This window comes from Lygodium microphyllum, chromosome 13 (genome assembly GCF_053477565.2).
Source record: "Lygodium microphyllum isolate KBCC chromosome 13, Lygodium_microphyllum_v1.1.10, whole genome shotgun sequence".
In the NCBI taxonomy this organism is placed as follows: Eukaryota; Viridiplantae; Streptophyta; class Polypodiopsida; order Schizaeales; family Lygodiaceae; genus Lygodium; species Lygodium microphyllum.
The window spans coordinates 59,439,283-59,511,371 of NC_141147.1; the positions used below are offsets into that span (position 1 = coordinate 59,439,283).

General features: G+C 39.4%; 1 pseudogene; it reads right to left on the reverse strand.

Moving 5' to 3' along the window:
- Positions 1–10,722: 10,722 nt before the first annotated feature.
- Positions 10,723–36,045, reverse strand: LOC148026674 (putative acyl-CoA dehydrogenase IBR3; annotated as a pseudogene).
- Positions 36,046–72,089: the final 36,044 nt, after the last annotated feature.

A 72,089-nucleotide genomic window follows, 5' to 3' on the forward strand; every position in this document is an offset into this window, starting at 1 on the left:
ATGAAGCCCGACTTGTAACCAAGTACTTGAGTGACTTTGGGGCAAGCAAAGGGTGAGGATATTGAAGACTTATGGGCTGTTATGGGCTGGAATAACCAGTCATAAACAGGGCAGCCCACTGTTATGGTCCATTTTTATGAGCAAAAATGGGATTTTTATGGTTGTAATGGAAGGAAATGACCTCTTTTCTTCAGGACATTGTTCATAAATTGTTAGAAGTGCTTCCTCTTGAGTTTATGCACTCATTTTGAACTTGATTATGGGCTGGAATTTTCTGTTTTAAAACAGGGCTGAAGCTAAAATTATATTTTTTTAATTCATTTCATGTATCTTTGGCCCAAATCTTGGATGTATTTGAATCTATCAACAATATACTTAAACCAAAGGATTCAAATCCATCTATGTACTTGAAATAAATGCCATTAGAGCTTGCATTTGACATTCATAAATGAATTGAGAATCTAAAAATATCCTTTATGAAATGTTGTATGTATCCAGAGGCATTTGATGTAATCAAGTTAGTCTTATTCCTTCTGTTCATATATGCTAAGTACATAGTGAAAAGGCTTGATCTCTTCCTTCGTACCTAAATCATTTCTAAATCTTGGATCTTATTAAACCCCAATCCATTTTCCCTTCCCGAATCTTGAATCCTAAACTCTTCCTCTGCACTAAAGCCTCGGTGATAGACCTTCAACTCTTAACGCGACGACAGTGGTGAACCCGACATGAAGGTCCGCTGTGAAAGAAGAAGTCCAATGGAAGAATCATCAAGTTCGGGAGGTGATGCTTTGCAACAGTTGGTTCGTCTAATGCAAGAGAGCCAATAACAACAATTGCAATTTCAGCAGCAGTTGCAATTGCAACAACAACGAAGACAAGAAGAAGAGCGGATTGATGCTGCTGCCATTAAGGCCTTAGAAGCAGTTGGGCATGAGCTCAAGCAATTTAATGGACAAAATGTGTCCTCTTTTATCCACCTCTACACTGACAAGATGGTCTTCTTTGGAGTTCCTCAACATGCCTGGAGTCGTTACTTTGCTCGTCTCGCTGTGCATGGTCTCCAGGACCGAATTCATGGTCTTTTCCAAAAAGATGCTAGATGGACTGTGTTCAAGAAGGCTCTTTGAGAAGAATTTTTCCTTGAAGACTCTGGCCTTATGACAAAGAAAGTCTTCACCGAATGGGTCGAAAGGCCCAATAAGGGTCTAACCGCTACTGCTCTTCATCGAGAATTTGAAAGCAAATTTGCCCAACTAGATCCTGATGACCAACAAGGTATGGAAAGTCAAAAGATTGAAATATTTTTAAAGGCAGTTGATTCTTTTCTTTAAGAGAAATTGACTAACCGACTTGAAATATTTTTAAAGGTTAGTCGATTGAAGACTGCTTGGAGTGATGTCACTGAAGCAGTTAATATGATTGCTCGAAGAGAGCGATTGCGCCTAAGATGGGGATCAACCCCTGCAACAACTGAATCTATGAAGGAGCCTGTTCCAGTTTCTCGACCTCCTGTCTCAATGGCCGAGCAATCAAGAAATTCTGTTGTTCCTTCTCCAAAGAAGGATGTCATGGACGAGCTAATTAAAAGCATGCGGGATCTCCATCTTAATTTAACAAAAATTAATTCTAAAGTAGAAAGGCTTGATGTAAAAGTAGAAGAAAGGGGTCGGTCAACTACCCAAAGGCCTACACGAGAAGGATTCAAAAGATGCTGCATTTGGTGTAATAGCCTTCAGCATGACAAGAGGGATTGCGGTGCATTCCGTGAAGCTAAAGCGCAAAAATTAGTCTTTTGTAAGGATGGTAAAATTCATGCAATCGAAATCGGGCTTCCTCTTGAGCCAAACTTCGGCAACGGTGGCATGAAGAAAAGATTGGAGGATTTGGCAACAAGAACGGCCTATGCAGGTGTTGACGCTGCAACTTATGGATTGCAAATTGAGCCAACTAATGAAATTGTTAAAGCATGTAAAACTAATGCAAAATCTAAAGTGTGGACGCAGGTCTTGGAATGCATGGAGCAAGGCAAGGCAACTAAGGATGATTTAACCACTTCCAGTCAATGTATTCGAGGGAGAACCGGATGGTCCAAGCCTGTGGATTCATTTTCAGCTTTTGCCCAGTTAGCTGAAATTAATAATCAAGAAGCCATGATAGAAGAAAAGAGAAGAAGAGATGAAGATGTTGCTGGTCCTTCTTCTTCAGGACCAGCTAAACATATAACAAGAAGTAAACCAGACCAATAGAAGGCTGCTGAAAATCTGCCACCACCAGAATTCGACATGGGAGATGCCCCTCAAGCAAAGAAGACAGAAGGAAAAAGAAAAAGCAAACATCCCAGTTACAAGTTGCAGTTTGACATAGAGACCGCAACGGATCTTAAACGGATCCTAGAAGAAAGGATTGTTGGAAGTAGAATTGAATTTACATTAGGTGAAATTCTCGGTATTGCAAAATGAGGATTTCATGATGTAATAATTGATGTAATTAAAAGAAAAAGACAATATGTTGGTGAGGAAACTGAAGAATCTGTACATGCCTTTTTGCAAGTACTTCATGTGTATTTGCAGGATGAAGAGAAGCTGAAAACTCAAGGGATTCGATTAGAGGCAATCAAAGAATTGATTGCAGCCATAGAAGCCAAAGATGAAGACATTTATGAAGCAGAAGCTGAAGAAGCCATAATGGTGGGAACTTCTCAATCTAAAGTACAGCCCATGTATAAGAAAGAGACTCTTCTTCACAATATGCAAGAAGAAAGTGAAACTCACTTTATTCCTAGTAGTCACTATTCCCGTACCCATTGGGTAAGGGCGACTACTGAAACTATTGTTAAAATTGGTGAGAAAGAAACTCCATGCATTGCCCTTATAGACCATGGTTCGGAAATTAATGTTATGTCAAGAAGTCTCTATGAGAATGGTGGATGGCCCATTGATGTGGTAATGTAAAAGATGAATTTCATTTCTTTGTTCAAGATTCCTGCAGTTATCCTATCATTCTTGGACAACCATTTATTTTCGAGTCTCGTTTAGAGACAAAGGCTCTTGATGATGGTTCATCATATGCTCGGATAAGAAGCAAGGATAATGATAAAGCTGTTCAATTCCTAACTGTCTGTGTTAATCACCATCGGAATAGGGATCGATTGAGAGATCATCCTGTTCCTCCTAATGCCCGAGAATTTAAGGGTTTTCAGGTAGCGCTGCTATAAGTGGAGGCTATGGCAGTGCATCATGTCGTAAAAAATTTCCTCCACATATGAAGGAGGCAAGGTCAAAAGCTGATTTGCAGGTTTTTTCAGCCAATGGTGTGGGCTGTTATAAACAGTTTTCAGCCATGAACAGGGCTGAAAGAAAGTATTTAAGCCATATGGAGCAAGAGCTGAAGCAAATTGATGTTTTACCTAAAGATGAAGAAATTTCAGGACTATTTTATGGGCTAAATTATAATGATACAATGGCTGAAATTTATACAGCCGTTCATGCAGAAAATCAAGCTAAAAATCAGTCCATACAAGTATGTACATTGGATATGTATGACATAATTCAAGAATTTGCAAATTATGAAGCTTTTGGACAACCAAACAAGGATGAAGCAAGAGTAGAAACAAAGTATAAAATAGTTGATAAGAAGGTCAAGCCGGTAGCTACTCCTCTACCACCTGAAAGCAAAGGACTGACAAAAAGGGTATCCAAACAACCAAGCCTTCGTGATCCTAAAGATATTAGTCACCAGTTTACAACAGAAAGTCTACAAAAGCTGAAAATTGGTGAAGACTCTTTCCTCTTGCTGACTGAAAAGCAAATCTTCATGCAAATGTTAAAGAACCATGGTAAAGCCTTTTCATTTCAGCCACATGAAATTGGCTGTGTGGATCCAAGCATTGTGGCACCAATGGTAATTTTTACGGTCCCACATGTGCCTTGGAATCTTAAACCAATTCCGGTTCCAAGGGCTCATTTGCCTAAGTTATTGGAACTTTTAAATGAAAAGACAAAAATGCGAATATTGGAGCCATCTTCAGCTCCATATTCCAACCGATGGTTTACCGTACCGAAGAAGAATGGATCTTTACGATTCATTCAAGATTTAGAACCCGTCAATAAAGTCACTATAAGAAATGTTGGTTCAGGACCAATTGTGGATGAGTTTGTTGAAGCTTTTGTAGGAAGGGCAATCTATTCCATGGGAGACTTATATTCAGGCTATGACCAATTTCAGCTTGCTTTGGAAAGCCGTGACATTACCACAATGAAGATGCCCCTTGGCCTAGTCTGCATGTGTACTCTACCTCAAGGGGCTACGAATTCAATAGCTCACATGATGAATGCTATGCATAAAGTATTGAGGGATTATATTCCTCAATTGACTCTTCCTTTTCTTGATGATGTTCCAATCAAAGGATGTGAAGTTCATGAGAAAAATGAAGAACTCAATGAACTTAGATGTCGAAAGTTTGTTTCTCATCATATTAATGATTGTGCTCAAATCTTGTCTAAATTAGAAGAAGTTCATCTTACTCTTTCAGGAGCTAAATCTGATTTTGGAGTCAAAGAAGTCCTTGTGGTCGGTCATATATGTGGTCCATATGGTCGAAAGCCTTCTCCATCCAAAATAAATGCTATCAGTAAAATGTAGGAAGAATGTACAAATGTTTCAAAAGTGAGAAGATTTCTTGGTGCATGTGTCTTCTACCTTATTTGGATACCACATTTTGCCCATATTGCTGAAAGTCTTTATCAGCTTCTGAGAAAGGGCCAAAGGTTTATATGGGAAAAAGAACACACTCAGGCTATTCGAAAACTCAAGAAAATGCTGACCACAGCCTCCACTTTAAAGAGGGCTAACTACTCTAATGGACAGCCCATTATACTCACAGTGGACACAAGTCCAATTGGAATAGGATGGGCAGTTGGTCAAGACGACCTTGAAGGCAACATATATGTAATCCACTTTGGAGCAAAGGTTCTTAATGAACGACAAAGAAGGTATGCTCAAATTAAAAGAGAGCTTTGGGGAGTAGTAACTGCATTAAAATGTGACAGGGAGTACTTCATGGGCGCACATGTTATAGTTGAGACAGATTGCCTTCCACTCTTGGGAATAATCGCCAACTGTTCCACTCCTGACATAGCCATGCTAAGATGGATAGTCTATATTAAATCCTTAAATCCTGAATTGAAACATATTGCAGGTAGAGATCATCCAGTTGCTGACATGCTTTCACATGCCAGATATATGGATGAAGAAGAAATGATGGATGAAGAAGAATCAGAGTTTATAAATGATGATGTTAATGCAGGTACAACAAAAAATACAGCAAGAACAGCAGGTTTAGCTGCTAAAACAAATGTTACAGTAGCAAGGAAGGATGAATCAACCAAAGAAGGACAATGGACAGCTAGTAAATAGCATATTCAATGTTTTGTTATGGTTTGTTCACACTTTAAAGAAGAATATTATGCAGATGATTGGCTAAAAACTGGCCAATTTTTAAGCACTATGGCAAAGAAGGAAGAATGGACTAATGAAGAGTTCAAGAGAATTAAGAGAAAAGCCTATGGTTTTTTTCTTAAAGATGGATACCTCTGGAGGCATGTGAAAAAGAAAGGAAGGGCGCCTGTTCGTGTCTTAGGAGATAAAAAGACACAAAGACAGGTCATGCAAGAATTCCATGAAAGCCTATTGGCTGGTCATAGAGGCATATGGGGCACTTTTGCCAAAATAAAAGAAAAATTTTGGTGGCAAAATATGTATAAATACATTGAGTATTTTGTTGAGTCTTGTCATGTTTGTCAAATGTATTCTATGGTAAAGCATAGAGATGGGCTTTAGCCTACCTATCCTTTATCCATTCACTATAGATGGGTTATTGATTTAGTAACCATGCCTACAGGAATTTGGAACATGAGATATCTAGTACTTGCTAGAGAAGATCTCACAAATCAAGTGGAAGGAAAGGCCTTGACAACAAAGTCCACTCATGCTGTTTGTAGATTTTTACTTGAAGAAGTATTTTGCAGGTATGGATGTGTTGCTAAAGTAACTGCTGATAGAGGGGAATTGGATGCCGATGAGGCTCGCCATTTCTTTGCTCAATTGGGAATTAAGCTATCTCTTACTTCAGCCTACAATCCTGAAGGCAATGGTAAGAGTGAAAGAGGCCATCAACCAGTTCTTAAAGCTTTAGCAAAATCATGCAAAGGAAGTTGAGGGAATGGCCTAAAATGCTACCATTCGCATTATGGGCTGATAGAACTACCCATAGTGCAGTGAGAGGATATATGCCAGCTGAACTTATGTATGGACAGCCACCTGTTATGCCTATTGAGGAATCCATTGTCACATGGAGTATCTTGCCTTGGGATGAAGGCATGAATAGAGAAGAATTGCTTTCTTTACGCATAAGGCAACTTGAAAGAAGGCCAGAAGATGTCAAAACAGCCATTGAAAGGCTAAAAACAGCAAGACTAAAGAATAAGAAGAGATTTGACAAGCATCATCGACTGGGTGAATGTCAAAGAGTTTACTGTTCATAATATAAATCATGGGATTCTTATGAACACAGAAGAGCTTCACTGGAAGTTAAATAAGAAATTTGCATACAAAATTTAGACATTGTTATCCAATAATCACCTTAGTTACACAAGTTCTTTTGTATTTAGCATATAATTTCCAGTTATACCATGTATACTTATGAAAAATAAGTCTATGGGAACCTACAACTTGGTCATTTGGAAGAAATTGACAGTCTAAGGATAAATCACATTAATCCAGGTACAAAAATTTGGTCAGAACCCAAGGAAGATGCCAAAAACTGCCAAAAGTCCACTAGGTCCACATGGGACCTGGAGTAACAAACTTAAGTGACCAGCAAGTGACCTAGGCTGGTCAAAAAGTGACTAGGGACTGAGCAGGGAGCAGCCTGCATTTTTCGGCGCAAAATGCGGGCTGCCTGAGGCAAACTAGAGAGAGCTGGAGCTATGGTGCATGAAATGGAGCATGCAAACTGAAGTTCAACAGGCCCAACTACTAAAGATGTAAACAATGTGAGAGCTCCACTTCTCTGCCTCTTTGGTCTGATGAAAATGCATGCTGAAACAGTCTATAAAAGAGGGAAATCTGAGAGAAGAGTATTCAGCCTGCTCTTATGCACGACTTCTCTCATTTTGTTTACCTTATTCTTGGTCCAATGAAGCCCAACTTGTACCCAAGTACTTGAGTGACTTTGGGGCAAGCAAAGGGTGAGGATATTGAAGACTTATGGGCTGTTATGGGCTGGAATAACCAGTCATAAACAGGGCAGCCCACTGTTATGGTCCATTTTTATGAGCAAAAATGGGATTTTTATGGTTGTAATGGAAGGAAATGACCTCTTTTCTTCAGGACATTGTTCATGAATTATTAGAAGTGCTTCCTCTTGAGTTTATGCACTCATTTTGAACTTGATTATGGGCTGGAATTTTCTGTTTTAAAACAGGGCTGAAGCTAAAATTATATTTTTTTAATTCATTTCATGTATCTTTGGCCCAAATCTTGGATGTATTTGAATCTATCAACAATATACTTGAACCAAAGGATTGAAATCCATCTATGTACTTGAAATAAATGCCATTAGAGCTTGCATTTGACATTCATAAATGAATTGAGAATCTGAAAATATCCTTTATGAAATGATGTATGTATCCAGAGGCATTTGATGTAATCAAATTAGTCTTATTCCTTCTATTCATATATGCTAAGTACATAGTGAAAAGGCTTGATCTCTTCCTCCGTACCTAAATCATTTCTAAATCCCGGATCTTATTAAACCCCAATCCATTTTCCCTTCCCGAATCTTGAATCCTAAACTCTTCCTCTGCACTAAAGCCCCGGTGGTAGACCTTCAACTCTTAACGCGACGACACCGTAGCTCCAATTGTGGAGGTTTTTGATTCAAATCGGAGGGGAAAAAGTCCTCTTCGAGGAGACTCATAGGGTTCACTCCGAGATTCAAAACAAAAATTTCTGCAATAGGATCTTCTTGATTGTCCTATAGGATTGTGACCAAAAATACTGCCTGGCTCTTATTGCAAAAGCCTTATATGGATGGAGCATCGTTAGAGAGGCCTAATCACACTAACATAAATAGCATCTTGAGAATTATCCTAAGCATCATTGTATACCCATATTATCTTCCATCAATGCATAAGTGAATTCACTGCCATACATCTCTTTTGACTATATGCACTTCAAGTGTTATATGTGGATGCCATTTAGCATTGAGGGGGTATCCAAGGGGAATCATTGCATCATAGAAAATGGAGATCATGGGGAAGTACCTGAACCTGCATACAAGTATCGGGCTCTAGATCACCAAGAGGTGGACAAAGTTCCCCACGGGCCAGGTTGTGCACCCCTTCAGGGTCTTAACTGGTAAGGGAGGGTCATCTCTCTTTTGTCTTTCTACATTGCTTGCCATCGGCCTTTTTTCTCAGTCAAAGTGTACATGGCAGACATTTTATTTAAGTAAACATCATGAGATGCATTGGAAAGGAGACAATGGGCCTTTTCATGAGATGCAAAGAATGGACAGGGGTTGGGGTAGGAGTAACCTTGGCAGTCTAGTGACTCATTGGCTGCTACTCACCTAATTTACAATGGATATTATTCACTTTGAGGCAGACAAAATGGGGGGTTAATGTCAGCCAATACAATGAATTTTGAGGGTTAGATATGCTACATGCATGTAGAGACAATTGAGCTACTGAGCCTACACAATCTTGAATCTCTCCAACAAGGGATTAAGCTTAGCAAAGTGGCTAAATTTGAGAGATTAAGATCAGATTGACATACCTCTTCAATTCTTGGGGAGACCGTTGAATCATAGCCATGATGCCCGTTTGCTCCATCAATCAAGTCCACTTGGTTCGGGCATTCCCATGGGAGAAGACTTCAGCATTGGAGTGCTCTTCATGATGATGATGGCTCCCGTGCTTGTTCCCGAGCTTGAGCTTCAAAGAGGGAAAGCTTCAAGTGAAGCTTTCATGGCTGCCCAGTACAAGGCTCCCATGCAAGTTGAGCTCCATGTCTTCAATCCAACTTGGGTAGGGAAGGAAAAAAGGGGTTGAGAGATCTCTTGATGATTGAGCTCTACAGGTTGTGGACTGGATCAAGAGCTTCGATTGAGTAGTAATGGGTGCCCACAGACAGTGTTCAACAGGAGATTCAATCAGGGTTTCAATGTCATAGGGGAAGGGGTCAAATATTATTGAAGAGGGTTCATCCCTTGCCCCAGGAGGCCAAGAGTACTAGGGGGAAGGCCAGGAGCAAGGCCAGGAGCAGGAGCAAGAGGCAGGAAGAAGCCAAGGGCAACATCGCAATTTGCGTCGCAAATTGCATGCTGCTGTTGCTTGCTGCCTTTAATAGGGATTCCTTTTGAGGTTGGGTGATGGTTTGGAGATGGTTGGAGAAATCGTGGAGGGTTTGTGTTGGTTGGTAGCCATGGTAGCTTGCAAAAAAGAGAGAGAAGGATGGCTGAGGCAAAAAGTAATTGGGATTTTTTCCCTCTTCCAACTCCTGGAACTCCAAATTTGACCTGGGACCCCTAAATTTTGCATGAAAAGAAGTGATGACCTGCTATTTTAACCATTTTACCTCCAGATATGTCTGAGTCTCTAGCTATAGCTCCTACTTGCTCTAAAAAGCTGAGGTTAACTACAGTCCTTCTTGCTGTACATGTACATGTAAGCTGAGTAACTAGGGTTTTTGGGATTTGAAAAGGAAGAAAGGGGAAAGAAGAAAAGGACCAAAGCCTGAAGCTATGATACTACTTGTAATGAATGAATCTGAGAGGAGAGAGAAGAAGAGCTGAAGAGAGAGAAAGAGAGCAAGAAGGGAAAAGAAAACTAGAAGAGGAGAGAGAAAGATAGAAAAGAGGAGAGAAGGAAGGAGGAAGCAATGGAAGTTGGAGATGAAGGTGAAGAGTAAGTTCGTGATAATAACTTGTTGCCCTAATGTAGGACTCTTACACCTTATATACCCCGGTTAGTGTGACTGGGTGTCTAACCCCTGGTGTATGTGTATCCTGCTTGTTACATAGGAAAAAAAGCCTATATATAAAAATATTATCTATTTAGGAAATTTTTCTTGACATAGGAAAAAAGCAAATCGTGTATGTATGACTTTTAGTCAGCATCTCCAAGTCCATCACTGCCATCACCCCTCTTATGAATAGGGGCATAATTAGGGCCCACCGGCTTTCCCTACTGGCAGCAATCTTTGCATTCTTCCTAAGTATGGCACCAGGTGATGGATATGGTCGTTGTTAAAACAAAGGTCCTATTGCTGTGGTATATGTCGCTCTAGGCTGCACACCTTTCAGACCGACACCCCAGCCTCCTTGAGGTGCATCAAAATAGGAACTAGGATCTATGGGGTCAAGCTCACGGTATCAGATGTGACTCGTCATCTCTGTTCCCTTCTCCCAACATTTGATCCTCTTCCCCTCAAGTTCCACCTGCGCGCCTGTAACAAGGAAAGTTATGGGAGCGGATTCTGCTGCCATGCCGTGTGTGAGAGTGCAAGATGACGATTAGAGAAAGCATAAAATGGCTACAGAATTCTGTGAGAAGCGTGATAAGACCTCCATCGCTGTGTGCTTTACTTCTGATTCCTTGGCTATCTCAATCTGATTCTTCTACCCAATTCTTTCTTCCCCCACAATAGCTCCTTTTTCTATTTTTCACGTTCCCTGCTTTTTATTTCCCCCTTCTCCTTAAGTAGCTCCTTCCACTTTTCAAGATCAATGCTGCTCCCCTTTTTCCCAGAAAAGCCGCCTTCTCCCTGATGCTTTCCTTCACAATCGTCTACAACACGACCAGAAAAGCGGCCCAGTAACTCCCTCCACAGTAAAGTCCCCTAGGTTTGCAATCCATGTCATCAGGAAGGTATCGATTGAAAGCATGATGCACCAATAACTTTGCTTGTTCAACATCCAAACGACACTCAGAAAGTAGGGTACTAAAGGAGCCGTGGCGAGCTAACGGTTTATTAAAAGCAACTCTTTCAAGAGCTCTCTTTCTCATCAACTCAATCCCACATTCAGCAACACCAACAAGTCACATCCAATGATGCAATCATCCTGGTTCAAGTCTTCCTTGAGCGATCTCAAACCCACAGCCTTCCCAATTTTCACTCCAGGAGTATTGATGTCATCATGGATTGTTGCTTGTGCAGAGAAGCCTTTGGATCAGTCTTACCCATCACAATAAGCACTTTACATCTTGGATCCATAGCACCATTTGTCCACCACTTATGACCATTTATAACATAATTATCTCCTTCCCTGGTAAGAGAACATGCAATATTTGTTGCATTTGATGATGCAACCTCTGTTTCAGTCATGGGAAACCTCGACCAAATAGTACCCTCCAGTAAAGGATTCAGCCAGGTGGTTTGCTGCTCTGGGCTTCCACACCTCAGTAAAACCTCCATATTGCCAGTATCAGGAGCATTACAGTTGAAAATTTGAGGCACAAATAAAGAGCTGCCCCATTATTTCACAAAGATGTATATACGCCAGATTACTGAAGCCAACTCCAAGTAGTCTGTCATTCTCTACATGAGAATAGACACTACCAGAAAATACTTTTGACGCTAGTGCTGCACTATCAATAGGAATCCATAAGTTCCATAAGCCTTCCCCCTTTGCCAAGTGTTGAAGTTTCTCTTCTAACGGATGCACTGTCCAGTGCATTTTTGACTAAGCATGAATAGTAAACAATGGTTCATTTGGATAAATATACTTATCCATGAACCTAAATAGCTTCCTCATTAATTCTTTCACCCTTTTAGAAGGAGCAAAGTCTCTCAAATCCCCTTGCCCTTCAACAACAAGATCAGCACGGTTGCAAGCAGATAGAAAAGATAGTAATGTAAAGTCAATTGGATGTACACCTGCCCTCTCCACTATACTGCCCACGCAGAACAAAAATGCAAACACAACGACTAAGTATGCACAAAGTAACAAATGTTACACACACAACTTTTTGGTGGATTCCACACCTTGGATGCGCAGTAGTACGACAGCGTGCTTTTTTTTTGTAACGGTTGGTTCATTTTTTTATAAATTAAAGTGCCTATGAAGCACACGTAGCACGTTGTCATGATGTTATGAGGACACAGTGTGAAAAAGTATAGAATGCATCGTCATCTGACTTCTTTATTAATCTAGAGAGTCAATGTGATCTGAGCCATTAGTACTAGTGTGAGTTGCATGGATTATTCAAAAATACTAGATTTTTTGGATAATTTTAGTCTATTTTTAATATTATTTATTGTAAAAATCCGAAAAAGTTAGAAAAAGCTTCTAGATTAGGATGGCATGCAAAAAGCTAGTTACTTTTTCAGCCAATTAGGAGATTTTTCATAAAAAGGACAGATTGACGAGATCGCGTGTCGGGATCGCTGTAAACAAGCTGAAAACTGCATATTGAACTGAAGGAAGAAGAAAGAGTGATCTCGGAGATCCGTGATCATGCGTCCTGGGGTTAAGCAAATTTGGGTTTCGGATAGCAGAGAAAGAGCTCATTTTTCTGATCCACGTTTTTGGTCTACGAAGGAGCTCTAGGAGAACTAATGCCTGGAAATTGCTTCTGAGTAGTGCGAAGATTCCAGGTTCTTTCAATACATATTGATTCAATTCATTGTGATTTGTTTTTGTTGTGTTTACCACTTGGGTATTCTCTATCTTCTCTTCCATCTCCTATCTCTACTTCCTTCTACTTCTGATCCCCGGTGGATTCAACCTTTCGACAAAAACCCCTCCGACAGCGTGCAAAGTGAACGGCGGGTTGATTTTAACGCAAGTGTACGTGAAAAAGTGGGTGAATAAAGTTCATTTTAACAATTAATTGTGGTTATTGGATGACCAAAATAAATAAAGCACAAAAAATAGATACTTGGTAGGGAGTAAAAAGGAAAAATGACAGGGAGTAATTGTGCATCGGAATGACAGGGAGTAAAAAGAAAAAATGCTAGGAGGAATGGGTAGGGTAGGGCTGGCACATCAGATCATTGTTCTGAAGCAATAAAGACGCGTTCACATGGAAAACGGTCCAATTTACGGAAATCGCTTTAAAAATTAATAACTCAAGAACCAGCTATCAGAACAAGGGTTGGTAAAAAGGAAAAATGGGCAGTTCAAAGGGACAAACAGGACTGTAAGGTTGGATGTGAGTCTCAATGAACGTAGGATGCGTTCACATGGAAAAATCGCAAAACAAAGGATAAAAGCAAACAGATAAGGAATAGCCCGGAGGACCAGGTGAAATAGAATGGAGGAATGGAAAAGGGATCCCATCACAGCATAAAAAAGGAATTTTCGCATTTGGAGATGGATAGATGCATTTTCATGATGATATGCAGAACAGATGTGTAGGGACGCATCCCCACACTTAAGACCTTACGAGGAAGGGTAAACCGAACAACAAGGACCTAGTTCCCTAGCCTTTCTGCTTGCACCTATGCCAGATGGGGTTGGATGCATTGACGCACCATCAATTGTGCACCCTGGCATACTCCCCCTACACCATTGCCTTATCGATTCTTAAACCGGGTGTGAGCTATGGGTTTCATCATTATTACCTCGAGTGATATTAGTAATGGAGCAAGTGACTGCTCTTTCATTCCATTTGAGTGATCATGAGTTGAGTGCAATATCCCTCGTCATCGACGAATTTCCTGCGATTCCTTCAACCAGCTACCTCCTTGGGTGTTGTCGCGGGTCCTTGCCACAAAGGACGTGTGCTGTGAAGACACCTGGGTACCTCCTGTAGTGGACAATGACACAAGACGCAACCTCGATAGTTAACATTACTCCTCGGCAATATGGGCCAAGTTTTTCTAACCCTACACCTTCTGTCTCTCGGCGACGGTCATGTTTTAAGTGTGGGGACATTCGTGGTGGGTCTAATGTGTGCCTACCCCTATCCCCAAATACAAACAGTGCCGCAGTGTAATGCACCTAATCCACTGTGGTCACCACAGACGACAGTGACTCAAATGATGGTTCAACCACAATAACAGTGGCCTTAAACAGTTCCTCCAATGGCAACTCAACAACAGTGGAACCCTACCAACTGGAATCAACAATCCCAAGTCTCAACCGGAGCTTTGAATTAGAACCAAAATAGAGAACCTTCTGGATCAACCCAACCAGTGTATGTACTAATTACAAAAGCTTCCCAAAACCCTACTACAAGTACTTCAGGAGGTGAAAATCTGAAGGACTACTTAACCAACTCAGTTGCAAGTATCAAGAAAGAGCTTATGGATGTAATTACAGAGCAGCTACGAATGCTCAAGGTGAATACCGCCAATATATCCACTCCTATGGGAGCTGGGAGAGATGTAATGCGCTCTAATACATGGTGTGGGAAGTGTCATCAAGCGAGATATTTAGCTACTAAATGTACCCGAAAACCAACCATTCTTGGAGCCTTCTGTTCCTATTGTTTGTGGAAGAACCATACATAGGATATTTGCTCTCTAAAAGAGATGCATGAACGAAGACAGAAGGATGAAAATGCAAGATTCAACTTGCTAGAATCCAAAATGACAACACAGGATATTGGACCAAAGCCTAGGGAGTTTGGTCCTAATTTCGGTCCAAGGAAGTTTCCCTCTCAAATTTACAGAGAATAACAATCTGGCGGTGGTCAGAGATCCGAGGTGGAATGTTACAGGTGTAGAGAAAAGGGTCATATCTCCCCAAATTGTCCAAACCCTAGACGATCTGTGGATTACAAGCCCTTATGCAACTGATGCAAAGGAGAAGGCCACACTGCAAAGGACTGTCCAAGTCCAGCCCCCTGTAAAGACCAAAGCCACTGATAGCCAACAGAAGGTACAAGAGCCAACAGAAGGTACAAGAGCCTACCTCCAATTTGGTAGAGTTAGAAGTTGCTGCTGTCACACTCACCAAGAAGAAGGAACCAGTTGTTCAGAACAAAAATAATTCTCCTGCCAAGACTGTGAAGTTCAACCTGTCAATAGAGGGACAAAGAATTATAGGACAAAACAATGTAGTACAAAGCACTACAATGCTACAGAGAGTCACAGAGACAGTCCCAGAGACAGGACCAGAGATCGAGGAGATAGGCGATACAAAAGTACTTTTAGAAACAAAGAAAGTGCTGATGCTACAATTACTAGAAGAAAAAGGAAAGATGAAAATGGATGTAGCCCCATTCCCCACCAGCAGGCTGGAAAAGCGTGTGGATCCTATCAAAGATTATGACTTGGTTAAAGACCTAAATACTTTTAAACCTAACTTAACATTCTAACAGTTGCTGATGTTGTCTCCCACAGCTGTCGAAAGAAATTCAAAAGCATCTTGACAAGAAGATGTGGACTAAGGATTGCTTCCCCAATAACAATAAAGTCCAATAGAGCCCCAGAGCTTGTAAAGGAAGTAGATGTGGCTCCTGGATCATATGGACGAATCAAAGTAGGTAAATTTTCGTAGATCATCACAGTATCTAGTGGCTTGGTATTCTCTCCTAAAAAAATGTTCTCTATAGCATCCCGATCTTCTTTGGTTGGTTGCAATCCAGTGACTCCAAACTCTCTTTCCTTCTTCGATGGAATAAGTCTTGTTTGTGCCTTGACCACATTGGCGTTTAACTCCATATCCATTTGTACTCTGGCTTCTTTGTTATAACTTGCAAATTTCAGCCCTTGTTGTAAATACCCTAGTTAACACAAATTCTGTTGTATATAAACAACACCCAACTCCTTTGATTGACAAAAATCAGCCATATCTTTTTCAGACTACAGTAAACATCCCAATAGTGAGCCTCACAACTTACTTCAGTTGTAAATCCTGTTTATTGCTCTAAATCGGTACTTTGTAAATCTTTTTACTGAAATATTTCAATAAAGAACATTGTTTGCTGAGAATTCTCAGTACCCAAATTTTCTTGTTGTATGAAATCAGCAAATTCGCAATTCATCGCTAGAGAATTGACCTGTAAGACATATGACAACTCTTGATTTTCTATTTTCAACAAGGCTAAAAGATTCTCCATAGTAAAGTTTGGGAATGAATGCTCATCATAAAGACCATCATTAATCTTTTCATCAAAATTTTTCTCCTCAATCTTCTTCAAGTCCGTAGTGGTCTCAATGTCGAAAAGCAACTTGAATCCAGGTTGCTTTTCTGGCTTCGAATCCTTTGTCTTCTAGGGTTTTTGATCTTCATGTACTTTAGGCTTCTGAACATCAGCCATACTCTGCACTGGTTCTCAAGAAGAAGGCTAAGAAATTGGATCACCCCTCCTAGTCACTCTCTTCAAACCTTCAGATTGATCATCATCTCTTCTCCGCTTCTCTCCACCAGTTCTAAAGAAGAAGGCTGAGAAATTGGATCACTCCTCCTAGTCACTCTCTTCAAATCTTCAAGTTGATCATAATCTCTTCTCCGCTTCTCCTCAATAAGTGCTTCGACTCCCTAAGATTTTGCCATCTTAGAAGAATTTGCAAGGGTAGATGAAGTTGGGGCTGAAACTGGAGCTGGTTGTTGCTCCCTTCTAGTCATTTTCTTTTGTAGGTCTTTTAAGTTCTTTAAAATCTCCTCCGTCATATCTTTGACAGTCGCTTTTGCAGATGGTCTGACAACTGTAGTAGGAATAGGCATAGCCATAGACACATGATGAGAAATAAGAGAAGTAGTGGATGGTGCAACAGGAGAAGACATCACTGATGGTCAATGCATTATGTTCTACAAGCGAGCCTTCCATCTCCGCCTCTTTGTAAGTGTAGAAACTGCATCAATAGCATCATGCCAATCCGCCTTCAATCCCATAGGCTGCGTACGGTCTTCAAGAAACTCTCCCAACTCATCCAGTAGTGCAAGATCAGCCCCCTAGAAGTTAATAGCTCTTTGCTCTAGTGCATCCAATTGGTTATATCACTCTTCAAACTCCCATAACAACTTGGAAGCAACAAGTCCTTTGTTGGACTGATAAACCCACTCTTTGAATGTCTTCCGTGTAGTAATACCATAATCCTCAAGAAAATATTCATCTTTGAGAGCTTTCTTGAAAACATTCCAATTAGAGACTTGCATAAAGAAATCTTTCACTCTAATCCACAAAGCAGGCATGACAAGTTGTAAGAAATAATTTCTCTAGTTGGTCGAAACTCTGAAGAGGCGCATCTGGCTTTTAGAGGCTTTAATGTAGACTGAAACATTATGGCCATCAAATGATGTGCACTCACTAACCACAACCTCGATCTCCATGGTTGCACGATGTTTATGCTCTTGTTCTTCTTGATGCAATAGTCGTTGTTGATCCAACTGTTGCTGATGTAATTGCTGCTGTTGCTACATAGATAACTGCATGTGCTGATTTTGCATCATAATGGTTGAAGAAAGAGTTTGTAATAAGGTCTTCATCTCATCAGTTGGAAAGGGAAGAAGTAGTCGATGAAGAGGATGGATTATTCAAAGAGTCTCCCATCTCGATGATCTAAAGCGATGCTTTCACGTGGGTTCACCAGATGTCACACGAAATTTGCGCGAGAGTTCGTGAAAGTCGCTCCTCGTAAGGACGCTTTGAGATGGAAGAATTCAATGAAATAAAACTTATCCATAAGAATTTTGAATGAGAAAACAAATTTCTAATTAAAAATATAGGCAAATTACAGGTTCGTAAGACTTTCGGATTAGATCAAAAGAGTTATGGGAAAGACAAGGATGAATTCTCAATCTGAGAGAGAACAGAATAAGGTGGGAAGTCAGATTTTATGGGAAAATTTTCAAGGAAGGCGAGGAGTATCAAGCTCGAACTCAAGCCACTCTCGTAGAATTTATGTTGAGAATTTTGAAAAGGACAAGGAGCTCATAGCTCAACTTGAAAGCCACTTCATGGAACTCGATGACGACCTTCAAACTAGGCAAGAAGCTTAAAGCTCAACTCAAACCAAATAGCTCGCGACGGAAACTTCAATATAGGCAAGGGGCTTAAAGCTCGACCTCAAGCCTTCTCTCCTGAATTCAATGGCAAACTTCAATGAAGGGAGGAGCTCAAGCTCATACTCAAACCACCCCCATGTAAGGTTTTCAAGGAGACGAGGAATACAAGCTTAACCTCAAGCCTTCATCTCTCTCCAATTTTACAGCAAAAACAATTAAAACATTTATAGCTCCTACATAAATGAGCAATGGTGCGACGGCTACAAAATCAGTATTTAGTATAAGGTAAAATAGGGATATGCAAGTAAGAACCAATCCCGACATAAAAGCAGAATGAATTACATTTTAATAATCCTTACCCTCATTGTCCTCCCTTTTATAGTTTTTCTCGAATCCCTCTCACGTGTGTTTTTTGCTATAAAACTAAGGTGTTTTGAGCCTTAGCTTTTCTCTTCCCACAAAAGAAGCATTAAAGCTTTTAGCTTTATTTCGTTTCGTAAAAGCTTAATCATGATGTCGTATAGATCAAAGAGCTCATACGGACTGCCAGAGAATTCCCAGGAAGTAGCGCGCAAGAGATGTCATGTCCCTGCCAATTAGAGGGAAGAACCAAGTACAGAGCCAATACTTCCACCCCACACACGGTTGTTTGTCACGATCAATTCCACTCCTTCACCAATGTTCCAGATGATCGCCATAATGCATTTAAATGCACTGATTCATTAACCTCCTTCTCTCTACAACCCATCCCTAGGGGCGTTTCATTCTCTGGGGGCCAATTTGAGGAACCTTCTCTGGTCCTATACAGGGAACTATGGAGCGAGATGTGAGTTTCATCTTGACAAAAGGAGGCGGCGAAGACACGAAACGTGCGACACCATTCAGTCTTAATCGGGTGCTCAGGTCTGTCGAGATGAAGAAGCAAATGAGCTGGCGATAAATCCAAGCGTAGCTATATCACGGTCTGCTTGCTATTGTTCTTGGAGAATCTTCACGAGATCTGATGGAGAATTTTAACAATCCTTCAGGACCGCTAGGATACCAGCAGGCGACTGTGAGCCTCCACATAGAAGTGGGAGTAGCAAATGTGGGCGTGAATCTGTGAGCCTCCACATAGAAGTTGGTGATTCTGAATGAATGCACAGCCTAATCAAAATAATGTTTCTGTTCAGATTTCCTTAGAGGCAAATCCTCTCTTAGAGCAGCCTCATCTATCTGAATAACATGAATTCCAGCAGCCTGTAGGTCCTCCATCATTGTTTTTTTTAAAGTACTTCTAACCGACTGATTACCCTGGGCTTCAGCAACTCGCGGACTGACTGCAAACTGCTCTGTTTATTGCGATAGTAAGCATCTAGCACAATGTTGTTCCAATCATACAGCTTCTTAGGCGTCGTGTGCACGAAATCAATGTCTTTTCCCTCCACTTCAACTCGAGGAGAAAAGGCATCTTTGACTTCCTTGGACAATCTACCTGCACAATCTCCTCATAAACTCTCCTATTCAGAACTTTGTCACATTGCTTATCCATTTTCAAAAGTTGTAAGCCGTCAAGGAAAAATAATAGAGCACAAATAGATTCTCCTAGAAGTGCTACACAATGACCACTTTCCCATTTTCTGTGCCATAGAAGATCGTCAGCATGGCATGTATATCTCCAACATCTTAGCACAAACACAAGAATCATGAAGAAGAAATCTTTGACTTTGCACACATTCAAGTCCCTCCTTTGGTGTGACTGGAGTGAAGAAATTTGTATGCGCCCTTGAAAAAATGGTTTGAACAAATAGGAAGTTGAATAAGAGTCTTTGAGATAAAGTTGCTAGAAAAGACATCTTTGTTTGAATTAGTTTCACAAATGCAACTGATGAAAGAGCTAGTCTTCCAAATGGAACGAAACTCCTAACAATTTCAATGTATTTGATAGCTCCCAATAGGACTATGGATGAGCTAGGATCTTTTGTTTGCAATGAAAAAGATGCTTTAGACAAGATTCTCACTATAGCCCCCACATGTAAGCTCATAGAAACAGGCCACAGGTGACTACATAGTCCTAAACAATCTTCTGAGTCGAACAAGAGCACCAATGGCCATGAACAAATCCCAATTGAAAATAGATTCCTAATGACGCTGACTAATGTGTTCCAAAAAAGTCAGCCTTTAGGTTTGTAGTAGTGGACGCATAGCGTCACAACAACGTAGGGTGATTCTTTTAGCAATGTGATTAGTTTATTAGAAATTCTCCCATCATGAGCTAAAATGACCCTATTAGCATCGCCATAAAATCCTCACTATTAGCATCACTATTTCCATTATTACTGGCAATGCTATATAGAAATACTAATAGGCACTAGAAGGAAATAAGAATATCACGTAATGGATAGTGTCCGTACCTTTCTCTTGGTATCATTGTATCCAATACTATATGGGTCAAAATGCGTGTTAGTATAAGTATTCTTGCCCATAGTGACATTGATACTCACGTGCATTCTAACACTCATTGTGATGTGCTTTGCAATACTCTTTGCAAAGTGCATTCTCATATTGTTTTTTGCAAAATGCAGACGCATTCAAGTTCTATTTATAAATATTCTTATTTCTGATTTTTTCCTAAATAGAACACAATCTTGGGAAAGGGACCCATTAGGGCAAGATTAGAACTTGGTGTGCTTAAATCATTCGATAGGGATGTGTCCATGAGGGCATGCAAAGCTTATGTGCAGGGATGCGTCCCCACACTTAAGACCTTAATAAATCAGATTGATGATGCAACAAGGTCCTAACATGAGATCATAACCCATACAACATGTACGTTCTCACACTTAAAACATGACAGACTCTTGCAATTTAAAGAGATAGGGTTAGAAAAGCTTGGCCCAATTTGCAAATGATTGAGAAAAATCGTCATTGTCACATGAAGGATTGTAGTCCTTGGCATGAGGTACTAGGGCTTACCACAACACACTCATTAGTATGGCAGGGACCACATAATAAGACCTAGGGAGGTAGCTTTGTTGATGAAGCATTGGTTAGGTTGTCGATTGCAAGGTGTACAATACTTAATCTTGATAGTTACTCATGTTGAAATGATAGATTAGTCGCTCACCCCATGGCTCATGTCACTCGAAAAATAATGATTGAAACCCATACCTCACATCCAATTTAGAAATTAATAAGAGGGATGGTTTAGAGGGAGCATGCCAATGTGTACAATTGATGGTGCATTGGCGCGTCCCAGCCCATTTGGCATAGGTATAAGAAGAAAGGCTTGGGAGCCTGATCAGGGAGTGGGCCAAAGAGAATGAGGTGTAGAGTGATGGTGGAGGAGACCTGCCCCGTGTGTGTATAGGGAAACGAGAATGTACCTATCTCCAAGTGTGGGAACGTCCCTCAATCCTCACCTCTTAGTTGATGAAAGGAAAATCAATCACACTAAGCCCCTCTCTATTTCATGCTCTATTGATGATAACATGAGGGCAACGAAGTTCCTCATATCCCATTAATTAAATCCTCACTACCACTTGTGTGAAGATTGTATGTCTTGTGCGCAATTGATGGTGCAACACTGCATACTGTTATGTGTCAATATACTCCATAAAAAATAAATCAACAAAATTCCAAAAACTCTTAAACATTATAAATCATTACTCCATCCCTCCATAAAGAAGAAAAACAAAGTAAAATAGAAGGTCAATAGACTCAAATAGGCACAATCAGGCACTAACAGGACATCAATAGAACATGTCAAAACATCACATCTCCCCTATAAAACATCATGAGCTTTCAAAACATAATCAACCTAATCCAAAACACTTCGAAAGCCACTAAACATCATTTAAAATACATTAAAAATCAACCATTCAGTCCTAAAAAACAACAAAAATCAACCAAAAATCAAGTCATTTCAACCCTCAATAGCTATGGATATCCTCTTGCTTGTTCACAACCCACAGGCTTACGGATATGCATATGTGTGGCTTATTCATGTGTGGAGTTTATGTATATGCTTATGTGGTACATAACAGATGGTATTATATACATATTGGTGAAACCCTAGTTTAGTGGTACAAAAATTTTACAATTTTGGTAGTTTAGTGTAACATGCCCACCTATCGACTATCCAAGCATGTTTTTAGCGGTCCATTGAGAGACAAATCTAAACCATGCCACTTGGCACTCCCATGGAATGTTACAGGGTTTCTCGCCTAGGTTTTCTCAAGTCCGCCTTGCAACGAAACGTTTGCGGCTGAACCCACTAGGATCGACCTAAAATTTGGACTCCTAGTGGTCAAGGCCTCCTAACAGCATTCTAGCGTCGGGTTCTAGACACCCTACTTTGCATAGAGATACCCAAGCCGAAGCAGATCTATGTCGCACTTAGTTCAAAGAGAATGGAAAATGAGAGGGATGCGCAGCTCAACCTCTCTATCAATAGGGCATGGTCCCATTCTGATCCCCTAAAATGGCATGAATTGGGATTCTAACCTAACAACTACTGAGGATCGGTCATCGGTAAAACCTTGTGAGAAGCCTCCCAATTTATCTAGGGCCACCCTACTGTAGGACAGACCCATCGAGGGTTCCACTCACCGGCTTCCCTTCATAGGCATTCTTTAGTTATTTAATAAGGTCCTATCACATTTATGTGTAACATTTTCAACCAGCTTCCTTAATTAGGCCTTTTAACTAACATTGTTCATTTGCATAACTTATAGCACTGACGACATGAAAACAGAGCAAGGAGTTCTTTTGCCAAACAAGTTCCTTAACTTATCTTCTAGTTAATATTTATCTCTTGCCCATACAGGAGAAACTATATATCCATTTTTCCCTGCATAAGTAATTAGTCCAAATCACATGGCACCACAAATTCCATCCTTTATCTAGAATAGGATCTTCCAAAGCCACATATGTTGGCGCCAGGAACGTCCTTAACTCCGCGTTCCGGACTTGGCAAGGGGTGTTTAGAGCTCCATCTGACCCACAAGCTGCCTAGGAGTGAAATGCCATTTCTGTGGTTGGCCTTTTCACCACTCGACCTTCGGCCCATGAATTGAGCAGTGCTCTCTTTGGGTTAATCCATGGTGGTGCGATCTAGGAGATGATCTACTCATGCAAAGAACCTTTCCTTAATCAAATCATTTGGGAATCAATCACATTCAAGGCAGTCATCCCTAATATCTTTCTTTAGAAAACATTCCTTTATTCGCATGGCAACTTGTCATCACAAACCCTTGCCATACATTTACCATCAATCACAAGCACTTGGAATAATCATCCAAACCACAATGCAACAAACAGTTGAATGTAAAAGCATTTTAAGGCATTGTTCGATCAACCAAAAAAACCAATTGTATTCCTCCCAACTATTTCAAGAGTAGACGTGATAACATTTCCATCCACATGCTCGATCTTCCCCTTGGGATCAAAGAGCGATACTATGCATAATTTTAACTTGGCTTTATCTTTCTTTCCCCAAGGCAAAGAATGCGAGACTAATTTGTAATGATGCGAGACTATATCCCAATGTAAAATAATCCCTGAATTATTGTGCAAGTCATAATCAGTTCATGGTTTGGTAGCACAAGGTAAACTCTTTAAGTGTTATTTAATGCAAAACCTTTATAGGATGGATGTAAGACTTTTTAGTGCAAAACCATTTGATGTACCATTGACATATGTTTCATGTACTCTTTCCCATGCATGTACCATCGAAGCATATAACCCTCAAGGTAACCTTACATGCTTTTCATGCACGTATGACTTTGTTGGGTAGCACCAGGATGCACTAATTGTATTTGGGTTCAAGGATTTTTGCAAACCTCAATGCCATATTCATAAATCTATGGAAGGTCATCTATGGTTGCGGAAAGAATTATCCTATGATCCCCTATGAGTTCATTAACTATCAATTCAAGTTACTTTGTTAAAATGAACTCACACGCATGCCAAAGAGATATAACCTATGTCTCGATGAATAACATAGATAGCAATCAGTACCTGGGTATTGGTAGATGAATTATCCATACCCAATGTTGTATTTGTATTATCGATAATGCCCTGATCGGTGACTTCTTTGTTGGACGTGGGATTGCCATTGGTGTGTGTCACCCTTCATTTTGGGGCCATACTTTTGGCTTATGAGTCTCTCTCTCTCTCTCTCTCTCTCATTAGAGAGATGGCATGCCAAGGTGACTCTCTTTTATTGCAATAGGAGGGGAGATAAACTCGTGGAGATCGCTACAACAAAAAGGCCTCATCGATGCACATTTAGACGCGATTTTTGAATACAGAGAAAAACTTACGGGCGCGTCTATCCACCCATCTATTTGCACGTCTATCATTCTGCATTTATAATCGCATGTATCAACGAATTTACACGCATAAATAGACGCGTAATAGATGCACATATACACGTGCATATAGACACGCTAGTAGACGCGCTTTTACAAGCACTGATAGATGCGAACGGAAAACAAAAAATGTCATTTTAAAAAAAGATATTTAATTTATTTTTTTAATTTGAATTATGAAGTGCGTGCATAAGCGCGTGTAGTCTGCATTATAGACGCGCGAATAAACGTGAATTACCTGCAATTTAGACGTGCTGATAGACGCGCAAAACAAAACTGGAAAAAAAAAACCAGAACCACATGCTCTCTGGTTTCTTTTTCCCCCTCCCATATATCAGATTGTGTATTTGGGAAAAAGACAGTGTATCTTACGGGCACGAGAATTGAAAGTAAAACTCCATGTATTCATTATATATCAAAGCATTTACAAGGGAAGTTTTGAGTGCTTGCAACCTAAAGCGTAGCCGCAAGCAGTAGGCTCAAAGAGATATCATACATATACAAGAAAAGAAGGCCTCATGAGGAGGTATGGTGCTCCTCTACGAATCTGAAGAGGAAACATCCTCGCTAGTACCACCATGGCTACTAGCGTCGCTATCCCCCTCCTCGCTATGCTCCACATCCGGGTTCGCCTACACACACAACAGATCACGGTTTCTTACATAGACAAGGTGGAGAAAAAGTTATAATTAGTTATACTTTTAATAGGAAAATAAGAAAAACATACCTCCTCTGGCTTGTCGAATCCTCATGGCCCGGTTGTATTGGTCCTCAGTGATGAGACCCTCCTCATAAAAGTGGTGCGCAGATCGGTCGCAGATAGCTCACGTAGTGAATCCCTGAAGGTCCCCAAGAACAATGAACTCTACCTTTTTGCACAAAAAACAATGTAAAAGCATGCACGACAAGAGGCAAGAGACAAATTGGGTTCAATCTCCCCCATGCCTTGTGTGAGCGCTTCACAAAGCATGTATTTAATGTATATTTCCAATCTTCATGCTCAATAATAGCCCAATTACAAAAATATGACAAGCTTTTAGCTTTTGAGTTTGCTTTCTACAAAAATAGGAAAATAAAGCTAATGGACGGTGCCCATAGAGTCTGGCACGCCCAATCTCAATGTCCAAATAGAAATAACATATCCGTGCCCATAGGCGCATACAAAATAATAATAAATAATCGATGTCTCAATAGACATAACAAAATATAGGCGTGGCGCCTATCAAAATATAGTCCAAAGGTCGAATACTCGCTAAACTCCAATGCTTTCCTCCGCCACTGCTGCTATCTCTACACATCAACTGAAGCATTCACAATCGTTAGTAAAATAATACAATTAAACCGACAAAAGTGAATACCTAGCAGTCTTCAGCTACATAAATAAATCAACTGGTTAGAAATAAATATTAACCTTAATTTATTACGAGTGCGCACTCTAAACTCATAAACGTTTATTAATTTAATATGCATTTTGCGGAATCACCCGCTATGGAATCACCCATGTACACACTAAATTAATGAAACGCCCGAAAAGGACAGGCGTCCCCATCAACTTCTCGCACAAAGAATCCTCTTTGTGTATGAGCCCCGATCATCTAAGTTTACGGAATCCACCGTAAAACCTCACGGAATCCACCGTGGCACGGAATCCACCGTGGAATATGCCTAACTTAGATGACCGGGGCTCATACACAAAGAGGATTCTTTGTGCGAGAAGTTGATGGGGACGCCTGTCCTTTTCGGGCGTTTCATTAATTTAATATGCATTTTGCGGAATCACCCGCTATGGAATTACCCATGTACACACTAAATTAATGAAACGCCCGAAAAGGACAGGCGTCCCCATCAACTTCTCGCACAAAGAATCCTCTTTGTGTATGAGCCTCGGTCATCTAAGTTTACGGAATCCACCGTAAAACCTCACGAAATCCACCGTGGCACGGAATCCACCGTGGAATATGTCTCCTGGCATCAAAAAGTGAAGCCATGTCGCTGCGCGGTTATGGCCTCGATGGTAACCTACCTCTCTAGGGGTAGGTGTTCTACCAACGATGGTAGTCTGCAAAACATTTAGAGATATACAAACAATTAGACGTCACAATATATTAGACTAAAAAAAATAAAGAATGTAAAGAAATATAAATTTAAAAAAAATTAGAAATCAAAATATACTTACAAACTCTGCCTCTCACGACTCTCTGCCGCCCGATCCGTAATGCAACGATCCCATTGTCTCCATTTGGATCCGTCGCGCCTCTGCATGCTGGCGACTCTTCACTTTCTCAGCTGCTTTCTTCTTGGCTTTCTTCCACTCTACGCGGTGGCACATAGGTGGTTGGCTATAGGCTCCACACCCCTCCTCCAACCTCTGCAGTGAGTCCCTGGCCCGTGTCATGAGGTGGGATCTTTTGTTGTGAAGCATATCCCTAACTTTTGTACGTTCCCAATCATCCGAGAATCCCTGACCCTCAGGATTTGGGTACCTCCTATGGACTGCCCTCAACACCTCCTGCCACAAGCCGCTTTTTTGATTTTTGAAGGCAATGAAACAATCTTTATACGCCACATGCGCGACACTCCTCATGTACGCCATTACATCCCTTTCCTCATCATCATGAAAGATGCCACCAGCATCTGTAACTCTATAGTTATGGCGTACAACCTCCTCTACATGATCTACTAGTGAGGGTGATCGCTCGCCACCTCCTAGGCAACCCCCACACAACCCTCGTTCTCCCCCTCGACTCTCCCTCCTCCCTCTCTGTCGACTACTCTTTGAGTCGCTGGACACACGAGCTTCTGCACATGCACGTGCTTCTGTAGATGCTTGTGCTTCAACGGATGCACGTGGAGCACGTGGAGTACCTACAAATGGAGTACCTGCATATGGACTACCTGTATGTGGAGTACCTGCATGTGGAGTCTGGGAAGTAGTGCCAGGCAAAGACGCCAGAGGCGTCCCAGACATGACACTGAACACCTCGTCCATTGTGGGAGAGCGGCCAATTAGGTGTCTGGTCATCTCTCCCATGAAGTCTTCCCTACTAGGAAAACCTCCAAAAAATGCATTGACCCCCCTGCCAAAGGAGGCCAATGTATCATTCATGCGATCCACATCTGGGTCATTGCTCGATGAACCAAATACGACATCTACAAAAAAAACACAGGAAAAAGATAAATTTATTTACATACAAAAAATCATATATTACCTACATTTTCAAAGAGCTTTCTTTAGACATTGAGCATAACACTTAAGTGCTAATGCTTCTCTTAAACAAGAAAATTGATAAACACAAACATGGGATACTACACATGCATATCATTGCACCCTTAAACTTCTCTATGGATTTTTCAACTACCTAGAAAAATGATTTACACACTATGCTTCCCAATAGTTTGTTTTGTTTCAAAAAGTCGGCTGAGATGAGATGGCTTAAGACAAAAGAGATGTAGAATAAGGTTAGTGCTCATATATGGCACATCCATGTTACAACTATACTTTAAAATTAATAGCTATCATAGCGAAAGGATAGATCCCTACTAAGGACAACTCTTTGGAATGGTAAACATAGAAAAATTGTCCACTTTTAACATAATGGCACACTTATACTCATAGCCTTCATGAAGAAACATAGAGGTCATACTCTTTGTCATGAAGCACTAAGCTCTTCATTCAAGGATCACAAACAAAGAGCATTAACATACCACTCCTTTTGCAACTCCACAACAAGTGGAAATATTGAGTCCCACTATTACATAATGATGTTTTATGTCGATTACGTTGCATTGCTACTCACATCACTATGATACATCACTTGTACATGGCTTGCAACAATGGGGTTTGTGCAACTTAAGTGACTAGAAGTGCATTATTTAGGAGATGTTGTTTAACATTGACCAATGCATCAATGAAATGACAATGTTACTTAAGCAATATTTGTAGCAAATGAAAATGTGAGAGTAACCCACCATTTTTTTTGTTCCTCCTAGCCAATGTGCCATGCTTTCTCTTTCTTTCTCTCTCTCTCTCTCTCTCTCTCTCTCTCTCTCTCTCTCTCTCTCTCAATCATACAAACTCTCTCTTTCTTTCTCTTTCTAAAAAATACACGTCCAGCGCGTCTATCTGCGCGTGTATTATCGCGTGTACACTGCAGAGCACACGCGCTCTAAGACGCGCCCTCAGACGCTCTGAGAGGAAACAATTTTCTGTGCAGCACGTGTATCATCGCTTGTACACTGCAAAGCACACACACTCTAAGACGCGCCCTCAGACGCTCTGAGAGGAAACAATTTTCACATCTATGTCTGCGTCTACACTGAGATGTAGACGCACTCGGTCGGACGATTTTAGGCCGACGACCGCCATTGACGATTTACATAATGCAATAAATAATGGAATCACAAATCCTAAATACAGACAGAGCAGAGAGAGGAAGAGAGAAACAAAGAGAGAGAGAGAGAGAGAGAGAGAGAGAGAGAGAGAGAGAGAGACTGACCTTGGGTGTTTGGTGTGGCGGGTCTTCTCCTTCTCCTTCTTCCTCTCCTTGGTAAGTTACCCTCCCTTGATGCTTGTTTGCTTGCTTGCTGCTTCTTCTTGTTCTCCTCTTTCTTGTTCTCTCTTTCTTCCTCTCCTTGGCTTTCCTTTTTCCCTTCTTGTGTGTTTGAAATGAAAGAAAAGGTGAGTCATGAGGAGGTGAGGCATGAAGAGACTGCATGTCGGATAAACTTAAGCTTCAGAAACGCAAAAAACGCAGGAAAGGAAAGGCGCAGTTTGAAAAGAAATGATTTAAGTATGGTTTGAATTTTGACGTGTGCGTCCATTTTCGCGTGTATATGTGCATCTATTGTTCAGATAGATGCGAATATAGACGCGTAGTTAAACGCGGATATAGATGTGCATTTGGGATTTATCATAATTTTTTGTTTTTAAGATAAGTTTTGATAGTGAATTTATGTTAAGTTTTGATAAGTTAATATAAGTTTTAAGATGATGATTTTTGTGTATTTAAAATTAAGATCTTATGTAAACATATGAGTGACAAATATTTTGATGTTGTCATGAATTAGGTTTAATCATGTTGACGTCGTCATCACCTAGTGCGGTGCAAGCTGGTGAGTCAATGAGCACATCCTCAAGTGAGGATGAAACATTGCGTCTTCATAATCGAGATACATGGCTATGACGAAAAATTAAATGCATGTGTGATCGTTGTCGAGGGTGTATTTTTCGAGCACGTCGAATTGCAATGTCACACCTCAGCTTGTATGGAGAATGGGACCGAGAAAAATCACCGGTATTCATAGTTTTTTTTACCACTAAGATTGCATGTCTATGTTACGGGAATTATATATCAACGTACATGAAACTCCCTTTTGTGGTTGAGCAGGATGCGGTGCCACATCCTTAGATGCTCCCTCCCGGGCGTCGAGAGGCTCCAAAACGTTGATGCGAGGAGGTAGAGTCTTCAAGAAGAGTAGAGACTGACGAACATGATAGTAGCCCTCATGAAATGCCCCATCAAGTCGTAGAGGATGAGATTTTGGACAACATGGTACACCATCTATTTTCGCAACCGGTTCAGGGAGAAGGTCACTCTACGAAGCCAGATGATCCACTATATGTAGCATCATCTACTCCGTTGTATGAAGGTTGTATGTACTCCCCGTCCCTCGAGATACTTAACTTACAAACAATTTATGGATGGAGTAATGTCACTTTGGATGCGTTATTGAAGTAGGTATCAATTCAGTTTGGCTTATATATGAATCATAATATTAATTGTTAATTCTATTTTGAAATCAGACAGAAATATATGTTGGTGGTTTTTTAACTCACTTTTAAAATATATGTAGGTTATTATCACAAATGCTTCCAAAAGGAAACAAATTGCCAACTAAGAGAGAGCAAGCAAGACATTACTTGACATCTCTGGGAGGCCTCGATTATGTCAAGATCCATGCATGTGTCAATGATTATGTCTTATTTCGTGGGATTCATGAGTTCATACGAGAGTGTCCTGTTTGTGGGGAATCAAGATACGAAGTGGAGATGAAGTCAATGGATGTGCCTCGTAAGGTTTTGCGACATTTTCCGATTGTTCCACGTATAAAACTTACGTTCAAGTGTAAGTCTATTGGAAAGCTCATGTCATGGCATGTTAGTCATCGTTCAAGTGATGGAAAATGGAGGATCCTTGCAGACACACCCGTATGGCAACATATAGATAATTTGTGGCCTGTTTTCAAAGAAGAGCCAAGAAATTTGAGATTTGGTTTAGGTATGGATGGAATCAATCCATTTGGCATCAAAAGCACATCATACAGTGTATGGCCAGTGGTATTGGTGAACTATAATATTCCTCCATCCATGGCAATTAAAAAGGGACATGTGATGTTGTCCCTTCTGATTCTTGGAAAGCACAAGGTAAAAAAAACATGGACATTTACTTAGAGCCTTTGATTGAAGAGTTAGAAATTTTATGGGAAGGTATTGAGGTGCAAGATACAAGTGCATCTGCATCCTCTAGAGATTTCATATTGAAGGCCATGCTGTTGTGGACCATGCACGACTTTTCAAGATACGGAGAGTGTTCAGGTACATGTATATAACTCTATATTTGAAATTCAAGACTTGAATCAATTGCATTTTATTAATTCACTTGTTTTTTTAAGGTTTACCCACGTCAGGATATCATGCATGTCCTATTTGCGGTCCCTCTCTAGTTTCATCTAGGCCGGCACGTTTAAAGAAGGTTATCTATGGCAATCATCATCGATTTCTTCCTATTGACCATCCCAAATATGTTCTCCCTACTAATGGAATGACTCCACAATCTCTAACCATTCGAGATTGGAAGGAGAGATGGATTAATGCCGACAGCCACCCTCCACTCGGCATGAGTCGGTAAGAAGTGTATTTCTCTCGATTGACTTTAAAGTATTTAGCATGATGAATTGTTTACATAATATATTGTTTGTTTGTTAGGTTCTCTATATTCTTTCGTCTTCCGTACTGGACTGAACTCAAGATCAATCACCTGTTGGACCCCGTGCACATATTCAAAAATGTTGTGTCTACATTATGGGATCACTTGATAGGGGCTTGTGATTTAGTTAATGTAAGGGAGGATTTACATAACATTGGTCGCATGAGACGAGCCTGGCCACTCATTGGACCCAGAGGAAAGATTGAGCTACCCCATGCACCTTGGATATTGTCAAAGAACGAGGAAAAAATAGTGAAGGAACAAATATATAGCTTTCGAACACCCACAAGATGTATGAGATGTCTCAAGGGAGCCTTCATAAAGAAAAAGAAAAGAGGTGTGGCGCAACTATCTAGTTTGAAGTCCCACAATTGGCACAAAATGATTCAAGTAAGGGTATCTCTAACCAGAATATAGTAATTAGTGGCGTAACTATGTGTAAAACTTTGGGGTATGATGACTTTTTCCTCAACTAATCATTTGATCTATGAATATTGTTTACATTCAGTTCGTACTTCCTACTAGCATATCCCATTGTGCCTCCAAAGATGTACGTGATATCATTTACAAGATGGGAGAGCTTGTGAGGTGTGTATACATTGTATTTTTTCATTATATATATTTGAATTTCTACACAAAAATAAACAATTCTCAAATACATCTTGACAGATACATGAGCTCAAAGAAAATTGATCCAAACACATTGCAAGATGCTCGAGTATTATCTGTTGAGGTGGTTTGTTTGGTGGAGGAAATTTTTCATCGATCCATTTTGACTACTCAATTACATTTACTCGTACATTTGATTGATGAGATCGCACTTTGTGGGGCAGTTCATGTAAGGTGGATGTTTTTTCTTGAGTGCTTCATGAAAACCTTGAAAGATTTTGTGAGGCAAAAAGCACGGCCTGAGGGAAGCATGGCTGAGGGTTGGTTAGTGCAATCATCCCTTGTTTATATCTCTAAATATCTTACTGAAGTGGATCCCTCTCAACCACGACTATGCAAAGATGATGAAGACTTCAGGATGACCTCTATAGTACCTCAAGGAAAAGGAATGAGTAAAGTGCTAACAAAAGAAGAACTTCGTAAGTTAAATAGTTTTTGTGTGCTCAATAGTGATGTTATGAGCAAATGGGTGACACTATATAATGAAGCAAGAGCAAGAAGAAAAAGCGAAAGAGAAGAATTTCACACTAGATATGGACGTAATGTCTCATTTTCAGATCATCTAAATGCGCTCCCACGTCATATTGACATAGATTGGTTACATGAGGAAATGGAGAGAATGGAAAAAGAGGAGAAAATTAATATATCTCAAGAAGAGTGGGAATACGCACAAGGTTTCTTATCAAAGGTGAGACATACTATCAATTAATTTGTTTCTATAAGTTTTATTTTATATAAATAATTGACATGTTTGATCTTTTATCTTTTACTACTAGTGCACATTATTCAATGCACTTTGGTGTGAGGGTAAACATCTTCGAACTCAACGTATAGATGACAAGAGAAATACCCAAGATTGTGGTGTCCTTGCTCACTTCGAGGCTGCCAATGGTACAATGGAAGGTTATTGTGGCTTGATCCAAGATATTCTGAAGCTTGACTTCAGACGATTCTTTATATATGTACTGGATGTAAAGTGGTTTAAAGAAGTGGTGACAAATGGTGAGCATTGCACAACCAGACGTCATCCAAGTGGTTTTGTAATCATTGACTCTACAAAATTTCACCAAAATAAGAATGACACATTAGTACTACCTCAACAATGCGAGCAGGTATATATGCAAAGGCTAATTTTTGATGTTCAAGGAAACGTAGAAGAAGACAATAATGTGATTGTCGATGATATTGATGAAGTTATTGAGCAATATAGCAACACATCTGATAGTGGGATAGACTTATTTGTTTCGTTACCTCTTGGTAACATAGACCTAGAAGTAGATAGTTTAGCAATGGCTGATCTCATTGAAGATGAGATGGATCATTCACTGTAACATACTTAATTTTCTTATTGATTCAATGTGTATTCCTAATTCTATGCTTTTTATCATGCGCACACGTGCGTACTCAAGAATCAATAGTCAATTTTAAAGCAAGCATTGAATTTTCCATAATAAAAAGGAAGTATCTTTTATGATCTTCAAGTACATAGAGAAATAATTACGAGATACATGCATATTGCAATGCTTGCTACTAATTGTAAGGTTTCTGTTGCTTGCCGCTAATTACTTATATCAAGCTTGTCAACTGGAGAAACTGCCATTCATTAGAGAGCAATGAAAAAGTAATTATTAACTCTATTTTTTTAATTCAATGATTCAATGTGTATTCTTAATTCTATGGTTTTTATCATGCACACATGTGCATGCTCAAGAATCAATTTCAGGTGGTTAAATAATTATGAACTTTGGTTTTTCAATTATGTGAATTGCTAATTTTAGGTGGTTAAATAATTGTGCGTCTGCTAGCGCGTCTATATTAGCGTCTATTTGCGTAGATATATAGACGCAAAATTTGCATCTATTTACAGACATTTATAGATGCTCTGATAGACGCGCCCGACTAACGTGCGTGTCTATGCCTCATTTCTGTTGTAGTGGATGAGGCTAAGGGTAATTGCATGTGGTCACCCTCTGAGGAGGGGAAGAGAAGGAGAACCTTGAAATATTCCTCCTTTCTCTCTCTCTCGCTCACCCTTTTTCTCCCTCTCTCTCTCTCTCTGTCTCTCTTCCTCACCTTCTCTCTCTCTCTCTCTCTCTCTCTCTCTCACTTGTGTGTTTCTCACTCAATTGGGCAGCAAGAGGGGGAAAAGGAGGTGGAATATATTTTCTCAAGGGGGGGATTTTATAAGGGGAGGGAGGGTATTATTGGGGGGGGTTGTAGGGAGGAGGTGGAGTGGTGGTGATGCCTCCACCATCCATCCCTTTTGCATGGAGATGGTGCTACAGATAGGTTGAGAAGGGGTTAGGAGGGGTGGTAGGCCCATGGCCTCCCCCTCATTGATGTTATCGTCTCCTTTCTCTTTGTCATCGCCTTCCTCCTCCATGTTGTCTTCATCCTCTGCTTCCTCCACGTCGACATTTTCTCTTCCCTCGCCACCTGTTCGGTGATGACATGGGGAGGGATAAAAAATTTTGCTTTTACTTTAATTAAAAGGGGGGGTTCCTACACGAGGGTGAGGATATTACATCCTCTCCCCCTTAGAGAACTCAAGATGTCCTCATCTTGAAAGAACTAGGGATTTCGTTCTGAAATTTGTGGGATAGGACCCATCACACATTCATTGTGACACTCTGATCACTCATAAGCATACAACCTTTTAAAACAACAACATATTATATTTGATATATCCGAGTTTGGATTAGAAGAGAAAAGTTTATTTTGGCTACATCTCATGAATATCTTTTAGGTTTTTCCTAAGTCTCTTATAGTTTCTTGGCAGATTCCGGATCACTGAAGCTTGTACAACTTCATTTTTTGTAAGTTCAAGTTCTGTTTGAGTCATGTTGGAAAAATTGACGTGGATATGTCCAATGTTGTGGTACTAGGAGCATCGGTGTTTACAGTGCTTTGGACATGACCTAACTCCTTGCAATAGAAACATTGCAAAGCTTTATCACTTGAGGTCATAAGATTCTTGTTTATCTTTGGTAGGATTCTCTTCTTTAGACCAAATTGCCCTAGGATCCTTTTAGTAGACTAAAGTGGTCCTTTATCTTAAAAACTCTAATTTCGAATTGTCCTCTTTTTAGTTCTATATTGAGATCCATGGTCAATTGGTTTCACTTGTAATATCAAAGAATACTCCCAAGCTTTGACATTTTGGTATGAACCAATCTATATTAGTTAAGAAGAAACAACTTAAGAGAAATTCATTGCAAGTTACAACTGTCATTCCTTGCTAAAGTATCTATGATCACTTGTAAGTTCTAAGCTCACAATTGATGCAACTCATATTACTTGGGCTAATTGTAGTTACAAGTGTAAGGCTTATTCCAATACAAGTTGAATTACATGTCAATAAAATTTCTAGGATTTCTAGTCATCCTCAGAGGTGTAGCAAATTCTAGGTCTTTGTCTTCATCAGATTCCTCTATATAACCAAAGACTGCACTTATGTAGCTTCATTTTCTTGGGAGCTGAATATCTTCGGGCAGGTTGCTTGGACATACCCTAGCTCATTGCAGTGGAAGCATTGACGGTAGGGACATCTCCTACAGATGTGTCCTATCTCTTCGCATATGTGGCATCTCTTGTCCTAATCTTGAGAATCCTCTTTGTCACAATTACCCGGTTTAAGTTCTTAGACGATTGGCTTTGCTTGAAGTAATGCATCTGGCAAGTCCGTTGGATGCATTACTTCAAGATGGTGGTTTAGAGGAGTGTTTAGGCCATGGAAAAACTTGGATACTTGTTGTGAAATGTCCATAGGTAGTGCTATTTTAGTAGGGTTATAAACTTTGAGTAGTAAGCTTCCAAGGTTAATTCCAATTGCTTGATCTTGAAGAATGCATTCATCCTCAAGGTCTGGTAGGTTGGAATAAGGTATCATTCGCATACAATATCCTTCAGCTAAGCCCAAGTGATAGCAGCTTTAGAAATACCTTGATCTTTGCATCATTGCTTCAACCATATCTGAGCCTGGCCAACTAGCTTTCATTGCTTCATTGGCAAAAGCAGTTCGTGAAGCAAAGAAATAATCATCCATCCACTCGATCCATATCTCTGCCTCCATTTACGATGTCTACTCCTTCTCCGCTAAACTTAGGTACCTTAATTTTATTGAGAAGGAATCTCTTTTATTACATGTCAGTATTCGTGGGTGCAGAAGGTGCCTGACAATCAAGCCATACCACTTAGGTTACTCTATTTAGGATATGTCTACGAACCATACATTAACTATTCACATATCATTACGAAGTTTTGCTCTAATATCAACTGTAATTTGCCCGCCTATCGGCTGTCCAAGCATGTTTTTAGCGGTCCATTGAGAGTGTGACGGCGCCTAACACTCCCATGGAATATTATGGGGTTTGTTACCTAGGGTTTCTCAAGTCGAGCTCGCAACGGAACCTTCATGGCCAAACCCACCAAGATCGAACCTGAAATTTGGACTCCTAGTGGTCAAGGTCTCCTAATAGCATTCTAGCATTGCGTTCTAGACACCCTACTTTATGCAGACCCAAGCCGAAGCAGATTCATGCCGCACTTGGTTCAAAGAGAATGGGAAAGGAGAGGAATGTGCGTTCAATCTCTCTACCTATAGGGCATGGTCCTATTTTGGTTCCCTAAAATGACATGAATCGAGATTTTAACCTAACAACTACTAAGGGTCTATTGTCGGTAAAACCTTGTGAGAAGCTTCCCAGTTTCTCTAGGACCACCCTTCCGTAGGATAGACCCGTCCGAGGTTCCACCCACCCGCTTCCCTTCATAGGCATTTTTTAGTTATTAAATTAGGTCATATCACATTTATGTGTGATACTTAAAATCAACTTCCTTAATTAAGCCTAAATTTAGAAACATGGTTCATTTGCGTAACTTAAAGCATTGACACGAAAATAGAGCAAGTATTTCTTTTGACAAACAAGTTCCTTAACTTATCTTCAAGTTAGTCTTTGTCTCTTGCCCATACAAGAGAAATTATATATCCCTTTTGCCTTGCAGAAGTAACTGGTCCTGTAATATATCAAATATATATTGTTTTGAATTTCTCCTTTTGTCACGCATTGAGCTGGAAGGGTAGAGGGGGGATAGAGGAGCCAGCAAGCTCCTCGCTGGAGCTTGCTTGGCTCCACAGGGCATGCAATGGACACGTCAAGGGGGGGAGGATTCCCTCCCCTCCCCTATATAAATGAGGGAGAGTAGGCTTGGGAGGAGGGGGATGAAACCATTGCCCTGCTTGCGTCGCTCCTGAGCGTGTGGAGGAAGGAAGAAAGGGGGAAAGTTGAGCTGGGCCTATAGGAGGCTCGCGAGGAGCTGTGGCCAGAAGGCGGCACCCTGTGCCTGTGGGAAGAAGGACGCCATCTCGACGCCAGGCGGACTTTCACCACCCGTCGTCGCCATCAAAAACCCCCCCAGTCGTCGCGTCAAATTCCCCCCCCCCACGTGGCTCCTAACCCCCCAGGAGCTTCAAGAAGCTTCTTGAAGCTTCTAAGGGGGGGCTCCTCTAGGCCCCCCTTCCTATACCCTTTTCCTTACCCTTTTTTGCCCTCCCCGTTCTACCCCTTAGAAATCCTTTCACCCCGCCCCGGTCTTAAGCCCTTAACCCCTTCCCGAGGGGCTATTAAACCCCCCCCCCCCACACCCGTTGGTCTCATAACCCACAAATCCCTTCCCCATACTTAAAGTTATAAGTCCCTTCTTGTAAGCCCGTATTTCACCCCCCGTATTCCTTTTAACACACCCCCCTAAGCCCCTTTCTAACCCCCATGTACCCTTTTTCCTTCACACCTTTTTCTCCGTGCTATAATCCTTCTTCAAAAATTTCCCCCTAGGTTTGAAAACCTCTAAGTCCTTTCACTCCCTTGTCCAAAAAATCTCTCAAGGTTCGTATGTTGCGAAGCCACACTCACGCACAACCTTTTTTTGTTGTGTATATACCCTATAAGGTTTTTTTTCAACCTTTCCCTCTCCAAAGAAGCTAAGACTTTAAAAGTCTTATTATCCCCTCTCGTGGTCAATCTTTTGAGAAAAAAGAAAGAAGCTGGATCCAAAAACGCATGTGTATTTTCATTGGAAATTTGCAGGAGAAGAAGGCATACAAATGCTATGATCCCTCTACCAGGGAGACTTTGGTGAGCACGGATGTTATTTTTGATCAGATGGGTTCTTGGTATGTATCACCGGCTACAGTGCCATCGGATATGACTTCTACTCATGTATCTACAGTTGATTCGCAGTAGAGCACTGCTATGATAGAACCTAGTAGTCAGATAGTATCCCCATGGACAGGGAGATTGAGGAGCTCACCGTCCACTGACACCAATATGTCAGTGAGGGGGAGATATGATGTCTTGGATAGCAAAGGAAAAGAGAAAGCTACTGAGGATCTGGTATGATGACACCTGGTAGAATGACTTCTAACTATGAGTCTGCTGATACTTTAGACAATGAACTTGGTATTCCGGCTGTCTATATGCCTCGCACAAGGCAGAGCAGGTACATTCTACCTTATGAGAGAGGGGAATTGAATAGTGCACCACAGCCTAGATGCTCACAGAGGGTCAGATACCCTGTTGACAGGTTGACATACAGTGGCTACTCTGCAAAGCATTATGCTTACATGACAAAAGTGATGGAGATCAAAGAACCAAGTACATATGCTGAAGTAGTGAAAGATGAGAACTAGTGTGCAGCTATGGATGAAGAAATGAATGCCTTGGCTGAAAATAAGACATGGGATCTTGTGCCACTGCCTGAAGGGAAAAAGACCATTGGCTGCAAATGGGTCTACAAAATCAAATGCAAGTCAGATGGCAGTGTGAAGAGATACAAAGCCAGGCTGGTTGCAAAGGGGTATACCCAACAGTATGGACTTGATTATGAGGGAACATTCAGCCCTGTTGCCAAGATGGCAACAATACGCACCCTGATTGCTTTGGCTGCTGCTAGAGGCTGGAAATTGTAGCAGATGGATGTTAAGAATGCATTTCTTAATGGTGGCTTAGCAAAGGATGTTTATTTGGTTCAGCCAGAAGGGTATGTTCACCCTGATTTTCAACATTATGTATGTAAGCTAAAAAGAGCATTGTATGGGCTGAAGCAGGCTCCAAGAGCCTAGCATGCAAGGATCAGTAATTACTTATAGACCTTGGGATTTGCTGTTGGTAGGGTTGATCACAGTCTGTTTACGAAAAAGACAGACAAAGGCTTGGTAGTGCTGATTATCTATGTTGATGACTTGATAATCACAGCTGATGATGATTTGGGGATACAACATGTTATGCAGATGCTAAAATCTGAATTTGACATGAAAGATCTAGGTGAATTAAAGTACTTTTTAGGTATTGAGGTGATCAAGGCTGAAAATGGTTTATGGCTGATGCAGAAACATTATGCCATGGAAATGCTGAAGAAATATGGTATGGCTAATTGTAAACCATTGGATACACCTCTTGATCAGAATGTCAAGCTGGACATTAGCACTAGAGCTGAAATTCAGGATGTGACTATGTACAGGCAGATGGTTGGAAGTGTGATCTACTTGACCATCACTAGGCCGGACTTGAGTTATGTAGTTGGGCTCATAAGTCAATTTATGCAGAAGCCCAAGAAGCCACATTTGGATGCTGTTAGGTAGATTATAAGATATGTTAAGTCCATTGTAGATTATGGGTTGTTCTATGTGAGAGATAAGCCCTTGAAACTGGTTGGATACACAGATGTGGATTGGGCAGGATGCTCATATGATCGTAGATCTATGAGTGGTTATGCTTTTGGCTTTGGAAGTGGCATGATCAGTTGGAGCAGCAAGAAGCAACCAACGGTTGAATTATCTAGTACTGAGGCAGAGTACAGGGGTGTTGCATTGGCAGCATGCGAGATTTCATGGCTGCTCAAGCTTATGGCTGATTTGGACATACAGGTAGATGCTCCAATGAAGTTACTATGCGATAATTTGAGTAGTGTACTCTTGGCCATGAATTTAGTATATCATGCCAGAACAAAACACATAGAGGTACACTACCACTTCATCAGAGAGATGATTCTTGCAGGACAAGTTCATCTCATGCATGTAAAGACTGATGAGCAAGTTGCGAATATCTTTACCAAGTCCTTGGGTAAAGATAAGTTCAGTGTTTTTAGACAACTGTTTGGTGTGTAGATGCTGTCTTGAGCTTCAAGGCGAGTGTTAAGACTTCAAGCTCGATCTACTATCTTTGGTATGACCATACCCGACACTTAAGTTGCCCACTTGTACCACACTATGCGGACATTAAATAAGTCGGTGCTTAGGACTTAACTGCTTTGGTGCGAATGGTCCTTTGTGACATTAGGTTGTACATTAACTAAGTTGTGTGTGGAATGATAATGGAAAATGGGAGAGCACTTTGCTCTGACTGTTGCTTCTTCACTCTTGTCTCTGTCTCGCATTGTTAACACATTCCGCTCATCCCTCCAGCATATTACCGGTGGGCGCCTATCCTTCCCATGACTTTCTTCTTGGGAGCCATTCGCCTCGCGGAGATTGGGCAGTCCGGTCTTTGAGGGTTTCGGGTAGATATGTTTGGTTGGGGAAAAACCCATTGAATGGGGTTCATTGTCGAGAGAGTGGTTCGGGTGGCTCGTTCTGCTCCTTCCTCTTTTCCTTGCTCTACTACTTCTCACCTCTCTTCCTCTACCTCTCCTTCTTCTTCCTCTTCCTCTCTCCTTTCCCTTCTTCTTCTCCTCTCCTCCTTTTTGCTCTTCTACCTCCTTCTCCTTCTCTACCCACTTCTTCTTTCCTCTTCTCTCCCACCTTCTTTTTCTTCCCTGCTACTTCTCTCCTCCTTCTACCTCTTATCCTCTCCTTCCTCTACTTCTTACCCTCTCCTCCTTCTTCTCTCTCTTTACTTCTTCTCCTTCACTCCTACTCCTTCACTCCTTCTCCTTCTCTTCTTCCTCTCCCTCCTTCTTGCTCTTCCACCTCCTCCTTCTTTTCTCACTCTTTCTTCCACTCCTTCCTCTCACCTTCTTCTCTTTCCCTCTTCCTCCTCTTCTCTCTCTCTCTCTCACCTTCTTTCTCTTCTCCCATCCTCTTCTTCTTATCCTCTCATTCTCCTTCTCTCTCTCTCCTCCCTGCTCTTACTCCTTTTCACCTCCTCCTCTCTCCCTCCTCCCTTATCTCTCCCAATCCTTCTTTCTTTTCACTCCGCCTCCTTCTCTCTCCCTCTTCCCTTCTCTTCTCTCTCTCCCCCTCCTTTCTCTTCCCTCACCCTCTCCTTCTTCGTTTTCTCCCCACGGCAAAAAGCAACCAAGGGGGGATAAAAATAGCTTGTCTGGGCCCAGCGGTGGGAGGCTGTTTATCTGGAGGGTCCAAGGGGGGGGGGTTGACCAGGACCAAAGGCCCTAGATGGCCTGTCCGAAGCTGACGAGGGGGGCGGGGGGGATGTCACGTGGGGGGGGGGGGGGGAACTGGGTGGCGGAGCAGCCGCCACAAAGCTGCCGTTGCAATCTGTCACAGGGGGGAAAAGATCCCATTCGAAAGGACACATGGAGGTTGCGAAGCCTACAGTCCAGGCGATGGGGGTTAGCTGCAGATGAGGCCCCAGGGGGGGTTGGCGCAATCAACCGCAGGGGGGGTTGTGCAGCAGGACGGTAGCTACCGTGAGCTGGGCGTAGCCTTCCTCCTGGGGAGGGGAGAAGCCCAGGGGAGGGGAGGGGATGGTTGGCATGGCTACCCTCCACCTGGAGGGTGCATGCCTCCCCTGCCAATCCACCACTCCCACTCCCTCTCTCTTTCCCTGGCTATTGTCTACGGGGAGAGAGAGGAGGGGAGTAAAAAAATTTGAGTTTTTTTTAAACATTTCCTTTTCCTTTAATATTTAAGGGGAGGTTCCTATGCCCCTTACAAATTATCATAAGTCAATTATGACTATTCAATTTAACTATAAAGAGATAATGACAGAAGGACGTGGTTTTGATTTGGAGTGATGTTATTAGCATGTGGATAGCTTGACAAGCTCCGTTACTTTAACACTTTGGGGCCATCTTTGTTTGTGCTCTCTAGAGGTTGTGACATGTCTTATTCATGACTCCATGACTTTGTGGTGCCTCCTATGCTTCTTGATCCTAGACAATCTTCAAACTTTGAATCAATGCTTTCTTCATGCTTTGGATGACAAGAGAATCTTGATAAGACCAAGAACTTGGAGAATTCCTTTCTTCATGCATCCTGGCAATAAGAATGATAATCACAAAGCTTATTTTCATAACATCTTAACCAACATAACCCTTAGCTTTAAATCTTAGAGTCCTTTAGCCCCTTTTCCCATATGTGTGATATTACAAAATTGTATAGATCATATTTCTTGAGAAAAAAACTATAACCTAACCTTAGTCCATGGTTGTGGCAATACAAGTCCCGTGCTCTCCACCCTCCTAGCCACCATTCTAAAATGCAACAATTTTAACTCTACTTTTAGAACTCAACAATACATTTTCTAATCTTATTGCCAGAATAGACATATGATTACAGTTTGCATGACAAGGCTCATGCAACTTCTCATGAACCATTTCCTACAAAAGATGTTCTCAAAAGCTTGTGATTTTTTCACACACATACAGAGACGGCTGAAATCATTAAGACCTTGAAGGGGAAGAGTTATTATAGGAAGGGGTGTTTATGAATTTCAAGGATGAGTTATGTTACTGCATCATTTGGTCGGCATAGTATCTATTCATGTTCTATTACAACATGTTGCTTGAATGCTTAGACTCTATTGCTGGATTCTATTGCTGGATTCTAGTGATTACATAAAAAATCTGGCCTGCAATTAGCGCCTTTATATGCTGGCTGCGTAGAATCTTCCGATTCGAGTACCGAATTATCCGAATTAGTTGCATTTGTTAGCTTATAAATATTGTACGCCTTGAGCTTTATGTCTCCTTAGTTCCGAGATCCAGATTAAGAGATCGACTCCAAGTATCAAATTTGGATACATACCTATAGTATGTCAATAGACCTTCAGCTCGATCTGTCTCTCGGATTTCATCACAATCCCGGTAATGGGAATCTGGAATCGTGCAGCAGCTGCAGCTTATCTGATTTGAACAACGCAGAGAATCATCATGAGCGCCTTACTAATCCCTCGCATGCAAGAATTAGTCGCCGTGATACAGCAACAAATAACCCTTATACAACTAGCGGAGCCGAGTACTGTTCTACATCAACCAATTATAGTCTTAGCAACCACCCTGCTCCAGTACACTCCTGCACATCTTTTGCGAACACACATTCATATGGCAGAGCACTGGAAGAAGAGGAAGAGAGGCTTCATCAGTCTCTGCAGGGATCGACAAAGGAATTCCCCTTGTGTATACAGCTGCTTAAAAATGGTAAGTACTCCTTGGTTTTCCTTTAAAATGAGGACAACAATGGTAAGCATTGTTAATATTTTAAATTGACAAGGTTAGATGAGATAGGACTTTCAGGGCTAGTCATCAATATCATTGAGTGTATCTATAGTTATTGATCAAATAATTAAAACATAAGCTTACTCAAATGTTATTGAGGCCAACATGATAAATAAATGCTTCCTTAATTTTAAATTGATAAGGTTAGATTAGATAGGGCTTTCTGGGCTAGTCATCAATATCTTTTAGTGTATTAATCGCTATTCATCAGATCATTAAAACATAAGCTCACTCAAATGTTATTGTCGGCACATGATAAATATGGTTGCCATAAATGCTTCTAGAAGTCGAGAAGCAGTTGTTGCTAATCCAAGCACAAGCAGCCATTCATCAACTAATAAGTTCAAAACATCAGTGGACCCTTGGTGCCAATCAACAATTGATTTTTATCATTGTCAGCATGGTCAACATCATCAACCAAGTCCTCATCAATGCCAACATATGACACAATTATGTGTCAAGTATGAAATGGTAATAATCCATCCATAATTGTTGATGATGGATTAAACAATTAAATGATACTTGATATAGTACAAAGTTAGAATAACTCATTGTGCAATGTATTCGTTATGTTGTTGAACATCAAACTACAAGCCAACGACGAAAAAATTAACCAATATTATCAACCTCACTACTTAAGCAATCATCAACCTTGTGTCAAGGCTATAAAGAAAGTATTGTTGGAGCACCCTCCAAGGCTGGTTGGCAAAGTGAAACGGCGATGGACCACTGAGCTCCATCACAAGTTTTTGCATGCCAACTGTGAGTTAGGTGGACCCATATGTAAGTCACCACTAAAGTTTTTGTTGTTTAGGTCATGTGACAATCCTCAAAGTAAAGTTAAGTCATTGCAATGCATTTTGTGATTATTTCTCTAGCTACATATACTACTATCAATGTCTCTATAATATTTTCATTACCACTATAGTAACCCTACTCTTATAAAGTGCTTTTGAGCTATCGATGTGGCGTACACACTATTTGATTTATACATAAAAAAGGAAACACATGTGCACACAATACTAGAACTTGACAAAACTTTAGTAATATTTCAAGATGGTTAAATTATAGGTTTTATTGATCAAGTGATCTCAAGTGAAACATGTATGAATCTACACAAATCAAAATGGATCTCTAAACGTGGATGAACAATCACGTAAGAGTTCTACTTGAAGCCATTGGAGAACCTAACATTTTTCTAAAAACAAAAATTTAAGCCTCTTAATGACAATCCATTGTGTATAGGTCATAGAGGTGTTCATAACAATTTTACCTCAATGAAAGAACCTTTGACATGGATTTTCTTAGGAACACTATCAACTTTAGAAGTTTTGTGAAAATCCATTGTCTATTTATCTATAATTATGACCTCTTGTTGGTTTTTTTTTCTTGACACAATTTCAAAAAAATATATAATAGATCACAACCTCAAATATTCATCAAACAAGACTTGTAATATTCTAGCTCTAAAACTTAGTACATGTAGAATTTTATTTGCACTTATACTAAAATTTATGCTTTAGAGTAGTATGTAAGAACTTGATCATTGTTTTTTAAATAAACTTGTAGGAAATCTAATGTTAATTTCTCATTCACTAATACTTTGCAGTAGCTACACCAAACCAGATTCAGAATATTATGAATATAGAAGGACTAACAATAGCTAAGATCAAGAGTCACCTTCAAGTAAGTGGTAGATGTACCATCTTCTTTATTCTAGCATTTTTCAATATATAATGAATGAATGTAATAGTGGCATGTAGAGTTTTGTGCGTATTCATATTGTTGGGATGATTATCTTAGATTGCATGTGCACAATCTTTACCATGTCCTTTACGTGGACCGACAGAAGCACCGTATTCATATTTCAAGACAAGGATCTTTAAGCCTAGCCTCAAACAATGTGGGTATGAGTGGAAGTACCAAATCAAAGCTCAATAAGTGAAAGTAATGCTTCATCCTCTAACATATAATTTGGGCACCTACCTAAATTGCATGCCCTAATACTAGTGGGATCGATGCATCATCAACATCTTGTAATGAGAACTTATCTCTTTTATGCCCTCTAATTTTCTTTTGATACCAAACTCAATACAATCAATTATGTTGCTCAATTTACAAAATCTTAGTTATGTATGTTTAATGTTATATGTTACCATTCGAATGATGCTACAGATGTTGGCAATGATCCCAAATTGTCATTCCACCTTTATTTTTGAAGTTTACCTATTTTTTAACCAAGGTGGCTTAGTAGTGTTTAGAGTGCTAAGGATCTATCTTGGAAGAATGACATGATCGTGATCCAATGAAAGTGTTGACATCTCATCCTCCTTTAGCTAATGTTAGTACACGTGTAAGATGGCCTTTGTCTAGAAGGTTTTAGAAGATGGTGGAGAAGACTTCTTCTCGAGGGGAAGGGGCTTTAGTAAGACTAGGCTAATTTAAATCTCTTTTTACATGCTTTTAGGGTGCCATGTAAAGTGTGTGTTTACATTAACCATACCATGTTGATATTGTTGTTAATGTATGTTATGAACTCACACTTTAATGGCAACGTGTTGCTGTTGTGTAAGTGTGAGTGCGAGTGTTGTAGTGTAATCACATTCATAACATAAGCATTATTGACTATTAACCACCAAGTCAAAGATTATGTTGGTGGCCTATAATTAACGAGTAATTATCCTAGATGATTGGTACTTAAATATCATATTGAGCACACTAAGCTATTTCAAGATAGCAATTGCCCAATGAATGTGGGCCTCATCTCAATTACGTATATATTGTTTATGATATAACAACCCTCTCAAGTGGTTCATTAGTTTATTTTGGGAATCCTTTTGGACAACACATCCTTTTCACCATATTGTTCTTTAACATCCTTCTGAACTACACCCAAACAATATCTATTGACTATGTCACTTTTCATATTGTGAAGTCTTATTATTGTAAATAATGTACTAGGAGTAATATTTGTGACCTAGCATATTACAACATGGATAGGGATATTTGTCCTTGACTCTGAATTATACATCATGTTTCCAAAATATTAATCACTCAATGGGATTCTAAAATGTATGCTTTGTATTGAGGCTATTGCCTTACATAAGAGTAGTGTTAGTATCTAAATATATGTCATATTATATGTCCTACGTGTTGTGTGTCTTAGGATAACTTTCCTACATGTTGGTTCATTGGGTCCTCCTAGCCTCCGACATCTGTTTTGTTTTTAAAGAAAAAGATTGCCATTTGTAGTTTACTACCATAACAGCCATAAAAATAGTAATTCAAAATAGTAGATATAATTATATCTAAATATGGATTGCCATTTGTAATTTTCTACCGTAAAATTTGATTAATAATTATGTTGAGAATGTGATACTTAGCTAACAGTCACCGCCATAAGTCCTAAACTAAGGCCTACCTTGAGATATTATCCAAACAGGTAAAGGCCAATGAAGAACCTAAAAGTGGAGGTTGTGCCCCATAGTTTGAAAAAAATATTTCTAAATTTTACATTCGGAATCACAAATGAGCACTATGATGATCTTGGTGCTTTACATAAGCTCTCTCAATATCTCAACTAGCATAATGGATTGGGTTTTGCATAAAGCTCACAAGGTCTGATTACCCATAGGTCATAAGACTAAGACATAATTTTAGATATTTTATTAAGTTTCTGAAGCCTAATTAAAAAATTGAAAGTGAAGATGGTGGCCTATAGTGGGAAACAATTATATAAATATTTGTTAAGGGGATTAGTTAGACTATTTGAAAATTTTGATGAATGTCACTACTATTTTTTAATAGATTATAGTTGGAAAAATACTATCATCAAAATTTTACAAGTAATCATTTTAGAAATATAGGTATACAACAGGACTGCACCTACAATAACGTATCATTTTAGAAATATAGGTATCATGTGGAGCCTCAACAACAGGACTGCACCTATAATAATGTTGAAGATATGCATCATATGAGGCCAAGTATCATAGAATTTTGTGTCAAAATAGCCTTGGTATCCTATTTCATGGAAATCAAAGTTTTTTGGCATGTAGTTTCTCATAGTACTGCTAATAAAAATCTAATGTTACTCTTGTCCCCATAAAAAAAGGGAAAGAATATCAAAATAACTAGTATGCATTAATAAGTGACTATGAAGCCATGCCACTTAAATTTCAATATTTTTTATCACATATCACTATGATACATGAAGGTATACTAACAAAATACAAGACAAAAGTACATGCGAATTTGTTTTGGAATGTTAGGTCCCCACTATTGAAATAAGCCTTGGTATTAGCTACGGTCTTTGTGTACCACTATTTATGTGAGAATAATGGGTGAAATGAATTTGAATATTCTCTTCAGTAAATACATTTTCTAACAAATATTTTAATATACATAGATTTAGTAGGGGCTAGATCCCTACTATCCATATCTAACATTAGCTTGTGAGACAGATTATTGTTGAAACCTATATAAAATCCCATGTAGTAACAACTATGATATAATACTTGAATATGTAACACAATAATTATATTCCAAATTACTTCATTGACAAAGTAGGAAGAGAATGAAATCATATCCTCATAATGAAACAATAAATTATCCCAAATGTTACAACTACATAAAAACCATAAGAAGTTTTCTTCATAAAGCTATGAGTTCTCAATATGATAAAATTGAATATATAAATAGTAGATAATGATAGGATCCCTATGAAATGAAGATATCATCCTCATGTAATCCCTTGGCTTGACGATGTAACAAGAAACAAACATGGATCATAAGAACTCTTGAATGAAACATAACATGCAAGAATATTAGTATAGTATAATTAGCTACCTCTCCTCCCCACAAATGTAGTTTCTCAAAAAGTTACCTAATGTCATGGCACCTCACATACTCTTTCTCTAGCTAGGTCAATGAATGAATAGTGAAGCTATGCTAGAAAAATAGAGACACACAATTTTAAATCTTAGATACAATAGATAGATTATTAAAATACCACATTGAGTCCAAATGTGGACCTTAGAAGAACTGAAGCATAAAACCTAAAAATCTATTTCAAAGATGGCCCATCTCCCATTTCCAAGTTGTGATGACAAGATGTAGTTGCAACTTGGGCTATGAAGCACTATATCTAATCCTCTTTGTGATGTCAGGCCATGTTTCCAAGACAAGTCTAGTAGCACCTTTTGCAAACAAATAGTATGTAGTGTTTTGGTTTCACTCCCTCCTTGTCTCTCATTTCTCCTCATGTATCTTTTTTTTTCTCCCTCTTCCTCACTTCTTCTTTCTTTATTGCTTCTTGAACCCTCTACTCTTGTTATTTGTGAATATTACAATATGTCATTGCAACAAATTGGGATTCATAGAATTATCTCATACAACTTCCTTGATTAAGAATTTTAGTATGCCCCTAAAATTTGTTGTCAGTTTTCAGATTAGTTATAAGCTTAATCAACTAAGCCACAAGACACTAATCTACAAAGTTTGTCAAGTTCTGCAAGTTTTGTTACTCTGCAATCTCACCAAGTCAGCAGAGATCAAATCTGACTTACTCCAATTACTCATGTAAGGACTATTCCTGTGCAGAAGCACAGAACTACAAAGTTATTCTCTGGAAGACTGTGTTCGCATACGCAAACTTGCTAAACCAGTTTTAGCACACGCAGAAGGTCATACACAGATTTTACGAAGACTACAAATTTCGCAACCACAAAAGACGAAGACCATGAAAGCCAAACAAAAATCTATAAGCCTTGTATACCCGACTTTGAGCTACGCTCATCCCGCTGATTGGATTTTGAGAGGGTGAGGTCTTTTGGATTTTTACAGGATGACGGAACAAAATATGGATGATTTAATGGCTGAAGGCAATCTTCCTAAACCTATGATGGAACAAAAATTGGATTTAATTATGATGTATCTGGATAAAGAACGAAGATCTCGACAAGATTTGCAAGTTCAATTGGCCAATTTGCAACGATCTACCACCGACAAAGATGGACCACAACCGGTAGATCTTATCCGACGTACCATTGATACGACGCTCGAAGCTCAATCCATCCGCAAGGAAATAAAGATAAGTAAAATAAATTTCAAATTTCGTACTTTCAATGGAACTCAAGATGGAAAGACCGTACTTGCATTCATCAGTCAGTTTGATGATTGCTTTCATGAAGAGACATACACTGAAAAAGCCAAATTAAATGTGTCACTAATCATTTAGTTGATCGCTCCTCTCTTTGGTGGACTGTGGTTCGCAAGAGCATTGATTGTCCCACTACCTGGGAGAGTTTTAAAAAGAATTTTCAGCAGAATTTCCTTCCTCCTCAATTCAATGGAAAAGCCATAAAGCAATGGGATCTTCTACTGCAAAGAGATCGTGAGCCTATTTCCCAATACACCGAATGTTTTTGGAATGCCCTACTGCAACTCCAAATGCTAGAAGACGTACCTGAAGCGACTCACAAATGCAAGTTTATATCTAAATTACTTGGGCATTACTACGTTGAAGTCAATATGTTTAAGCCTATAACCCTTGAAGATGCAATTTATTTGGCTCATGACACTGAAGACAAGATTCGAGGAAGAGACAAGCGTCCACAACAATTTCAAGCACATGGTAACTATGGTTCTAAGCAATTCAATTCAAATTTTAGAAGATTCAATCAAAGTCATTTCCCTTCATCATCTTTCCGTAAGTCTTGGACAAAACCACCTGCTTTGCCATGAAATACCAATCAAAACCCTAAGCCATCCTCACAGCCAAATCTTAATATTCCTAGACTTCCTGCCATTGCCAACAATGTATCTAAAGCCAAACCTATAGTTTTACAAATGCCATCAACCTGGACATCTAGCAGCCAATTGCCAATCGAAGAAACCACCTGTCCATATCAACTATCTTGGAGCAATGGAAGATGAAGAACATGAGGAAATGCCTGACTTTACGGAAGATGAGGACGATATTGCTACTCCTTCAGATATTTTACCAGGTATGCCAACTCCACATTCTTTGTTGACAATGAAATGTTTAGTGCATGGAAAAGAAAAGATTATTTTGCATGATAATGGTAGTACACATGATTTTATTTCTACAAAGTTAGTGAAAGAATTGAAATTACAAACTGTTCCTATGCATTATCGCATTAAAGCAACATTCTTAGGCACAAGGTATAATGGAACACAAGAGATGCATGACTTACAAATTAAAATTGGTGAATACAGTGAAAGAAGGAACTTCTTAGTTGTATCTTCAGAGTCCAGTGATATTATCCTAGGTATGCCTTGGCATCATCAACATAATCCTGACATAGATTATTCCACGCATTCAATTAAAATTTATTTTCAAGGAAAATAAATTATATTGCATGGTATGCACGCATCTAATAATTTTCCATGGCTTACTCATACTCAAGCTAAACGTGCATTACGTAAAAGTAGTAAATCTTATCTAATTTGGGTGAATGAACTTCAAGCTAAAGAAAAACATATGCACTCTAGGCATAAAGAATTCCTTGCACAATTTAAAGATTGTTTTGTTGAAGATTTACCACCTGGACTACCTCCTTCACGTCTTGAAGAGCACAAAATAGATTTAATTCCCAGTACACAACCACCCTGTAAAGCACCATATAGGTATAACCAGATTGAACAGAAAGAAATTCAAAATCAAGTTGAGGAATCATTAAATCGAGGATTAAATAGACTTAGTAGTTCTCCATTTGGCGCACCTATTTTATTGGTAAAGAAGAATAATAATACTTATTGCATGTGCATAGATTATCGTGCCCAAAATAAGATTACTGTAAAGAATAGATATCCGATTCCTAGGGTAGATGATCTTATGGATAAACTATAAGGTTGTGCCATATTCAGTAAAATAGATCTTAAATCTATTTATCATCAAGTGAGATTAGATAAATTTGATATATTTAAAACTGCATTTAGGACACAATTTGGACATTATGAATTTCTAGTGATGCCTTTTGGATTGACTAATGCACCTGCTACATTTAGTCGAATGATGAACCGCATATTTTTACACTACAACATATAGACCCAATAGCGACGTTTAAAGCGTCGGAATTATTCATGGAAAAAATTATCCCCATCATCGCTATTCGTGTCGCTATTAGCGAGGCGATCAATTTGTCGCTATATGCGTCGCTATATGCATCGCTATATGCGTCGCTATTTGCGTCGCTATTTGCATCGCTAACCCAATTAGCGACGCATATAGCGACACTAATAGCGACGGTTGCAGAGTAAATTTGCGAAGCAAATAGCGATGGTTACAGAGGGGGAAAAAAATAGGTGGTAGGGCATACAGCCCTGCCACCCTTCTAGCTATATGCACTAAATATTCTTGCATAATTCATTTGCCAATGTCAGCTACGTCTAATGTCTAAAAATTGTGTATCAGATCTTTTTTCAAAAACTGAATCCTTTGCTTGCAAAAGCAAGATATAATTAATTCGAAAAGGTATTTCGCAAGGAGCTTTTTCATCACTTGCTTAGGCCCGAGAAGAAAAAGAGATTGTGATTACAAAAGCTAGATATAATCAATTCAAAAAAGTATTAATCAAGGAGCTTTTTTATCACTTGTTAGGCCCAAGAAGAAGAGCTTCACTTCAAGCTTTCATTATAGTCAGAACCCTGAGGTATGAATAAGTCCCATTGATCTTCTACTTACTCCAGCTTATTCTCCCCCTTCTCAAACTCCATTTCTTGAGCTCAGATTAGTTACTGTACTCCAAGTAGAACCATGAAACAAACAAATTTCTCTTTACCAAGTGATTTGGTAAAGATATCGGCTACCTGGTCTTGTGTCTTCACATGAAGTAGATCAATTTGTCCTACAAGTACCATTTCTCTAATGAAATCGTAATGAATCTCTATGTGTTTGGATCTAGCATGATAGACGGGGTTGCTAGTTAGTATCCATATACACCTCAGGTTGTATACATAACCCTCATGCTACTCCATATATATGTCTTCAAGCAAGTCACCATTCATGAATGCATTTTTAACATCCACTTTTCATAATTTTCAGCCCTTAGAAGCCACTAATGCAATGACTATTCTCACAATTTCCATCTTAGCAACCGAGCTGAAAGTCTCCTCATAATCTAGGCTGTATTGATGTGCATATCCGTTTGTAACGAGCTGGGCTTTATACATTTCCAACGAACCATCTGACTTGCATTTCTCTTTATAAACCCATTTGCTTAAAGATATCGAGTACCTCATCCTTGTACTTCCGAATGTACAGCCATGTGTATCAGTTGAAATCATCTATCCAACCGACACTAGATTCTTGGAAATTTCGTTCTGCCATCTGTCCAATCGACAATAGATTCTTGGTAATAGAAGGTACATGTAGTACATCATGTAGGCTCTTCTTTCTATCGTCATAGCTGTAGCAGTCTACCTTCCTACTAGTGGGCTGTCTCACACTCGTGCCTGGTTTCCATCTCCTCTTCTTCTCTAGTGGTCGTTGTGTTGTATGGGGAGTACCTGTTGCTGCACTAGAGGAGGCTCCACCTTGTACTCTAGGTGGCGGGCTTTGGCATGAGGCCTCTCCATGGCCGAGAAACAGGGACATGCTTGCTTGGTGCCTACCATGCAAGCTCGAGGAGGGCAAGATGGAGAAGAGACAGAGGTTGGCTTCTCCTTTGTAGTTGTCCCCTCTCTTTTAGTGGATGTGGTGGCAATGGCAGCTTCTCTCTCTCTCTCTCTCTCTCTCTCTCTCTCTCTCTCTCTCTCTCTCTCTCCCTCTCTCTCTCAATCTCCCTTGTGTTGATTTGTCTCCCTTCTTCTCTATATACATCTCTTCATCAACAAAAATAAAAAGAGAAGTAAATAAAAGAGAAAAACAAAGAGAGAATATATAATACATTTACCTCAAAGCTTGAAGAAGAATCCTTTCGCGTTTCTCTCCTTCTTCTTCTTCTCCTTCACAGGTTCCCTCATTCTTCTTTGTAGTTGTCCCCTCTATTTTTGTGGTGGATTAGCGGTGGCAGTGACCTCTCTCTCTCTCTCTCTCTCTCTCTCTCTCTCTCTCTCTCTCTCTCTCTCTCTCTCTCTCTCTCTCTCTCTCTCTCAATCTCCCTTGCGCACGTTGATCTCTCTCACTTTTTCTCTCTATACACTCTTCATCAACAAAAAGAAAGAGAGAAGTAAAGAAAAGAGAAAAACAAAGAGAGAATAGATAATGCACTTACCTCAAAGCTTGAAGAAGAATCCCTTCACGCTACTCTCCTTCTTCTTCTTCTCCTTCACGGGTTCCCTCCTTCTTCTTTGCAGTTGTCCCCTCTCTTTTTGTGGTGGATTGGTGGTGGCAGTGACCTCTCTCTCTCTCTCTCTCAATCTCCCTTGCGCATGTTGATCTCTCTCACTTCTTCTCTCTATACACTCTTCATCAACATAAAGAAAGAGAGAAGTAAAGAAAAGAGAAAAATAAAGAGAGAATAGATAATGCACTTACCTCAAAGCTTGAAGAAGAATCCCTTCGCGCTACTCTCCTTCTTCTTCTTCTCCTTCACGGGTTCCCTTCTTCTTCGTTGTAATTGTCCCATCTCTTTTTGTGGTGGATTGGCGGTGGCAGCGACCTCTCTCTCTCTCTCTCTCTCTCTCTCTCTCTCTCTCTCTCTCTCTCTCTCAATCTCCCTTGCGCACGTTGATGGTGCGCAGATCGGTCGCAGTATGCTCATGTAATGAATCCCGGAAGGTCCCCAAGAACAATGAACTCTACCTTTTTGCACAAATTACAATGTAAAAAGCATGATTGACAAGAGCAAGAGACCAATTGGGTTCAATCTCCCCCCATGCCTTGTGTGAGCGCTTCACAAAGCATATATTTTATGTATATTTCTATCTTCATGCTCAAAAATAGCCCAATCTACAAAAATATGGCAAGCTTTTAGCTTTTGAGTTTGTTTTTACAAAAATAGGAGATAAAGCTAATGGACGGTGCCCATAGAGTCTGGCACGCCCAACACAATGTCCAAATAGAAATACCATATCCGTGCGCATAGACGCATACAAAATAATAATAAATAATCGATGCCTCAATAGACATGACAAAATATATAGGCGTGGCGCCTATCAAAATATAATCCATAGGTCGAATACTCGCTAGACTCCAATGCTTTCCTCCGCCACTGCTGCTATCTCTACACATCAACTGAAGCATTCACAATCGTTAGTAAAATAATACAATTAAACCGACAAAAGTGAATACCTAGCAGTCTTCAGCTACATAAATAAATCAACTGGTTAGAAATAAATCCTAACCTTAATTTATTACGAGTGCGCACTCTAAACTCATAAACGTTTATTAATTTAATATGCATTTTGCGGAATCACCCGCTATGGAATTACCCATGTACACACTAAATTAATAAAACGCCCGAAAAGGACAGGCGTCCCCATCAACTTCTCGCACAAATAATCCACTTTATGTATGAGCCCCGGTCATCTAGGTTTATGGAATCCACCGTAAAACCTCACGGAATCCACCGTGGAATATGCCTCCTGGCATCAGTTGATCTCTCTCACTTCTTCTCTCTATACACTCTTCATCAACAAAAAGAAAGAGAGAAGTAAAGAAAAGAGAAAAACAAAGAGAGAATAGATAATGCACTTACCTCAAAGCTTGAAGAACAAAGAGAAAAACAAAGAGAGAATAGATAATACACTTACCTCAAAGAGAAAAACAAAGAAAGAATAGATAATGCACTTACCTCAAAGAACACAATATTAGTGAGTTTGGGAATCTCCCAATTCCCATTTTTTGAATACTAAAAAGGTGGCATCCGGATAACATGGCCATAAATTTCTCAAAACCATATGATGTGACCTATCATTGGAAAGCGCTTGAAAAATGGAATCTATTGAGCTATAGAGCGCTCAATTTGGAGTTATAGTGTTCAAGCTATGACAAATCCAAAGATTTGACCAAGTGTCCCAAACTTATGGGAAATTCCCATATTCCCCAATATGGTGTTAAAGCTTGAAGAAGAATCCCTTCGCGCTTCTCTCCTTCTTCTTCTTCTCCTTCACGGGCTCCCTCCTTCTTCTTTGCAGTTGTCCCCTCTCTTTTTGTGGTGGATTGGCGGTGGCAGCGACCTCTCTCTCTCTCTCTCTCTCTCTCTCTCTTTCTCTCTCTCAATCTCCCTTGTACATGTTGATCTCTCTCACTTCTTCTCTCAATACACTCATCAATAAAAAGAAAGAGAGAAGTAAAGAAAAGAGAAAAAGAAAGAGAGAATAGATAATGCACTTACCTCAAAGCTTGAAGAAGAATCCCTTTGTACTTCTCTCATTTTTTTCTCATTCGGGAGTTCCTTCCTTCTCCTTTACACTTGTCTCCTCCCTCTTCATGGATGGTGGCAGTGGCAACGGCCTCTCTCTCTCTCTCTCTCTTGCTTGTTTACAAACCTGTAAAATGCCATGCTCGGGTTTTGACAAATTTTTATGAAGCCCCTCTCTCTCCTGTTTTTTATTTCTCTCCATTTCTCTCTTCCTTCCCCTCCCTTCTTCTCTCTATTTCTCTCCCTCCTTCCCTCCCCACTCTCACTCAACTCATCTCATTGCAAAGACAATCAAAGATAGAAAATAAAAAGCCTAAGAAACAAAGATATTGAAAGAAATGTCACCCCACCTCTCTTTATCTCTCTCTCCCCCCTCTCCCTTTACTTTTCTTTATTAACCTTCTCTCTCATTCTCTCATTGTTTTCCTATTTCTCTCTCCCTCTCTCTCGCTCTCTATTTTTTCTCTCTATCTCTCTTTCTCCCTCTCTCTCTCTTCTTTTCACTCTCCTTCCTCTCTTTACCTCACCCTTCTTTTCTACGTCCTCCTCCTCTCTTCCTTCCCTCTCCCTCTCTCTATTTCTCTCCCCCTCCCCTTTCCCTCTCTCTATTTCTCTCCCCCTCTCTTTATCTCTCTATTTCCCTTTCTTTGTTTCCTCTCTCTTTGTTTTTTCCCCCTCTCTCTCTAGTTTTTTCTCTCACTCATCCTCTATCCCTTCCTTCATCTCTCATTTCTCTCTTCCTCTTTCTCTTTATTTCCTTTCTCTACCTTTTTCTCTCTTTCTCTCCCTTCATTCTTCTCCCTTCTTTCCTCCCTCCCTCTCTTTCCATGTATCTCTTTGCAAAGAAAAACAGAAAAAGAAAACAAGATAACACAAAAATAAAGCAAGAAGAGGCAATGTACCTACCTCAAAGGCCTGAAGATGAAACCCTTTGTACCTTCTCTTTGCACCTTCCCTCCCTTCTCCATTGCACACTTCTCTTTCTTCTTCATATATAGCGGCGGTGGCATGGTGATGAGCTTTCTCTCTCTCTCTCTCTCTCTCTCTCTCTCTCTCTCTCTCTCTCTCTCTCTCTCTCTCTCGCAAAGCTTTAAGCTCTCTCGCTCTCTCTTTCATTCTTTCTCGCAAATGTTTTCTTGGCGAATGTTACGCTCGGGTTTCCGAAAATTTTAGCGACCCTAATAGTGACGCTTTTAGCGACACCGCCTTTTTGCGTTGCAAATGGCCGTCGCTATTGCCCCATTCCCTTGTAGTGTTAAAATATCAGCATTGTGCTATAGTATTCTTTGATGATATCTTAGTATTCAGTAAAAATGAGAAAGAGCATTATGAACATCTGTCTTTAGTTTTCAAGTTGTTGAAAGATAATCAATTGTATGCTAATCCAGAAAAGAGTGAGTTCTTTCAAACAGAAATTGAGTATCTAGGTCATATTGTGTCATCAGAAGGTATTAAAGTTGACCCTAAGAAGATAGAAGCAATATTAAACTGACCCGTACCCAAAAATGTGCATGAGTTACGTTCTTTTCTAGGTCTTGCTAGTTTTTACAGGAAGTTTGTGCGAAATTTTTCATTACCTGCTTTGCCTTTGACTAAACTTTTAAAGAAAGGTATTGTTTATCATTGGTTTGATAATCAACAAAAATCTTTTGATTTATTGAAATATGCATTAACCCATGCTCCAGTATTATAACTACTTGATTTCAATAGACCATTCTTTTTAGTAGTTACTGATGCTAGTGGATCTGGAATAGGAGCTGTACTTATGCAAGATAATCATCCCATAGTATACTCTAGCTGTAAACTGAAACCGTCCGAACTTAAATATTCTACATATGGTAAAGAATTGTTAGTTGTAGTACAAGATTTAAGACAATGGAAACATTACTTAATGGGTTCTGACTTTATGATTAAGACTGACCAACAAATCTCCTTAGTCAGCCCCAAATATTTGACCGACATATCAAATGGACAGCTTTCATTCAGAGTTTTCATCCCCTTATCCAATATTAACCAGTAAAAGAGAATGTAGTAGCCCATGCTTTAAGTAGAAGACCGACCATTCATAATATCTCTGTCATATCATTTGATTCTCTTACCCCTATGAAAGATACTTATCATTAGGACATTACTTTTCAAAAGCTGATTGGAATAAAATAGTTGGAAATAACTGGATTCCTATTGATTCACTGTCTTACAATGATGGATTCATGTTTTATGAAAAGAGATTATGCGTTATAGTTCCATTTAGATCTTTTGTTTTGAATGAGATTCATTGTCCTCCATATCAAGGTCATTGAGGTATTATATCTACTTTGCGTACATTGACTGAAGATTTTTATTGGCCACATATGAACATTGATGTATCTAACTTTGTTTCTGAATGTTTAGTTTGTCAAAGAGTTAAGAGACATCATGGTAAACAGTATGGTTTACTAATGCCTTTATTTATTCCATCATGACCATGGGAACAGATTTCTATGGATTTTATTATTGGTTTACCTAATACTAAAGCTAACCATGATATGATTTGGAATGTTGTAGACATTTTTAGTAAACAAGCATATTTCATTCCATGCAAGAAAACTTTAACAGCATCTCAAGCAGCACAATTGTTTTTGAAAACTGTTTTCACTAATCATGGTTTACCAAAAGTTATTATTTTTTATCGTGATTCTAGATTCTGTAATAATTTTTGGATTACTTTGTTTGCTAACTTAGGAACAAAGATTGGTTTTTCATCTGCATTTCATCCTGAAACTAATGGTAAAACAGAAGCTACTAACGGTACTATTTTAGATCTTTTACATGCTTACACTATTTCAAAACCACAGACATGGGATACACATTTACATTTACTTCAATTTGCATATAACAATACACCACACACAGCTATAAAGAAAGCACCGTTTGAAGTGATTTATGATTATAGATTGTCTACATCTGTTGCATCTTTATCAAATAGAATTCAGAGTGCTGATGATATTGCTAACATGCACGCTACTATTTTTGATGAGGTTAAAGATATGATTGCCAAAGCCCAGCAATCATATACAAAACAAGACAATAAGAAAAGACACGCCATGAATTTCAAAGTTCATGACTATGTTTGGTTAAGAATAGAAAAACATAGATTACAAAGTGTAGATAAACACCCAGTTTTGAAATTAGCACCTAGATTCTATGGATCATGTAAGATCATTCACAAAATTTATGAGAATGCATTTAAGTTAAAACTACCACCACATTGGAAAATTCACAACACCTTTCACATTAGTTTATTACAACCTTTTAGAGGCCAATTACCTATACACCCTGTTTATAAAAACCCACCTTTGTTAGATGAAGAGACTGAAATCCTTGAGCCTGAAGCTATCATAGATACTAACTTTATGACCACTAGAACTGGCCGTAGATATTCTAGATATTTGGTCAAGTTTAAAAACTATCCTGTTGTTGAAGAGGCCCAATGGATTCACGCTAGAGACTTAAATGCTTTCCCCACTCTATTAGCTCCACATTGAGCTAATAGCAATTGAGAACAATTGCTATCCCACCCCGGGGATATGATGCTAGGAGGCATATTTCACGGTGGATTCCGTGAGGTTTTATGGTGGATTTTGTAAACTTTGATTACCGGGGCTCATACACAAAGTGGATTCTTTGTGTAAGAAGTCGATGGGGACGCCTATCCTTTTCGGGTGTTTTGTTAATTTAGTGTGTACATGGGTGATTTCATAGCGGGTGATTCTGTAAAATACATATTAAATTAATAAACGTTTATGAGTTTAGAGTGCGCACTCGTGATAAATTAAGGTTAGCATTGATTTCTAACCAATTGATTTATTTATGTAGCTGAAGACTGCTAGGTATTCACTTTTGTCGGTTTAATTGTATTATTTTACTAACGATTGTGAATGCTTCAGTTGATGTGTAGAGATAGCAGCAGTGGCGGAGGAAAGCATTGGAGGATAGTGTGTATTCGAGTTATTATTTATATTTTGATGGGCGCATACCTTAGGCATGGCGCCTATATTTTGTCGCGCCTATTTATTACGGCGTTGGATATTTATTTATTATTTTTGTATGCGCATGGACGCACGATTATGATAATTGTATTTGGACATTGTATTGGGTATGCTTGACTTCTTGGACACCCACCCATTAGCTTTATTTCTATTTGGCACTAAAGCAAACTCAAAATCCAAAAGCGTGCTATTTTGTAATTTGGGCTATTATTTGAGCTTGAAGATGATTAATACATAAAATACATGCTTTGTGGAGCGCTCACACAAGGTATGGGGAAAGATTGCACCCAATTGGTCTCTTGTTCATGTCGTGCATGCTTTCTACCTTGAGTTTTGTGCAAAAAGTAGAGTTCTTTTGTTTTTGGGGACCTTCCGATGCTCACTACGTGTGCTTACGGCATTCAATTTGTGCACCACATACAATTATAGCTTGAGATAGAACTCATGACATGTACATCTCAATTGCCCAGGGTCAATATAAGACCAAGGTACTTCAATCGACATATAAAGGATTCAAAAACTTAGCAAAACTTGAGACAAACAAACCCAAGGTTTAAGAAAAATGATTAAATAAAGTAATTACATCCTCACCCACTACTATCACATCCACTCTATGTTTCTACACATTTATCAAGTGGAGGAGTATAAATTTGATTGTCTCCACTTATGAGCAACCTTGGCTCCTTGAGAGTTGTACATCAAGTCCTATGACTCCCTAGGTGATTTGTTACAGGTTCTGTGTGCATCAAAGGCTGTTGTCATTGTTGGTGATGTTTGTTTGGTGCCCTTTAGTAGTGTTAACAACTTGCCTCTATTGTCTACAAAGGAGATCTACTTAAAGTGGAAGACAGAGTCACATCATTTGAAGTACAATGGTCTTTATGCATTCCCTTGAAATCTCCAAAATGCATTTTGGGGATTTTTGATGGAGTGACAATGTCATGCCCATATTTGTATTCTATAGATGGAATGACCTCCTCACATTGATCTAACACAAGCAATATAGGAGTCTTCCCATCAAAGGATACAACAAATAGTCAAGCTAGGACCTTGAATGCTACGAGAACGTGTTTACAAAGTAGTGCCATCCAAGAATTGTAAGATACGAAAGGCCATCCTTCAAATTCCATTAGAAGGCACTCACAAGAGAAATTGGTAATAGTAGTACTGATCTAGACCCTAGGTGCACAATAATACATTTTGACACCTCCAAAATACCTTTATGCACATTGAAGGGTGTGGGTTACAAAACAACTTGCAATCTTCTCCCTGGTTGCCATTGGATAACTAATATTATGATTATGCACTTGTGGAATTGGGGACACAATGGATAATTTGATGGGATCAATTCCATTAATATGGAAATATAGAAAGATTTATCATGTTTAGGAGGCCAAATGATATAGTAGTAGTGCATGCATGCTTGACCTACCCTATAGATGTGATGAATGAAAGACAAACTACACTCACCCATCTCCAACATGCGAAATATCCCAGTTTCTCGTGCAATTTCCCTATAGCTTATGAGGATCTTGGCAAAAACGAGCTAGTTTAGACCATGAAGTGTCATTTAGATAACACCACAAAGAGGGTTTGAGGATTTCAGTAGAGTCACTATGAGAGGGAATGCCCATAGCAATGTTAATTACCTCACCTGAGCGACACATATAACATCATTATGGGTGTTTCTATGGTCACATCATATAAGAAACGCCTTTAAGAACATTTTAGGCATTTCTTAAGTGATGCTTAAGCATCATTTATTGCATCGCATAAGCAATGATGAGTGCATCCCTTATGTGTCACATAATTTTTTAAAAAATAAACATCATATAATTGACACCTAAACATTTCAATGTCACTTATATGACTCTTTAAGATTCTTTTTAAATTTGCCAAATCGAACAAACTATATGACTCACAACTTGACGACAAGGATGATGTCATCAATGGTGATGATAAAATAGATGGTTTATTAATGATTGGTATGGAGAAAGTAGCATATATGTTGAAGAAGCTTTTCTTAGGGTTTAATTGCATGATCAAATCTATGAAGGCTCAAAATTGACATGGGTAAGCACTAGTTTGTTTATCCTTAACCTTCATAATTGTTATGCTTGGAGTAATGCGTCCATTTCAACACTATTAAAGTAAGTGAATTCTTGATTCTCAATGTTAATTGCAATGCTTTTAAATGTCTTGATATTTAAATCTAAATGTGGTGTTTGTTTGAAATATTACAACTTAGTATCTCAAAAGTTTCTACCTACAAACAATGCCCTTCCTAGATCAAGAGATGGGGTGAAGGAGATCCTAACCAAGTTGGGACTCCAGTACAACAAAATACATGCAAATGACTGTATTTTTTATAGAGGTAAATATGAGAGTGAGGAGAGATGCCCAAAATGTGAAACACCTTGTTGTAAAGATATGAGCACAATGACTCCTCACAAACTGCTTCAACATTTTCCATTGGCTCTCCATATACAATATATTTTTTCAGCCCCACACTTAGTCAAATTGATGGATTGGGGAGTAAAGAATGCATATATGGATGTAATTATGTGAATTCCCTAAAATTGTCTTACCTTCAAGCATATCAATTCAAAATGGCCACAATTTGAACAAGGCCCATGACATTAAGATGGGTGTTGGCTTGGATAATGTAAATCCAATGTCTATTTGTTCAAATAGTTGGTCTACATGGTCAACAGTTCTTGTTAACTACAAGTTTCTACCTTTTTTTAAATTTAAGAAAGAGAACCTATTATTAGCTCTCATAATTCTAGGAAAAATGCCAAGCGAAAGACATTAGCATATATTTGTCACCCACTAACCAAAAGTGCACAAAAAGAAATGCACTAATAAGCTTTCCAGCTAAATGGTATAAAAAAATAAAATAATAGAAAAATACAATGTCAAAGCTCCTAGTGTCCTCATCTAAGACTAAGGCTCATAGGCAGGAGATGACCACATAAGACACAGGTGAGTGCTATAGCCCCTCCTAGATCTTAGACGTGGTGGAAGGCCAAAGGAGATGCAGATTTGAGGGTGACAAGAATAGTGCCAATGCTCATGAAATTGATCAATGAAGATAGCTAATAAAGGAGTAAGACCCCCTCTCCATATAAAAATATGATCAAACAGAAGGCCACCAAAGGGCAATGGAAATGGAGAGACCTCAAACAGATCACTCCAAAATACTCTAGTTGGGGATGGATGAGCCAAGTCTAGAACCCAGCTATGAGATGATAGTGAGGAATTATCAAAGATGCCATAGGCTGCATAGAAACACCAAGGACCAAGGGCCGCGTGGCATGAAATGGTGGCTCAATGATGAAGAAAGGGGTAGTCGCCATGATCAAAATTAAGAAAGACCTATGATTTTTAGTTTGTGTGTAGGTAATGTTTGGTTGATCGATGATGAAGAGTTTAGAATATTGGGGGAATGTTTTGAAAAGACCTATGATTTCTAGTTTGTATGTAGGTAATGTTTGGTTGATTAATGATGAAGAGTTTAGAAGATTGGGCGAATGTTTTGAAAATGCCTATGATTTTTAGTTTGTATGTAGGTAATGTTTGGTTGATCAATGACAAAGAGTTTAGAAATTGGGTGAATGTTATGAGACAACTCTATTTTTAGCTATTTTTGGGTAAATTTTAGACCAAAATATATAAAAGTGTATATGTATAGGCTATTTTTTGAATTTTCAAGCCTTAAAATTTAGCTTGGTGACCTAGAAAACCTTCGTAAAATAGTCTTTTAGGCTAAAATTTGCCCCAAAATTTTACCCTAGTTTGTTGCATCAAAGAAAGGCCCAAACACACAAAAAACAAGAAATCTTCACACAGCTTCATAGAAATAATTCTCCCACGGCTTTAACTTGAACAAAATTGATTATGCTCTTCGTATTCTTCATAGAATGTATCATGAAACCACAAAGACACAAGAGAATACACCACTTTGAATGGAAATCATCACATAGTACTCTTCTTCCATAGTTCCATAGCTTTCTCTCACAATCTCACTCATAGATACATTGTTTTGCATGGATTTATCTCTCACTCACTCTCTCTCACATATATACTCTCTCTCAATAGTACAATGGGATAATCAAGAATAATTATCAATAACCCCTCTTTGGCCATGGATACCCCTCCCAAGAGATTTTGGTATATGAAAGCTTACCAGGACCACTACAATGTCCCTTGAGAGCTCATTATTGTCACTATTACTTCAGTTTGTACTTCAAGTCTTCAGTAGCTACTTCTTCCACTTCTTGGAGCTAATTTGAACTTATATTCATATATTTACAAGATTAAAAAACTTCCCCAAGCTACACATTCATCCATATCACTCTTACAGAGACATATAGAATAGAACAGAATAAAGGCAGAGGCTCTATAGAGACAATCAACAGAGGGTTAACAAAAAGTTATCAAAAAGCTTTTAGCTCCATTAAATCATTCAAAACCATCAAGAATAAATCAATAAGATTCGAAACATTCTCAAACTTCATGAATCATGACTCTAATCTCTCATACAGAAGGAAAACAAAGTAAAACAAAAGGTCAATAGACTCGAATCGGCACAATCAGACATTAACAGGACATCAACAAAACATGTCAGAACATCATATCCCCACTATAACACATCATGAGCTTCTCAAACCTAATCAATATCATCCAAAACTCTCCCAAAAACTTTGAAAGTAACTAAAAATCATTCAAAATCTATTAAGAATCAACCATTCAGTCCACAAAAACAACAAAAATTAGCCAAAATTCAAGTCATCTCAACCCTTAATAAATCCCCACACTTAATCAGGGAGCATCCTTGCGACCTAGGAAAAAGAGAATACAAGTTCAAAGTATAGCTCAGCTTAATCATCTTCAATATCTTCAAGAAACACCATCCAAACATGATTCCAACTCAACATGTATCTCATAAAGAATTGCAACGAAAGGAAAACACCTTTATCCATTATCATAGCTTAGAAAAAAAAAGCATGACAAACTTTTAAAGGATATAAGAGGTTTATTTTCTTTTTCCATAAGCATCCATCTCGTGGATAAAATCTCAAACCACCATTAGTCATCTTCTCAATCAGCTTCATCTTCATCTTCAACTCCACGTAAAAGTGATAAAATACTACATATACACCATAAAATATATACACACAACTCACATGGACACAAGATACTGTATTCTAAATGGCACATGCTCCCAAAAATTGAAGATCAAGGAGAAACATTTTCATTAAAAAGGATCAATACACCCAAGAGAGTGTCCACATACTATGTAGGATGAAGATATTTTTTATTGACCTTCATACTCCACTTAACTCTTGTTCTCATCCACAAAATGTAGATCCACATTTTGAAGAAATTGTAAACAACACATCCTTTCCAACAAGACAATAGACCTAGTAGGAAAAGTTTGTGCAAAATAATACAAAACATCCATCTGAGCAATAGTCACATCATTTGGATTAATCATCAAGTTCGAAATACTCTTTCTAGTATTCATGTGAGACTGTTGATGCATAAAAGCAATATACTAGCAAAAATGAGGTGCCAAGCATATCAAAGTATCCTCAGAACAAGCATGTGCTCTAGCAAACTGTAGATAAGAATTGGAACATTGTGCCGAAGTGTCCCAATAACTAGAAATGATAGGCCAGTCATGTCAAAGAATCATTCAATGTCCAATGTCATCAACAGAGGATATCACTGTTAAACTTATGAGTATCCATAACTGATTGTGGAGGAAGATTAATATAATCAATGGGAGATGGTAAATGGATAATAGGAGAACAATGAAGAAGATGGTCAGATAAATCATAGAATGAAGATATCTAAAGGTATAATGAGGGTGGAAAAGAAGGGAAACAAAGTAGAAAATTTTGAAGGGATTCTACTGGAAAAATAGAAGGAATAGATTGAACAACAGAAGTAGATTCACTAGGAGTAGGGGAGAATATAGGATCAGCAAGGGCATGTAGTAAAAATTGGAATTTGTGGGGAAACTATAGGGGTAAAAGATAAAAGAGGGATACTATCTGGATTAGATTGGAGGATGGCAATATACAATGGTAATTGATAGGAGATTAAGGAATATGATGGGATATCATGAGGATCATAAGGATAGATGGAACAATGGAAATCAAAAACTGAAAATAAATCCTTAGTGAATAAAAGATTGTTAGCAATATGGGTTAACAACTAGGATCTCAATGGCTGAATATGTGACTTGTAAAATATACTCCATTGACGACAAGGTTCCAAAATATCATCCTCCAAAGGAGGATGCCAAGCATAGTCTCTACACCACAATGTCTACTAATGATAAGTCTTCAGGCTATCAAACAAAGTCATTTCAACAACTAAATGGACATGCATGATTGCTTGCAAAATCACATCTCCTACATAAAGGTTCATATCCTCCTCATCAGAGATGTGTAGATCTCCTCAAAGATATATAAAAGATAAGAGTTGAGCTTCATGAGAGATCAAGTCATCAACAAATTTATCAATTACTGCTTTGAGTAAATTTGTTGACCACATCTTTTGCCACCCATCATCTAGAGGTTCTAAATCCATATTCCTCAAGGAGATATACAATGCAAAGCACTACTGTTGATACTGAATCCAAAAGGATGATGGAGGTGACACCCATTCAGCATAATGGACAAAATCCCTGTTGGACAAAATTCATGCAGTGCTGAAGGCATTCTACCTTGGTAGAAAAATCCATCACATAGTTTAGCCTTTTATTGCAAATGATCTAGTTCTTCCTTAGACAATGAATAAGACATCATGGGGGCTGGAGGAGGAACAGAAAGAGTAACAACTTTTTGATTAAGTTCATCAATAAACTTCTTTTGTGACTCTATAGTTTCTTGAGAGTGTTGCAAGTGGCCTTCATAGATACCAAGCTTACGAGCTGATTCAATCATTTCCTCAAGGGAAGCATTCTTCTCTTTGGTTGAGGACACATTTGCCTCCTCTAAAGTGGAAACCTTAGCTTTTAATTCTTTAATCATGGCCTACTGTGAATCCATCAAAGCCATAGCTATTGTCATTTGGGTATGGATATCACTCAAAATAGTCTTTTCAGAAGTCAAATCCACAAGAGCTTTGCTAAATGGACTAGTCAAAGAATGCACATTTTCTTGCAATGAAGTACATACTCCCATATAAATGGTCTGAAGACATGAAGTCATGAAATTAGTCTCCAAAGCATTCTAGACAGGAGAAACTAGCTGTGACAGCATAGATCTAGAAAGTAATATTTGCAAGGAAGGAGAAATCTGTGGATCCAGTTGTCCTTTCCTTTGTGCTACAAAAACAAGACAAGAATTAGGGAAGGGAACTACGAGATACCTCAAGGATCCGAATCTGTACCACACGAGTTGAAACATGTAGAGGATAAGAAGAACCCTATGTGCAACACTTCTTTCGAATGATTCTAGTAAGGGGTTCATCCACTAGATTTGGATTTGCATCCAGTCCTTTCTATTTTGATACCATGGTTGACATGCACATGCAAAAGTGGATGATCCTAAAGTGCTCAAACATAATTTTCAATCAGAATCGTGTTGTGCACAACCAGGCTTTCCAATGCTCATTCACTAACTCGTTGCGATGATATAAGGATAGCACCGAGTCAACACTCGTGCTACTATCCTCTTAATTAAAATACAACAAGCTTTATATCATGATATACATCAGAAAATCAGCAACAATTAGTATGCAAACCGCACCATTCAAACATCCCATCCCCCTATGTTTAGGTATTGCTTACATTACATAGGTGTAGAGGTTCATTTTGTCATTTTTTGATGTATGAAAAGCGGTAAATCACAAACTTTGACAAAGAGATAAGGCAAACTGGGGCTAAACCTCATGCTTTGCCACTACGATACATCCACAAACACTCATTATATTTTTCCTTATTTTTGTGAGGTGTATTTCTAATTTTTTTCTTATTTTTCTATTTTCTTGATTTATTTGTCAATAAAATATGCTATTTTTTTAGTTTTGTTGTTTCAATCACTTCAGGTACTAACATTTAATTTATTTTCCATTTCCCCTCCATAGGAACACATTTCACCACCCAAAACGACAAAACTATAATTTTACCGCTTAAAAACCGCATTTCGGGTTTTGCGAGAATTAAATAGCGCATATAAATCATTGCAAAATCAAAATTTTCAAATAAATAGCAATTAATCATGACACAACTAGCACTCAAACAAATTTTCATCCAATAACAACATCATTTCCATCATACAATACAAAAAAACCTTCATTTCTTTCATAAAAATAGTCATGCCGTGTTTTTACGAAACCCGAGACGCATTTAATGACTGCGTGACCCGCGGATGGAGCATCCATTTCTCTCAATCCAATGCTCCACATCAATCTTCAGCATCTCCATCAATCTCCATCATCCTTTCCTTCAATCTCCTTCCCGATTCCTCCTTCAAGATAGTGCACATGAACAGCCCATAGAGAGGAGAGAGAGGGAAAAGAGAGAAAGGCTAGATTTTGATCTCTCCATTTGGTCATCCATATCTCGTGTGAAGACTGGTGATATGATCAAGGAAGAAGGAGGATTTGCCCACTAATGTCTGATCTATGTGTTGCTTTGCTGCTCCATGCTCGATTTGTGGGGGGGGGCATTTTTTTCGCGTCGTTCATGGTGTGAAGATGTTGCCGCCTACCACAAAAAAAAATTTGGGGGGCTAAGGCCCCAAAGGGCACCCCCCTTTAATCTCTCAATGTCCACCTTTTCAAATTTGGCCAATTTCTGGCAACTTTCACGTCCAGACTCCGATTTAATCTCTGAAAAATTCTGTGTGTCCGTCTTGAGGTCCTGCACTGACTAGCAGCTCTCGCCATCCCGCACGGCAGTCGAAAAAATTATCAAAAATCCATAACTGTCGCTCGGACACCTTTTGAAAGTCATTTTTCACTTGGTGCTTAAAATCGTCGTACCTGTAGTCGCCGCCTTTGATGTTGAAGATTTTTTCCCTAAATTTTGGATTTTTTGGAAAATTTTAGGCACATTCTGGGCTCAAAACTCTGCTCTCATTGGCGACCACGGGATAAGGTGACTCAGCCCATCGAATCCCACAACAAATCTGCACAAAACAACCAATGGAAGCATCAAGCTGTTCAAAATAGATACATACTAAAACATCGCACAGCCTAGTAGGCTAGCAGAACAGGGTCACTAGAACTGCCTTCTAAAACACGTCTTTCGATGCCTGGCAATGTCTTTACAGGAGGCAACGACTACTCATATCTCCCTCAGACATACCTAACCTAAACCTGGGACTTCATGCCTTGGACGTCGGTCCCCAACAAGAAAAGAAAATCCCCTACAAGTACACATACACATATAGCATAAAAAACAAGGTACTCGTAAAGGAGAGATATCACCTAGATAGAGCCACGAGAAGCTTCCGCGTGACATAGGTCCCTTCCAAGCTCTTCTTTGGACCTGTCCAGCACAGGACTAAAACAACAAACCATTAACCGCACGCGTACTAATCAGACGACTGGCCCTCTTGGCCTAATGAAATAAAGCATTTCACTACAAAAACTAATCGGCCCTCTTGGCCTAATGAAATAAAGCACTAAAACCTCGCAAAACGGGCGCTCTTAGCCTAACGAGATCAAATAGAATAGCACCTACACATCCCTCCCCAAAATACTGAAGATATACAATAATATGTTCCCTTCCAAGGAGGAAAGTAGGGCTCACAGCCCTAAGCTAAATGCTTACGATTGTGACCCATCCCTCCTACATATATAGAAAGAGGCGTATGCATAACATGTTGACTAATTAGCCTATGGGTTTAGGATAACAACGGTAGATGGATCTCGGCTACTCTTTGCATCACCCATATCAACCATCACCTGCCATATATTGCATGCTCTGATAACATTCTCCACAAGCGACTGGGTCCTGTCTTATTATTGATAGCAATATCCAAACTAGGACCATAGTTCAAGAAAATGTATTCTTCATAAGCAAGGTTTGCTAGTGAATCCACAAACTGATTCCAGTAACGTGGAATCAGCTGAAGAGACACTCTCTCAAACTTGTCAAGTAGGGTCATGGCAGTTCGATGATACATACAAAGGATGGGATTCTGCACTATGTATGTCCTATCTAGTTGATTCAAGATCAACTGGGAATCCCCTTTTACTAACAACCGCCGAATACCACCTTGCTTGGCAATATGCAGTCCCCTAATCAAGGCTTTATACTGTGCCATGTTGTTAGTGAATCCTACCCTGAGATAAGCAGCTAAGTTCATCGTAACTCTACGTCGGGGATCTCGGATTACTACTCCAACACTCCCTTTTTTATTACGGCCCCTGGACGCTCCGTCAAAATATAATGTGTACGTTCACAATGGGTTTACACAACCTGCCATTACGAACTCCTCTATTCATAATTATGATAGTCAAAAATTAGCATGTTTAGAGGATGAACTGACGGCTCCATCCCACCTTCTTCATTAAACTCAACAGGGATACTTGTCAACATTCGTAAGCAGTGATGGCAGAAGACTTTGATCTCCCACACAAAGGTTCCGCCTTCTTGCTCAATCACTTTGTATCTTTTGTTCCACCAGATAAGTTTCCCTTGATGGTATCTCTGCTCCAAATAAGGAATTAACCGCCCCATCAACCAGGTTTAAGCTCTTTTGCAGGTCTCAAATCAGCCCCAGCATGGACCTGCAATGCATTTTTTCGTGTTAGCATACTTAGAAATAATAAGGTTTAATCTTATTAATATTAACCTTATTTTTAAGTTCTACTCCCTACAGATCAGCTAGTAGAGCCATAGACCTATTTTTTCCTATCCTAACAATCTTGTAGGGGCCATCCCATCTAGGTTCCAGCTTCCTTAGGAAACAGCTCCCTACGCGCATCATAGTACAGAACTAATTGCCCCTTTTTAAAGGTATACTTCTTTGCTTTAAGGTCATGCAACTGCTTCATTCAACGTTTAGCTACCTCCTGGTGTAATAAGCTCTGCAATTTCAGCTCATCCAGATGGGCTATGGTCATGAAACGTTCAAAGAGTGCATCCTCGTCTCCCAAAGAGTGGTTAATTGCAAACCGTATGGTTGGCAACTTGATTTCGAGGGGTAACACACACTCTTCCCCATAAACTAATTTAAATGGAGTATGGCCAGTAGCTCGCTTGAACGTTGTATTGTATGCCCATACTGCCACATACAACTTCATGTCCCAGTCTCATTTCTTCTCAGAGACTATTTTAGATAAGATACCCATAAGCTGCTTATTAGTACTTTCGACTTGTCCATTTTTCGTTTTGTTGTGCTTGATTTGCCAAGCTTCAATCAGGCTTTTGATCATTCAAAAAGTGGGTTCCACGGTGCGACACTAGTTTCTTCAGTGGTTCGAAATGACAGATAATCTGCTCAAAGGAAACTTGCAGTCTCTTTTGCATTGTCCTGCCTCGTCATCCACGCTTTTGACCATTTTGTAATATAATCGATTGCTACTATAATGTATCTCTTCTGGGTAGTAGACGACGGGATGATAGGACCCACAAAGTCAATGCCCCACTTCTCAAATGGAAGGATAGCCATGATAGGCATAAGTAGGTGCTTCCTATTCTCTCTACTATCATGTCTTTGACAGGTATCACATCTCTTAACGTACTCAAAGGAATCTTGGAAGATGGACAGCCCCACCAATATCCAACTCTCTCTTAAATCTTTCTGTGCCGTCAACCATCCAGCAAAGTGCCCTTCACATGCAGAGTCATGGCACTCTTCCAAGATGAAAGGAACCTCGTCAAGCATCACAAATCGGCGATAGATATCATCAACACCCTGCCAATATAGTGTTCCTGCGATCAAGGAAAACTTCAAAGCCTCTTGTCTGATTTTTCTCTTTTCAGATTTTGTTAAACCAGCTCCAGTCTCTCCCGTTGATAGATAATGCGTGATAGTAGCATACCAAGATGGGATAGAAGCTGCATCAATTTTAAACATTTCTTCAATATCACTTCCTTCAGCCAAAGTCTCTTTCGGCTCCCCGAAATCCACAAGGCATTCCACAATACCCTGCAACCTTGGTGGCTTACTCTTAATCTCATAATCGAACTCCTGCAAAGTGATTAACCACTTTTCCAGACAATCAAGAGGTTGTAGCTTGTTCATAAGCAATCTAAGCCCTTCTGCATTCGTATAAAAAACTACTTTATCATAGAGGATGTAGTGCCTGAATTTTTTAGTCGCAAAGACCAT